General features: G+C 42.2%; 3 protein-coding genes across 3 annotated transcripts in view; 1 reads left to right on the top strand and 2 right to left on the bottom strand.

Moving 5' to 3' along the window:
• The window catches only part of abi3b (ABI family, member 3b), a 3,700-nt gene extending 2,903 nt beyond the window's left edge, over positions 1–797 (bottom strand). Inside the window, exons 1-2 of the mRNA XM_071537803.1 lie at positions 396–797; positions 108–275 (exon numbers count right to left, since the gene is read on the bottom strand). Of these exons, the coding sequence (XP_071393904.1) occupies positions 108–275; positions 396–530 (303 nt within the window). The 5' untranslated portion in view covers positions 531–797. The remainder of the gene's footprint in view (positions 1–107; positions 276–395) is intronic.
• A 12,548-nt stretch (positions 798–13,345) lies between these two features.
• ace (angiotensin I converting enzyme (peptidyl-dipeptidase A) 1) lies at positions 13,346–36,325 on the top strand. Its single transcript, XM_071537793.1, has 25 exons — positions 13,346–13,751; positions 17,615–17,785; positions 17,966–18,053; positions 19,054–19,197; positions 19,712–19,903; positions 20,192–20,289; positions 20,515–20,684; positions 21,300–21,523; positions 21,705–21,849; positions 22,538–22,636; positions 24,483–24,605; positions 24,718–24,923; positions 25,390–25,526; positions 25,926–26,084; positions 27,130–27,217; positions 27,656–27,799; positions 28,523–28,714; positions 29,208–29,305; positions 29,940–30,112; positions 30,437–30,660; positions 30,915–31,059; positions 31,280–31,378; positions 31,739–31,861; positions 32,836–33,020; positions 34,076–36,325. Exons 1-25 carry the CDS (start codon positions 13,530–13,532, stop codon positions 34,264–34,266), a joined length of 3,840 nt encoding a protein of 1,279 aa, XP_071393894.1. The 5' UTR covers positions 13,346–13,529; the 3' UTR covers positions 34,267–36,325.
• Positions 36,326–36,369: 44 nt separating this feature from the next.
• itga3b (integrin, alpha 3b) lies at positions 36,370–69,734 on the bottom strand. Its single transcript, XM_071537794.1, has 26 exons — positions 69,427–69,734; positions 53,913–54,040; positions 51,805–51,887; positions 51,019–51,268; positions 50,722–50,820; positions 50,163–50,367; positions 48,475–48,668; positions 47,968–48,056; positions 46,667–46,803; positions 46,173–46,262; positions 45,996–46,063; positions 45,579–45,724; positions 45,250–45,396; positions 45,010–45,107; positions 43,696–43,864; positions 42,241–42,315; positions 42,058–42,137; positions 41,255–41,332; positions 40,985–41,087; positions 40,491–40,667; positions 39,382–39,516; positions 38,353–38,466; positions 38,048–38,146; positions 37,641–37,766; positions 37,227–37,394; positions 36,370–36,503 (listed from the first exon to the last, which is right to left on the bottom strand). The coding sequence occupies exons 1-25, from the start codon at positions 69,600–69,602 to the stop codon at positions 37,284–37,286; spliced, it is 3,177 nt and encodes a 1,058-aa protein (XP_071393895.1). The 5' UTR covers positions 69,603–69,734; the 3' UTR covers positions 36,370–36,503; positions 37,227–37,283.
• Positions 69,735–72,089: the final 2,355 nt, after the last annotated feature.

The raw sequence follows: 72,089 nt of genomic DNA, 5'->3' as shown, positions 1-72,089 counted from the left end.
TTTATTGGTGAATCAGTTGAATCAATGGGTGGGACAAAATAGAGCTCATGTGTACTTTGCACCTTCAAAGAATATATGGCAGTTTCGTTTTAAGAAGTATTGCTCACCAGTGAGAGGAGGTTGATGGAGGACTCCATGTCTTTGACCTGCATGGCCTGTGAGTCCAGCAGCCTCAGGACGGTAGTGGCCAGACTGTTGATCTGGTAGGTTACACTGGCCAGCGCCTGGGTCGCCAAAGCCTTGGATTCTTCGAGAGCCTTTGCTGGATCCTCTGCCTTTAGGATTTCAACAGGAATAGGTATTGGATGTTGCAACAGGATTCAAAATCTCAAATCTAAAACTCTCACCAAGTTGCACCGTTACAGCCCAGTTGTTCGGTCCCTCGGGTTACTCACCTGAACATAGTTGTTCTCGCAGTATTCTGCCACTTGGAGCAGGTTGCTCTGGTTGTCAGCAAGCCCCTTCCTGGCAGCTGGCGCTTCTTGAAATATCTGAGTAATAACCTCTGAAAACTTCTTTTGGTCCGTCATTTCTCCCTTCGCTACCAAAAGCTTTTTAAATCCTTCTTTGGAGGAGGATGTAGAAGTTTCTGGGAGCTGTCAGTCGAGGCAGGCAGGGAGGGGCTGGTCGGCGCTGAACGCGGAATAACCGCAGGCTAAAGATTTGCAGCGTCTCAGGTGAGCAACTGGTCCCGGGGCAGGGCGGCACGAGCTACACACCCACCCACTGTGGAGAACTGGCACCTAACTCTGAAGTGAACACAGGTGACATGATGTTTTACACCGGGAGTCCGTGGGCTGCCGTGTCACACTGAGACCTGGTCCGATATGAGACATAGTAAACATTAAGTCAACTTCACACGAGCCTGAACACGCAGACGTGAATGACACCCACTTGCATTCTTTATTAAGACCACTAGAGGTCAGTAGAGTCCAGAGAAAAGAAAGTGGAACTGATAAGGTCTGTTCATCAGTGGGTCCTTCCTTACTGCGTTCTGCATTATTGATGATGATGATGATGACGTAAGACTCATGCACAGTTTTGCCAGTACAGACCCAAGCAGTGAAATGCCTATAGATACAATCCAGCATTATATAAACAAAGCATCAGCCAGATAATGCCTAAATGGAACATTGTTACATTATAACTACAGAATGCTCAAAAATCCATTGTATTGTTAAGGATATCCTGTATAAACAACTGAATGGCACAACATCCTTGACTGTGTGTTTGTGTATGTGTGTGTGTGTGTGTGTGTGTGTGTGTGTGTGTGTGTGGTGTGTGTGTGTGTGTGTGTGTGTGATTTCGTAGTGCCCTGACTACAGATTCCTTGAGAGGTTCCTCCCGGTTGGAGACAGTGTGTGGTGGAATTCATGCGCTCACATTATGTGTGTTGCCAATTGTTATGCAGCGATGATTTTCAGAATGATATGGCTTAGAGGACATTCAGGGTGTCTCTTCCTGTGTATTGTATTGTTCTTCCTGTCATGCTTACAGCAAACAACCCAGCAGCAGGAACTCACCCAGCTTTAGTGAAAGTGCGTCTGATAAGTTAGATGTGGATGACGATATCAATATCCTTGATAATGTTCTCAGTGACAATTAAAGCACACCTGATTATCCAAATTATACATCAAAACTTTTGCAGGCAACATGTGTGTGGTGTGTTGTTTAGAAATGTTTTGCAAATCACTTAACAGTCTAACAACTGTATAATGTTGTGATGTGGGGTGTGTTCTGTGTGCTGCATAAAATGGATGAAGATCCCCTTTGAAATATGGAAATTTGTTTTGTGAAATGTTTAACCCAGGTGAGCAGAACCATGGCTTAATGATATGCCCATCCGCATTGACTTCAATAATAATAATAATGCCTTTATTTATATAACACTTATTAAAAAAAGTTAAAAGTTACAAAGTGCTTTACAAAGACATCAGATTAACAATCAGGAAAACAACAGAAAGTAAGAATGGAATTAAAACAAGAGACCCGCAAATGTAAAAACAAAAGAACATAAAAACAATCAATCAGGTATTAAAAGTAAGTCTAAAAAAGTGAGTTATAATAGGCTTATAAGGTCTGCACTCCTGCTGTGTAGACAACAAACCTAATTAGAATAGAATTTGCTCCTTGGTGTCTATTTTAAATTTTAAATCTATTCATTTTTTCCCATTATTTATCCAGGGAGGAGACATTCACGCCTGGGAGACACCCGGCAGTCTTCTGCTGTTGGCTCCACTTGCACAGCTGGGGGTAAGTGCCTTGCTCAAAGGCACCACAATGGTAGTTGAGAGTTTTAACTCATGCAGCTTCTCCATCCACATTTCGCCCCGTCTTTCCAGTGATCAGAACCGGTGAACTTCCCTTCTTGCCTCAGGACAATTCAGACAGTGTTATATAAGCTGTCAATCACAGAAATGTAAACACAGATGGCTTTTTAAATTGTTTTAACTGAATGACACTCACTGAATTGTCCTATGTGGCAAACCCTCCCTCCATCTTGTAGTCCAAGGACATTAAAACAAACACCAAGTGTTATTTGCATATATACTGTATATATACAGTAGTGTGCAAAAGTCTTAGGCACCTCTAAGACTTTCTTAGAAGTCTTAGATGTTTATTTGTTTTCTGCATTAGTGTGTCAGTAGACTGCTGTTTATTGTAAATTTTTGATATTCAGAAACTTTTCATTTTATTAGTTTTGAAAGCATCTTCGCTTTATGGATATCGTTGACATATGCCTAAGACTTTTGCACAGTACTATATATATATATATATATATATATATACAGTATATATATAGTACAATACTATATATATACATATCTATTCTATTTTTTTCTGACCATAACATGGTGCTGCTCTGTCTTGTCTGTCCGTGTGCTGTCAGTGTCCTCTTTTCGCACCGCAACGTTATCAGTTATGAATTTGTTTTTCACTGCATGAGAAAATGGATTTGTGGTGTGAGAGCATGTGAAAAATGACAATTGCGTGAGTCTCATGGTCAGTGCGTGAGAGTTGGCAGCCCTGTGAACTCGCTTGACATTAAACTGCCAATCAGATTTATTTACTTATTAATCGAAGGTGAATATATATAAATTCAGGTCTGATTTTGACAACAAATATTTATCCTATCTCTATCCTCCTTTGAAAGTAGTCTAATCTATCCCTTTGTCTTATTAGACATTTGATAAACTTATAGTGTCTTTCTGTTATGTGCTGTTATCAGTGACTTGTTTATAGCCCATATTACAGAATCATCAGGGTCTTTGTCTGTTGATAAGAGATAAGAGCTTCTGCAATGTGTTTTCGTATTTCTTTATTGTGCATCACCAGCAGCACCGTCTAGAGTAATATTTTGTTAAAAGTCATATAAGTAGATATCATATCATTTGATTAGATTCAGCAGTGGAAAGTCATAAAATGGAAAATTGATAATGGAGATTGTGATTGCCATATGCCATGTGCCTACAGTAAAAGGGGGTTGTTCATTAACAACGCCACAACACTAGACAAGTTTTGTATCTTTACAGCCTTTTACAGTTTTCTTACACTGAACAGACACAGTTTTTTGGTATGAAGAAACTGACTCAAACTGATTTGCTGCACATCCACAAAATGCTTTCATTTTTCCTTGATACTGGTGTGTTGTATTGAGCAGCAATAAACTTTCTCAGTAGCCTCTGGCAATGACAAATGGATGCAATTCCTCTCGTAGCGTTTGTTGTTCTGCATGATTTAATATAGCTGGTAATGTATACACACAAAGACGCTAGCGTGATTCAACACACTACACCCAGATTTGAATGAGTATGGCCTAATAATGAGATATACTGTCTACTGCTGCAGCTGAGGAGAGAGATCACAGTCTATTCTTACCTTCCATGGAAAATAGTCCTGAGGTTTGCTGTCCAGCCTCTCTGTACACTTGCTGACCTCAGCCGTCACGTCATTTTCTTCAAGGTTTTGTAACCATCAATTACCTGTTCAATCATTATTCCAGCCTCATGCTGATTACTTTGTTATGAGGCACACTTTATCTTCTGGCATGTCAATACAGGAAAGGTCAATTACAGTTTCTACAGTTTCCTATCTGTTGTGAAATGTGTTCAGTAATAAATTCAGTATATACATACTGTATATCCAGGACCTCTTTAACAGTCGTATTTCTTTCCTATCACTTGCTCATCAGTCAAGAAGAACTGATTTCATTCCTTTTTGAATATTATAATTCACTGTTATAATTATAATTATAATTGTTCTTTCTGAATTGCTGTTACAGAACATGTACGCAGTTTTGTCAAAGCTGTGCCATCACTAACACTAGACTACAGTAAAATCACATAGAAATACAGTTCTCCCACAAAATGAAACATTCTTGTGAGTGAATGAAAGCGTATTTCATCACCGCGCCCCCCAGTAGAAGCTAGAGATGCATTCAGATCCCCCAACCAGCGTATCAGCACGAGCAGCGTGGTGCACTGCTGTTTTATGGTCTTGTTTTTATAGCCGAGCTATCCGAGTGTGCAACCAGCCATTTGATTGAGAAATGGTCTCTCTGGATGAGAAATGCGACTTCACCCTCAAGTAAAATAATATGAGACAATATTCAGGAGAGGATATTGATATTTTTGTCTGTACTGTAACACTAGAAAGACCAAACTGCAGTCAATTGACTACTGTTTTTTCATTTAAGAATGTCAATATCTTGGCTTTCAACATGTACCTCTGTACCTCTGTGTCTGTACAAACCAGCGTTGACAGATTTTCAAAATCATGCAAGAAAATAGTAGTTATAGCTGTATTTCTCCCCCTTCCATAGCTTGTTGTCTCAGGACTCAAGGCACTACAGGCAGAAGTAAAGCAGCGCCTGGCAATGCTGCGAAGAGCAGAATGCCTGAGAAAGCAACATAAGAAGAAAGAACGGGGGAGGACAGGCTTCTACAGAGACCCTTAGAAGTTTGTCAAAAGCCTCTTTGTCAAGGAGAAGAGCAGGTCCTTAGAGTACCTGTAAGGGAACTGGAGGAGCACCTGAGGAAGACCTACTCTGACAACCAGAGGCATGAGCCAGTCACCATTCTGGATGATATGCCACCAATTCACCCACCTGAGCATCAGATGGACACAAGGCCCCCTACATGGAACGAGGTGGAGAAAACAGTAAAATGGGCAAGAACAGCATCAGCCCCAGGGCCCAATGACGTTCCATACAGGCTCTATAAGAACACCCCCGGCGTCCTGAAATATCTCTGGAAGCTAATGAAAGTGGCATGGGGGAAAGGAATCATACCTAAGGCATGGCGAAGGGCGGGAGGGATCCTAATTCTCGAAGAAAAGAACTCCTCAACCATCAGCCAGTTCCACCAGATCAGTCTTCTGAATGTGGAGGGAAAGATTTTCTTTGGTGTTATGGCCCAAAGACTCTCAGCATTTTTGCAGAGCAACAACTTTGATGACATGCAAATGTCATCTGGCACCAGTTACAAACTGCCAAGAAGGAAAAGAGAGACCTGCATGTGGTTTTCCTAGATCTTGCCACTTGGTAGCCCAAGTGGCTTGGGCTACCAAGATGCCTCAGCAGCATAGGGCTTTACAGGAACGGACCCTCTCACTGCCAATCTCTAGCCTGGTGGAGGAATACAAATGTGCCAAAGCAAGGCTGGATATGACACTCACAGAATCTCGGGATTCAATCGTAAGAGGCATTGCTCCAACCCTAGTAACAGGGAAGAAATGGACCCCAGCCACAGCAGTAATGGACGCAAAATCCGCCATCCGACGCCGGGATATAGTGGGTCATGTCCAACAAGGCAGCGGGGGCTTTGGCCTGGGAGCAATGAAACCTACCTGGCAAAAGACTACTCCAACTGAACGCCGGCACCTGGTGGTGGAGGACGTGCGCCACCAAGAAGAAGCAGCCAAGTGTGCCAAAGCAATATCCCAAGCCCAGCAAGGCCGCTGGATGAGGTGGGATGGCGTTGAGAGGAGGAAAATCACATAGAGTGAGCTGTGGAGCATGGAGTCAAATAGGTTAAGCTTCATCATCAGAGCCACATATGATGTCCTGCCCTCGCCCACAAACCTACATTTTCTGGGAGAGGATCCAGCCTGTCCCCAGTGTGCAGTTCCGGCAACACTCAAACACATCTTGGTTGGTTGTAAGCCCCTAATCCTAACACAAGGCAGATAAACCTGGCGACACAACCAAGTGCTGAGGTGTTTGGCAGCTGAACTTGAGTGCAAGAGAGTAACCACCAACGCCATGCCTGTCAATGCCCAGACAACGTTCCCACAATTACCATCCTTCATCCAGGAAGGGGAGAAACAGGGGGCTAACCCGTCACCTCCCGACTCATGCCCACTGAACGTAGCCAGGGACTGGGAAATGCGTGTTGACCTAGGCCAGAGACTCACCTTCCCATCCGAAATTGCAATGACTGAATGTCTTCATCATTGAGCTGATGGTCCCCTGGGAGGATGCTGTGGATGAGGCATACGAACGAAAAAGGCTGCGATACGCCAACCTTGCAGCCGAAGCAGAGGAGCGAGGCTGGAATGTAAAAGTGCGTCCAGTTGAGGTGGGTTGCAGGGGCTTTGTAGTAGGAGTCAGAGGGCAGGCCCATAGGAAGGCAATCAAAGCACTTGCCAATGCCACCCAAAGGAGCAGTCACTGGCTGTGGCTGAAAAGAAGAGATACTGTCTGGGCTGCCAAGTGACCAGCTAGAGACTAACCATGAGACACACACCCAGGTCTGATCAGCCTGCGGTGGGCCTGCCTCAGCTGAGGGTGTCATGTGATAAAAGGCCGAAACACCCAGTGACGCCGAGGTACACGACTGAAGATGTGTCGTAATGGTAGCAACATCATCTAGTGGTCATCTCCAAGAACAACCCCACTCAAGTCAACTGTAGTGCAGAAACTTCAGGGATTGTAACACCCAGTCCTACAAATCAATCTTGTCTCTTGTCCCAAATCCGTTGGCCCTTCTAATGTTAACTGAAGCTTACTGTCCATCTACCATTTAATCACTCCTTATCATCTACTTTTGATATTATCTCCTTGATATTTTAAGCCATTTTCAAAACAGGACACAAGCATTATGATGGGTGATACCATATGCTGCTGTTTCATGTGCATCCCTTGGATTATTCTGTAAACTGGATGAATAGGAAATGTATTTATTACATTTGAGTGCATGGGAGAAGAAGCTGCAGCATTTAACCCTTGATCAGAAAATGAACTTAACAATATCCTACAGCTCCTGCCACACACTCACAGATCTGGAACTAAGTTTGAGTTCAGCCATCTGAACATGTGTTAACTCTGTACCCCTTTTCTAGTTTACACGCCTACGGTACCTACACACAAACACACAGACACAGACACAGACAGACACACAGACACAGACACAGACACACACACACACACACACACACCACACTACCAGCATCCATGTCCAATGGTGTGCAACATATGCCTCTTTTACCTGTGAAGATTGGATGCTCTGGGCTATCACAGCCTCTCCACACTTCACAGACTTCCATTACCGGAAATGCCAAATTCAATTATGGTGCTGGGGTCTGCAGGAAAACTAGACTGTCAGGACACAAACACACACACACACACACATAGACACAAACACACATGAAATAAGCTGGCTGCTAACATTCTTTCTTCAGTTCATCAGTTTTATCGGCTTCAGGTAAACCCGACTTTGGACCCAATTCCAATAGTCACCATGGTCACCAGCTCCTGCTTAAGGCTTCGAGGTACCTGTTGCCCTTTTCTCAACCTGTTGTTGTTGTTGTTGATCCGTTTACGATGCACAACAGATTAAAACACTTGTGGCATGCTTCTTGTCTCATGAAGGATGGAGAAAACACACACACACGTACACTGCTTCTTTGCTTTTCTCATGAAACATGGACAAGTCCGTGTCTCAGCGACTCGGACTGATGCAGCCCCTGATCATTTAATCACGCCGTGCGTGATTAAATGATCACCGGTTATGGGCACCGGTTATCCCACATGAAATGAGTGATGATAGCACAGAGCAGCCTGGATGTTCTCTGTCAATCAGTAACCACCCTGCTGCGGCCGCTTCACATGTCGGACACGTGCCTCACATTTCCAAAGACATCAGCGAGTGCGTGTACGAGAACACTGGAGCTGTGGAGATATCTGCTATATGGCTTGATGGGTCTATCTGAGGTTTCTGTTGGCTAGAGACGCAGAGGGTCATGTGTGTGACAGTGCGGCTGGATGTTGAAGCAATAATACAAGTGTTGTTTACAGAAACTGTCAAATTTCACAATCATCATGCTTACTGAGCTGTACTGAGCTTTTGGTATAATTACTTGCATACTTTTTCCACTTTTTTCTGCCTTCTGTCTTTATTCCTTAGCCTTGTTTCTTTTCCTTTTCTTTTTCTGTTTCTTTTTCATATTCATTTACTTATTTTCCCATTTATTTATCTTTGTTTATGTTGGTTTTTTTTGTTGTTTTTTTTAATCTTTTTTGGGTTTTGTTTCGGAATTGCCTATATTACGTTGTACGAAATATGTACAATGTTTGTTTAAGGTTTCTTTGGTCATCCTTGCACATGCTCTTCATGATTTTCTGATCACTTGTGTGTTTGCTTTCGTTCGTATATATTATGGATATTTTGTATGAACTACACTTTTGTGCTAAATTATATAAAAAACAAAACAAAAGGCTGGACCCTATCTGAGCCTGAACTGCTCACCTAACAGCAGTCAGTCCCTGTTTCACTGTGAATAATGAATCCTTCTACCTTGACCCGACAAAGGCCAATGACTTGAATGGATTGAATTTGTGCTCTGATCAAGTTGGATGCATTGGAGACATTTGATGAGATCACATCAAGAAGAGGAGTCTCCCTTCTGTTGAGAAATAAATATTTAAATTTGCAGTGTTATTTCACTTATTTTAGATGTTTGATCACTTATAAAACTTTTAAACTAGCATGCAGTTTGTTGCATAGAAACATAATAGACTGTATGAGTCTGTAGCCTGTATAAGTTAGTCTAAGTTCTCTAGAGGCCAATGACTACAAAACAACAATGTCAGCATCATTAGAATTACATCTTTATCAGATCTAGATGGAAGACCTTATCAGCAGCAGCGCCACTTAATCAAAACCAAGTTCAGTTTCGGATGAGATTTCAATTCAAAGACCTTTGTCGAACGATAAGGATCGAATCACCATTAGACATTATATAAAGCCCTATTAAAATTACTGTAGAGCTGTGAGGATTATCAAGGCCTCCAAAGACTTTGAACATGACTATCACCAACCGCTATAAATCAACATGCCATCAGTATGACCTGGGAAATACGAGTCATCTGACAGATGAGTCGACACATTCGATTAAAGATCTGATTTGTTTATCTTGGAAGGCTGTTGAATGGAAAAATTATCTATGATCCAAAATTCTAATTCAATACAAAATCTCTTGGAAACATGAAGTTTTTGGAGTCATTGAAACTCAAGGGCCCATCCTTGTGCAATATGAGATCAATCTTTTTAATATTCTCGTACCTTTTTGACCTCATTCAGTCACACTGCGTCCTTCCTGGAATGGGACGGTGCCTGACATTGAGTGAACTTGAGCAGCTACTGGTCCCTTCTGCTCCTAATTATGCAGTTTTGAGCAGTAGAGTGTCAGATTTCATTTGCCAGAACATTTTGTTAGAGAGTTGTTCTTGCATTTAATCTTTCAAGTTTAAGAGGTGAGTATTGCACATTAATTGGATTGTAACAATACAAACTGATATCAGTGGCACACAGATGTCAAAGTAGAAGTAGGCTACTCTTGGTTGAATACATTCTAGATTGACACATTTCTGCATTCTTCAACATATTGCCTACAAGGATCCATTTTTGTTATCATAGTTAAAGGAGGGGTGACAATCATTTGTGTACCGTGTGCCAAAAGCCAAATTTCATTCAGTATTCAGCAAAATGGGAATTCTTTTTAATATGAATTAATACACAAAAGTAAATCATGTTAATTTGACAATATGTTAATAATGCATACAGCTTAGAGGGAAGATTGGTTCTGAATGCTTCCTTATTTGGCTTTTTTTAGATGTTGCTTCCAAATAGACTTTTCTTGCTCTTTGCTCTGCACTATAATGATAAAAGCTACAGGATCAAATTTGGACTCACTTGCCATACCCAGCTGATGTCCATGTTCAATTCAGGCTAAAGGTTCAGTTCCCTGATTTAAAGTAACAGTACTACAAGAACCAGAGTCTTGCCTGACTTCAGTGCAGTTGGTCCCCTAATGTAAACTGGATTTGTGTCCTCCATTTTCTAAAGCATGCTGTCCCACTTCATCTAGCTGGGTTTGATAAAAATGGGACAACTCAAAAACGACAGGCATTCAAAATTCAAACATCATATTGACAACTTTTTAATTCTTGATGCACCAGTAGTGCATCAAGTGTTCTAGTGTTATGCAGTTTGCAATGTTGTGGTCAAGTCACCAAACCTGACTCCAAGTAACCAGTCTGAGTTCAAGTAAGCCATGCTAGAACAGGCTTACCTTCACTGTCCTTTTACATGTTTTACATTTGGCACTACTTTTCACAGCAGTTAATGTAAAATCCAAGTGAAGCACACAATACGAGGTGGAACCACCTTCATCTTCATCTTCATCACTTGACTAGCAACATTCTCACTCCCATTCACTCTCATTCTCATGTTTCCTCATCCTGGTTGTGTTGTAAGATACATTTTCACAGCCTGTGTCTCCATGTTGGCCTGTATTGTTACCCAACTGGATGATCAGGTAGACAAAGGTATGTAATCTTGGTGATCAAGTCTGAGTCTGAGTCATCAATGTTCATTATCAAGGACTCGAGTTCTACAATGCTGGTAATTGTACAACAAAATATATTTAATATTTAATAGTATTTATGACAGTTTTATAGACTCAAAACAAATAAAGTTATATCATTGGTCTTACGTTGCGTTTTGGAGGTTGACCTTATTTTCTGCCCCCCCCCCCCCTATGATGTCACACCATGGGATGTTATGTGATTTTGATCATAAGTTTTCATTGCTATTGGTCAGTATCAGTAACTGACTTCCAATGATCAGTCCAACAAATATATGCAAAAACCTTACGATGTCCCACTTTATATGACATTCCACTTTTGCTGAAATTACCCTGCATAGATTATTTAAGGAAATGAACTGCTGCTGAGCCCCCAAAAGCACAGATTGTCCTTTTAAGCCTGTTAACATTTTTGGATTATTACAGCTGAGATCAGAGAGAAATTATACAAATATTTTTGTTGTCATGTGTTGCCAATTTGATGCATATTATTTACATATAAATTACAGCTCTCTCATTTCTGGTATGATTATGCAGTAGCATAAAATAAAGTATAATTTGCGGAAAATGTTACTAAATGTAATGCTACTAAAACTGACAAGAAGAAAGAAATTGAACACCTTCTCTATTCCTCTGTGTGTTAATTCTTGCTCATAGTGATAGTAACTGTGTCAAATTTTGTTGGATTTGTGTGAATGTGTGAAAATGGCATGATAATATATAACAGACTACAGTGTAAATGTAGCAGGAGGCCAACTGAACAAACTCCTCTGGTTAAAACTCTATCCTTTGTCAAAATGAAGAGCCCACTTTTGATTTGGCTTGATCATTAACATCATGCTGAATGGGACCTGTTGTTCCAGACTGGGAAGAGACTCACCTTCCGTGATAGAAAGCTATCAGCTAGTCCTTGCTGAATGACACCTGCAACAAAGTTAAGCTCTGCAGCTCTGGTCTCTGTTGAGATGTGAGTGAGTTTATAATGGAGTCTGTCCGACTGAAAACCTGTGACACAATATCTGCATGACACCATATTGAAAGACAGCGTATGATGACTTCTTCTTTACTGGACTGAAGCAACATAAATTAGTAACCCCAAAACTGCCTCATTCTTTCACTGTATACGTTTCTCACTGAAAAAAATGATATTTTGGATAAAATCTGTCAAATACATGGCGATGTGCTTTGTGCAGAATCCATCATGTACAGTAGGATTTAACATCCCTACATTAAATCTGCACTGAAAGGGTTATGAGTGACATATACTGTAATCAAACCTCTTTCAAAGCGCTCTCTCAGAGAATGCCTGCAGGATGACATAGGGTAGCACATGTGTAATATTCCCACGTTGGGTCAATTAATAGTTCCATGGAATATTTATCCTCCTCAATTGTGTGAAATATTCAAATACTGTACTGATTGTGTAATATATTCTTTTTCTTTCCAGAGCCCTCTCATAGGAAACTGACTGATATAAGCTGTGGTATGGCTTTGCACCGGCAGTTGCCGTGCAACAGCCAATGACAGAGGGTTTGTTACAAGCTATAGTACACTTTGGATGAAGACTATTCACAATACGGATGCAGAGAATGGAGACGGCTTGTAAATCCCTTCACTGTTTGACAGTTGTGTACCTCCCGTTTCTTAAAAAAGACCTGTCAACTGTCTCAGCTGCTACACAAAAGAGCAAAGCCTGTTTTTTGAATCGTTTGGAAGGGGTGCTCGCAGACTTGTGATCTTCTAATAGTGTACTTTGTCAATTTTGCGTGGGAATCTGGGAAATCTATATTAAGACAAGTGTTGACCACATGATAAATTACACTGGTTCCATTTTTGCTGTCGTTTGATATAATCTTTCAATCTTCAGATGAGAGAGAGAAACGGAGAGATGGGGAAATATAAAACAGAGGATTCAAGGTGGGCCCTGTTCAACATTTTATGCATATCTCTCTCTCTTTTTCTGCTTATCTCTTTCAGCCCTTTCACCCCCTCCTCCTCCCCCCCAACCCCCATTTAATGCTCCTATCCCCTCTCTCTTTCATTTCCCCTGTCTTCCCTCTAACTCCCCCTCCCCTCCCCTTGTCACTAAGCTGAGGGAGGGAACTGAGAGCAAAGTACGTGGAGTCCCTCCCAGACCCTCCAGTGCTGGTTATTGAGGAGCCGCCACTCTGCAAGCAGGCAGGCAGGCAGGCAGCATTGATGTGTCACAGCTTATATCTTATCTGCCACAGTACAGGGGTTACAGAAACTGGGATCTGATCATATTCACCGCTGTCCAACCAAACCCTGGCAGCCAGGTGAAGAGGGAAAGGAGGGAGGGAGGAGAGAAGGGAGTAAGGAAGGGAAAGAGAGAGGGGGGGAAATAGGTCCAGCGCTGTAAACTGGTGAGAGGGAAGGCTGCAGAGAAGTGTGGGCTGGGTTAAACTGGTACTTAAAAAGCAGCTAGCTGTGGCTTCTGTGCATTTCACCAGCAGACAGGCTGACAGGCTGGTAAGGAGCAGTGAGGGAGTGGATGAGACAACAGCCCCAGGGTGAAGGTGCACTTTCACGTCACTGGAAGAAGTATATTTTTAGCCTCTTCTTCCAACTCTTCCACTTTCCACTGTAGTGTGTTTTTGCCCTGCACTTTTTCTTTGGTGGGAGCGAGAGCCAAGTGGAGCAGGATGGACAGGTTTCTGTGGGCAGCAGTGCTGCTGCTGCCGGTCTTGGGACTCTGTGAGGCTCTGTCTGCCAGCTGGCTGCCGGGGGAATACTCCAACACCACAGCTGAAGCAGCAAGGTTTGTCAGTGACTACAACAGCACGGCCGAGCAGGTGCTCTTCCACAGTGTCACCGCCAGCTGGAACTACAACACCAACTTGACAGAGTACAACTCCGAGCTGCAGGTAGGACGACTCAATAGAAACACAGAGATTAGGCATCTTGAACTTAGTGGTTGATGTGTGAGTTGAACCTTTCCCGTATGCTGATGTGAAACTGGCTTCCTTAGAGCAGTGTGCTGTTAGTCAGAGAAGTCCCTGCCAGGACTGGCGCCTCGCAATCACAAATGCATGCACGGTCAGGGGTTTCTGAGGAGCCGAGCCCTGGTTGAGATCACCCCTATTCATCTCCCTCCAGAATTACATGCTCAGTTTCCTCCCAAAGCGGCCAACTCAGCTTGTGTGTTTCTGGAAATATGAAACGGATCTGAATGCCTGTGGCGCGAGCGTCTTCAAGTTCTGAATAAATGTGCAGGGGGTCTTGCGAGCTTAATATGTCAACTGTTTATTTGTTCAACTGTCTGATTTTTGATATTTTTACTTTGTGCTGAAAGTCAGGAAAGTGCAATTTCACTCACTACAGTATGCAGTTTTACACATTGCTACACTCCAGTCTTTATGGTCAAGCATAGAGATGTTGAAGCCCAGCAAAATGTCTCTCCTTTGCAGTAATGTAAAAATGGGGCTTTTCAGAGGCAAGCAATGAGACATTAACATGAACAGCAGATGGCTTCGGGTTTACAATTTCTTCTTGCCATATGTTTGAGGAACATTTGCATAAGCATAGATAACTGGGGAGAGATGATTCCGACTGTAAAACAGGAGAAAACTACAGCCAGGAAGGGACCAATAAAATTGCAGAGGCGTGCAAGAGTATTTTCTGGCCTTAAGGCAGAAACGAATAAACACACACACACACACACACACACACACACACATTCATGAATACTTACTTACTCAGTCACACACACACACACACACACACACACATACACACACACACACACTTAGGAAAGCAATTTCTCAAACACACACATACACGCTCCGGGCAGAGCCTCGTGTGTGCTTGGACAGCTGTCACAACAGGATTTCACTACACTATCCAGGCTTAGGGAGCTGCTCTCCTCACACACTGAACACAACAGGTGTAGCTCCGGCCCCCGCCACGCCGGTGTCAGCGGGGTCAAATTATAGAACGTGTCCTGCTCTCCAGAAAGCATCCAGGATGTGAGGCGAAAGATGAGTAGGCTCAAGGCTAACCTGTAGGTTGCCACGTATGAGCGCTATTGTTCCGGACACTTCAAAGATGGGATCAAAGTGAATCAGAGCATCGAGCGCCATCCGACCTGGCAGGCAGGGGCAGCGTGGCCGTTCAGCCTGCCAGAGAATAAAAATGGCTGTCATGCTTTTTTCATTTTTATGCTAACGCTGGCATTCCAGTCAGCACTGCACTGTGGGTCACATTACCTGATTCATAGGGTTCATCCTTGAAATTGGCCTTATTTGAAAATAAATTGCAGGTAATGAAGGACAGGCACTGATAAATGGTCTGGAAAGGTAAAATACCATCTACAATGCACACACACACACACACACACACACACACACACACACACACACACACACACACGCTTCCACCACTGCCCATGTAGCTTCAGAGGTGAACTGTGATTTTGTCTCCGTGCAAATGAGGCTCAGGTTAGAGCCAGTATAGAGGATCAAACAGCATGCGGATCAGTCCACAGGCTTATAATTACACTGAATAAAAAGCGATGAGAGTGGACACCCATGACTGATATCCTTTGAACCTAGGAATGGAATACCAGCCGCCTTCAAGTGTCGGGGCCAGACCCGAGGCTCAGTTGCCTTCAAAGTCATTCATTTCACCTCATATTGCCAGCTTTTTGCCGTGGCTTGAATGTATAATTGAGCACCATAAGAAGCACTTACACTGTGGTGAATACCGTGTCATTTAGGTAGTGATGCAAGTCCATTTATCCCCAGTGCACATACAAGTTTAAACGGATATGAACATTTAACTGAATTGTTAAAGGAGAGATTACTGTTAACATCAGAGGTGGAAAGAGTACTGACAAATCCTACTCAAGTACAAGTATTGTTACTTTAGTACAAGTACAAGTTAAATTACTAGTCCAGGAAATTACTCAAGTAAGAGTAAAAAAGTAGCCCGTTTAAAAGTACTCTTAAAAGCTGTCCCAATGCAATGTCATTAACCAGGAAGAGAAAAATAGTATTCAGAAAAACGCTTTTAATACAATTTTTTCAAGACAAATCTGTATGTAAAATACATAAAAAAATACATACTATTTACAAAAAAATCAAATATGCTGATATTGGAAAGAACGCGATTCTCTCCTTTGCCAGACGAGCTAGAGCTGCTAGCAGCAGCAATATCAGAATCAGATACATCCATCTTGCTATGGCTATGTCAGCAGTGTCAAATGAAACTGAGATTTCTGAACTAATGTGTCGATGGGGATCATTACAATTGGCCACTGCACTAACGAGCCACCAGTTTGGGCGCCCTAAATGTGGAAGTGATTCTGGACCTGTTAGCGAGCAGTCCCAATGCTACCGTGCTGTTTTCATAGTGCGGTGTGCAAAACAAAAATCTGAATTTACTCAGTAACAGAATGTACATTTAAAAGTAGCGAAGTAGAATATCTATTATTTAAATTACTCGAGTAAGAGTAAAAGTACAGCATTTTAAAAATAAAATACTTTAAAAAGTACAAATCCTCAAAAAAACTACTCAAGTACAGTAACGAGAGTACTTGTACTTCGTTACTTTACACCTCTGGTTAACATTTTGTCTCTTTACAGATTAATTTAAGTGAACCTTGTGCCATTTGTAATGCCAGTCCCTCCAAAACATATTGCAGCTTATACAACAGGAAGACCTTGAGGGAGGGAGAATCAGTGAAACGGCATTTCAGCCTTATCTTTATTGTGTTTTTTTGGGTGAGACTCTGATAATCTGGGTGGACGAATGGGTGGAGGCTGGCCGGAAAAAACGATAGAGAAAAAGACAGAGATTGAGAGGAAGAGCGCAAAGGTCAGAGTTAATACCTCAACCCACTGTCACCATTTTTTCGTTATTTAGTGGATGGTGGGAGCAAGACAGATAAGCTGGGCTTCAATGAAAACATTACTGGAATGAAGCTACTGTTCTGTCAGTTTTATCAGGATGTGTGTGGAGAGTTTGGACAAGCACTGACTCCTTGCTCTTTTGGTTACGACAACAGTAGTGCATGTGAAGATATTTTCCATTGTCCCAATTTACTAGTTGCATTTCTTCACTTTAACATGACAGCAACCTACAAAGTACACACTTGCAGCACAGTACAAGGCCATCTTCTTTCTGCAGCAAATGAAATGTCACATTGGTATATAGAACATGTCACACAGTGCGATAATAACGTAGCAATAGTTTATTATTTTGAGTAGAAGCAAAGCAATGCGCGCTACATATACTATCCATGCAATGTTTCACAGTGGCCTTGACTCAATGCATTTCTCCAACGCTGTCATTACATATTGAATACGCCGCACATGTCCATGACCTTCCAGGATGCCATAAAGAAAAGCTCTTAAGCTGCAGCGAGGCCATACATGAGCATGTGTACTTGAGAGTAGGGAAGATTTTTTTTAATATTATCCTTGAGCTCTGGCAACTTGACACTTTTCTTTCACCTTGGAGCTTGTCAGGAAAATAACTCATGTTTCCAATGTTTTTTCTTTTTAATCCCATCACTCTGGACCTTCACTAGCCTTCACTAAAGGACACTACAGAAGCTGCAGGATTGATGCTTTAGAGTATATTCACAATCCCCTTTTTGCAAGCCCTTAAATCTCAGATCTTAATGTTTTAATATTTGCAGAGATGATAAACTATATCATTGTCATCCATAGGGGTGTGTATTTGATGTAGCCCCACATTCAGCATCTCCTCCTCTCTGCCTCTATAGGTAAATGCATCCCTGGAAGAGCAGGCCTTCACTGAGGCCTGGGGGAAGAAGGCCAAGCAGGTGTTCCCTCCTGAGTTTCTGGACAAACTCCCTGACGCTGACGTCAAGAAGCTGATAGGCAAGATCAGCACACTGGGAGCCGCCAACCTGCCGCAGAATGAGAGAGAGGAGGTTTGTTTCTATTTCATGTTTTATAATTGGGAAAGACTGGAGCAGACGGTGTCCGTGCATGATTTCTTAGCAATGGTAGCACTCCTTGTAATATGCTACTGTATCAGCAGAAATGTAAGCGGATTGCTGAACTCTTTCTAAAATGAAAGAGTGATTTCCACTCTCTTTTCTTGTCTCCAGTATAATAAAATTCTCAGCACCATGGACAAAATCTATTCAACAGCCAAGGTGTGTCCAAAGCCAAACGAATGCTGGAGCCTGGAGCCTGGTAAGTTAAAGTAAAAATAGATGTTCACATGAGTTATTTGAAACTGATTTCTTAGAATATCTGAAAGAAACAGAACAATGTTGAGGAATATGAAGCAAACAACAATATGCAAGGGGTCTTGGGAGCCCAGAAAGAAAAACAGTGGTAAGTGGTTAAGATCCTATCGCCTTTAGGAAAAGCAACAGGATGGGGACAATTACTTCAGAGAGGCCTCTAAAGGAAGTGTTATGGTTGTGCTTCATAGGTGTTGAGTAAAAAGCTATAGAAACAGCATGTTAGGAGCTTTTAACGCCACAGTACAAAAGCCATCATCACTTATTCTCCGTCATCAAAGTGTGTGGTAAACAATGGCCCTGTGCTTTGTCAGCAGCAACTGCCAAAAATTAATTGTGAGTAATGCTTGCCAACACACACAGTGCCATATATATGGAGCAAAAATAGCTATTTCGGCCAGAGCCTAGATCATGGAAACAATTACCATTAAATGCAAATGGTCTTGTTTATTGCTGTTAAGGGAAAGCTCTTGGATTATTGTTAGTTTCATAATCATGCTGTGGAAACACTCTAGGGAGGAACAGGGTCACTGTAAGTACCTAAGTGGACACACCCCTTCACAAAAAACACTGGCTTCATTACAATAACAAACACAGACCCCCAGCACAGAGGCTATCTCTTTTTCCACAAAACCCACTATGTTCCTTCAACTTTCACCTTTTCCTCGCCTTCATTTCCTACGCCTGGCTTTTTGAAGATGTATGTTAATGCTCAGGATACGATGGAGTCATCATAACTCAAGGCTAACCCTCTTGTGTAATGTATCTGTTTTCCTGCTGAGAGAGCATGAAGTCATCTAAACACCAATACATCTTGATTGTTTTAGGAAACCTCTCTGCTTTTGCCTCCTCTTTCTGTTTGGGCACTGTATGAGGCCTCAGCTTCCCTCTCTTTGCTGTTATAGTCTCTGTGACTGAAGGTGTGTTGGATTTTGTTCCCTCTCCAGAGCTGACAAATATCATGGCCAACTCCAGGAGCTACAAGAGGCTGCTGTACGCATGGGAGGGCTGGCACAACGCATCAGGTGTACCTCTTCGGGAGTACTACCCCACATTTGTGAAGCTCAGCAACAAGGCCTCTGAAGCTGACGGTAGGAACTTCACCATGACCTTTGATGTTGCAAGTACATTACAAGTCAAAAGTTGGGGACACATTTTTCTTTATTTTTACAAAACTATCAAAACTATCTATATTTTATATTCTTTAAAGTTGTAGAATTATGCAGTGACCAAAAAAAAGTGTTAAACAAATCAAAACTGTCTTATATTTTATATTCTTTAAAGTAGCCACCCTTTGCCTTAATGGAAAGGCAAACGCTTTGGAAAGAAATTCATACATAGGATCAACTTCACTATTTATATTTGTGCAAGAAACAAGCATTTAAGCATAAGCCTTTAGATCAAAATGACTTTAAGATCATGAAAAACATAGTACATTAAATCAGGGGTGTTCAAACTTTTGACTGATAGTGTACATTTAAAAAATATATATTTTATACATCAGGCAAACATTTCGCAAACATGTGCTATTTTTATACATTGCAATTTTGATGCTTCAAAGGAGTAATTGCTGCAGTGGTAACGTGGACATTATGTCCTGTCTAGGTTTTAAGGACACTGGAGATGACTGGCGCTCCTGGTATGAGACTCCAACGTTTGAGGAGGACTTGGAGAAAATCTACAAGACCGTAGAGCCCCTCTACCAGCACCTGCATGCTTTTGTCCGCCGCAAGCTCTACAACCAGTACGGCCCCAAGTACATCAACCTCAAAGGACCCATCCCTGCTCACCTGCTAGGTACAGCAGATGCACCTTTTTATGTTGCCAATATATCTGGCTGGAGGCATGAATGTGTGTTACACATTATACATAAACAGTCATTATATATAAATGCATAGAAAGGAAGCGAAATGTAATCACACCGACTCCTGGTGACAATCCAAAGTATTGAGGCGCACCATTGCCGGTAATTTTGTCTCATTGCTTTAAACAAACATGTAAGCGGTTCCTACAGTGCTTGTGAGTGGAGAAGCCCCACAGCAAGTTATGGCTGATGCTTAAGTGTCTGTTCTCCCTCTCCTTCAGGAAACATGTGGGCTCAGACCTGGAACAATGTCTACAGCATGATGATCCCCTTTCCTGACAAACCCAACGTGGACGTGACTGATGAAATGCTCAAACAAGTGAGTGAGGGGAAAGCTGACGTGGTGGAAGCTGCAGTATGATTGCTTTTGCGTCAATAGAATGAACTGAAAAGGATGCATACTAAGAGGGAAAAAGTGAAATTCACTTCTTACGTCTTGCAGACAGTGAAATCAAACCCTTTCTGTTTTTCTGTTGAAGGTCGCTTTGCCAGAGACCACTGAGGTGAATCATGAGTTGTGTAATTGTTCCCTCTCTCTCTCCAGGGCTACAATGCCACACACATGTTTCGTGTTGCTGAGGAGTTCTTCACCTCTCTGGGCTTGATTGAGATGCCCCAGGAGTTCTGGGACGAATCCATGTTGGAGAAGCCTGATGGTCGGGAGGTGGTGTGCCACGCGTCCGCCTGGGACTTCTACAACCGCAGAGACTTCAGGTAAGTAAAACAGACAAGCTAAAGCGAGCTACTGCTTATATTTACACTTCAAACACTGCTGATTTACAAGATGAAAGGGGATGAAAGGGATATTGTGATGATTCTACATTGTGAATATCTAAGGAATAGTAAGTGTTCTACCTTCAGAAGTACATCATTGGTGCTCTGTCAATACACACTACCAGTTAAAGTTTGGACACATGCATTTTTCTTTATTTTTGATATTTTGCACATTTTAGAATAGTAAAGACATCAAAACTATGAAATAACACAGATGGAATCATGCAGTGACCAAAAAAAGTTTTAAATCAAAACTATCTTATATTTTAGATTCTTTAAAGTAGCCGCCCTTTGCCTTGATGGAAAGGCAAAGGCTTTGGAAAGAAATTCATACATAGGCATCAACTTCACTATTTATATTTGTCAAAGAAACAAATTTCAAGCATTTAAGCATAAGCCTTTAGATCAGAATGGCTTTAAGATAATGAAAAACATAGTACATTCAATCAGGTGTGTCCAAACTTTCGACTAGTACTGGATTAATCTGCCATTACCACTGATAATAGTTGATTATACTAACTGATAAGGGATTGATTGATGTTTCCTCCTCTTCAGGATCAAGCAGTGCACCACAGTGACTATGGAGCAGCTCTTCACGGTGCACCACGAGATGGGACATGTGGAGTACTACCTCCAGTACAAGGACCTGCCTGTGGGCTTCCGGCGCGGAGCCAACCCCGGTTTCCACGAGGCTATCGGTGATGTCCTGTCTCTCTCCGTCTCCACACCCAAACATCTGCACACCATCGGCCTGCTGAAGTCTCTGACCACTGACAGTGGTAATTATAATAATAAACTTCACTTAAAAAGCACTTTTCAGAATACAGCGACAAAGTTCTCAAAAACAATAAATAAAATCCACAAGCCACAAGCCATATAACTGACAATGGGGTTAAATTGTTAACATCAGGGAAATAAAGTGCTTTATTCCTAATCACTGGTGCTATGCTGTTTCTGCAGAGACGGACATTAACTACCTGTTGAAGATGGGTCTAGAGAAGATGGCCTTCCTCCCCTTCGGCTACCTCATCGACCAGTGGAGATGGGGCGTGTTCAGCGGACGCACCCCTCCAGAGCGCTACAACTCTGAGTGGTGGTACCTCAGGTAGGCATTTATGTAAAGATCCTGAAAGATCACTTGTTTGAATCTTTGGGCCAGCTGAGAAACCGTGGTTTGGGAAAGTGAGTGAATGAATGATGCTCTCACACAGAAAGATAAAGGTGTCAAAAATGGTTCTTTGGAGTAATGCCATAGAAAGAACCATAGACAAAGAACCTTCAGACCAAGGTTCTTTAAAGAACTATTTATGCACTCCTTTGCTTAGACACCTGCATTGTGTTTTTGTTTATCTGCCCTTGTATAACCTCATTTCCAAAGAACTATATATGTTTTTTGGGATATTAAAAGGGTCTTGAAAGGTTCTCTGTGGAACCAGAAATGGTTCTTCTAGGGTTGCCCCGAAGAGCCATTTTCAGTTCCAGTTGGCACCTTTATTTTTCCCTCAACACCTACCGAGGTGCTCTTGAGCAAGGCACAACCCCGACAGTTCCAGTGGAGCTGCTCAGTGGCCAACAGTACATGACTGTGGTTTTACTGGGCAGCTCCCAGGAGCTGCCCAGTGGGCGTGTGTGCACGTATTAGCCGATGATTCCTGGAAAAATAAACGTAAAAAAAAAACCAAATAAAAAAAAAAAGTCTGAGGGAATAATTTTCCAGAAAACATCCCTGAGTTATATAATCTATGCTAATGTGTTCTGAATCCACCTATCCCTTCTGCCATTCCTTTTTAAAGGACAAAATACCAAGGCATCTGCCCACCCACCAGGCGTACAGAGGAGCACTTTGATGCGGGGGCAAAATACCACATTCCTGGAAACACGCCGTACATCAGGTAGCATCCTGTCCAAACCACTCCAACTGCCACCACTGCCTAACACAGTACACACCACAGTGATAAATGCCTCATACAAATATGATAATAAACTTGGGCCATTGATGTTTTCATTTTTCCACTCCTCTCATGCAATATTACATAATACCTTTTTTATTTTTTTCATTGTTTTTCCTAGTTGGCTGGTCAAGAGCTTGACACACACAGGCTTATTCTCACAAAGTGCTTTACAGAATATCAAGGACAACACAACTGAAGATAAAACAAGGGACAGAACAGTTATGTTATACATTCCAAGAAATGCGTGTGTTCGCGTGTGTGTGTGTGTGTCTGTGCACATGCCATAATGGCTATAAGGATGTCTGCAGAAGTAGTAAGTGAATGACAGACTGCAGGGAAGTAAACAAAGGGAAAGAAAAGGCTGGTAATGTTGGAATTAAAGTGATGTTGAACCTTGGTAGTACCTTGGGTTGTGTAGCTTCCTGGACATGATAAAACCCTGAAATCGGTGATTCTGTTATCTGTTGCTCTGGTAGAGGAGATTGGAGAATTGTGTTTTTTTCTCTCTCCATTCACTGCCATTGTATGGTGAAATAGATCTGATAAACACACTTCTAGCACATATTTCTGCTGAAATCCTTTTAAGTGAGTTTCTGTTGAAAAGTGAGTTGCTTTCTTTATGTTTGTGTGTGTAACACCAAAATCTGTTTGGAAGAAGTTTGACTGGATTTGTTTATGTGCTAGAAGTGTGAATTTCAGACTTGTTCCTCCATACAATGGCAGTGAATGGAGAGAGAAAAAAAATGCAATTCTCCAATCTCCTCTACAGGAGCAACAGATAACAGAATCGCCAAATTTGGGGTTATATCATGTCCAGGAAGCTACTCAACCCACTACTATCAAAGTTCAGCATCACTTTAATGTAGGTTGTAGACTGCACTGAATAACTGGTGCTTTAGTCTGGACTTACATACAGAGAAAGTGTCTGCTGCCCTTACAATGGCAGGAAGTTTGTTCCAAAAGCCTCTGGCCCCAACTGTTTTCTTTCAAATGTGGAGAATGACAGTTAGTCAAACACAGTGTTCGTTAAACAGACAAACAGACACATGTTGAATGTGAATTCCACAGTTAATCCCTGAAATGCTCCATTTTAATTATTTTAGATATCAGTGAGGCCTTTGATACTGTAGACCATTTTATTAGATCACTTGAGAAAGTGAGCTGGTCTCAGGGACATAATTCTTTACTGGTGCAACTCCTCATCCTTATCTTTAGCAGACATTACATGTGTGGATACATTTTAGGCCGCATCTTATCCTCCATTTACTACTTGGTCACAAACTAAGTTTCATAAGTGGAAAGCCTCAGCTTAAAGAATCAGAATAAAGTTGAATATTTCACTCATCACTTTTAAGACGTGGATGGGTCTTTGGCTATATCACAGATCTATAAACACCATATGAGCCAGATCGCAGCCTGAGGTCCTTGGGCAGGTTCCCATGGGCTGTTCCTTAAAAACAAGAACCAACATCTCCAATCAGGTCTCAACAACAACCACCTGCCTGGCTAAATCTGTATCATTTTTTAAATCACTTCCTAAAACTCATTTTCATAGACTTGCTTTTATGTAATTACCTTTAATCACTTCTGTTTTTGACCTCCCTTTTATGGTTTCTTGCCTTGCTTTTATAAAACACTTTGTAACTGTGTTTTGAAAAGGCCTATATAGCCTAAATAAAGATGATGATGATGTGATGGTGGTGATTATCATTATTATTAGTGGTAGTAGTAGCATAAACGTGATGCACAAAAGAGATGACTCAGTGTTTGGTTTGTTCCCCTGCAGGTATTTTGTCAGCTTCATTCTGCAGTTCCAGTTCCATGAGAAACTGTGTCAGGCAGCCAAGCACACCGGCCCTCTGCACACATGTGACATCTACCGGTCCAAGGAGGCAGGAGCCATCTTAGAGTATGTGTTCTGATAGGGCCTCCAGAGCTCATCAATTTTACAGATAGAAGGAGCAAGTTATGGTTTATGGATGCAGTTTATGGATGCAACAATTTCAGTCTTCTTCTTCCAGGAAGGTTCTTCGGTCTGGCTCTTCCAAACCTTGGCCTGAAGTGCTCCAGGAGGCCCTGGGCACCAACAAGATGGATGCTGGTGCACTGATGAGATACTTTGACCCCATTATTAAATGGCTAGAAAAGCAGAACAAGAACGAGACCCTGGGCTGGCCAGACTTCAACTGGGTCCCACCCATCCCTGAGGGCTACCCTCAGGATATTGGTAAGATTCGGTTGGACAGGCTAATACTGAGTAGACAAATATCCCAAGAATGCAGTATGTCAAAGCTCTTTAAAATGCATACAAATTGAAGAGATCAAATACTGTTCATCAAGTAGATAGAAGATGACTAAAGGAAAACACACATTAAAATCACTTGGAGGAATGCAGATTAAAATCACAATAAAACCAAAATACACAGTGAATACCAGAGGAATGTAAACCAGAATCTTTGGCTGCTTCTGTGATTCTTCAGTGTATTCCATAATCCTAGTGCATAAAAATCTTTTTATTGTTTTCATTTATTTATTCCTTATCCTTTCTTTGTACCATTTTTGGTATCTATATGAAACATCAGGTACTTTTAAAAGACTTTTTTGCAGAATTAACCACATGGATCTTCATTTACGCATTGACTATCAACACATCCCGCACCTCGTCTGACCTGTCCCTCTCCTTGTCTGCCCAGATAAGAATACAGATGAGCTTCAAGCGAAGGCTTTCCTCGAGGACTACAACAACACAGCGGAGGTGGTGTGGAACGCCTACACCGAGGCCTCTTGGGCGTACAACACTGACATCAACGAAGCCAACAAGCAGAAGATGGTGAGCCCTTAGTCTGCCTGCCGACTCCACCCAGGTCCACTAACACTGTTCAACCCTCTGCCTGCATTCTGTCTTGTCAAATGCAAAGGCCTGTTGGACCTCACGGCTGATTTTCAAACCACTGCACAAATTCAGTGAATCAGTAAATGAATCAATAAATGAATCAATAAATGTATCAATGAATGATTAAGTCACTGAGTCAATGAATGAATGAATTAATTAATGAATGAATGATTAATCTATCTATCTATCTATCTATCTATCTATCTATCTATCTATCTATCTATCCATCCATCCATCCATCCATCCATCCATCCATCCATCCATCCATCCATCCCTCTATCCTGTTTCATTGACATGTAATTAGCTATGTAAAGAGTATTCATTATTCTGCCTTAGCTGGAGAAGAACCTGGAGATGTCCAAACACACCCTGGAGTACGGACAGAAGGCCCGTCTGTACGACACCACTGACTTCCAGGACGGCTCCGTCAAACGCATAATCAAGAAACTCAGCGACATTGAGAGGGCCGGACTGCCGCCAGCAGAACTGGAGGAGGTGCGGAGGGCAGCAGTTTTAGTTATACAAACATTTCTCTGAGGCAGAGCTCCTCCGGAGGCACAAATAGTCTTATTGGTTTAGTTAAATCTCAATGGGCGGAGCCAAAGAACCACAGTTTCGTAAGTAATTTGTGTTAGACTGAAGCTCAGTGAAAAAGGCAAGGGGTAAGAGAAGATGAAGCTAGTATTATGAAGCCAAGCGCTCTGCTACTAACTGAAAATAAAAATGAATCTAGTAGCCTACGCCAAATTATCTAGGCTAGCCATTGAGCTTAGCTGACCTTCAAACTAGCTAACTAGCCATATTAGCCTCTAGCCATCTAGGTGAGCTCTTTAGCTGGCCTGCTGATATTACAAGCTCATGAATACCAATTATTTTAATTTTGTTAGTTTGCCCGTTAGCTAGCTCCGAAAAACTGTAGCTCTTTGGCTCCGCCCATTGAGGTTTAACTCAACCAATAAGATTACTTCTGCCTCTGAGAAATGCTTGTATCTTTAAGCTCCAATATGCGGGGAGGGGAGGGCTCATTTGACAATTTGAGAAATACAAGGACAAGTACTTTAGTTCTACCTGTTTTTTTAGGTGCTACGTGTGTTCATTCATTCCTTTGCGCATTTGTGTGTAACACTTTTTGCAATGCGCTTTGCTTAGGAGAATTACAGTATGCATTAGGCCATGCAGAGCCCCAGGGGCCCTGCGTAAGGGAAGTGTGCACTCGTACACTAGGCAGTAGGCTAGACACACAGGCATCAACCAACTGGAGGCTGGTGTGCTCCAGGTAGTGGCTGTGATTTTCTAACTGCAGTGGCTATAAGTCAGTGCATGAATGGAATCTTAGTTACAGCAACACTGTGCTGCCACAGCACTTAGGTGTTAACAGATGGAGTTTTTAAAGTTTCACTCACTCCAGTGATACCACTACCTACCCCTCCACCCGAGCACCTAGAAGAGGTAGGTTTATCAAATATGACATGGAAAAACAGGATGGTGGCTGATGATTTAAATGAGATCTAATGCTTGGTGGGTGTCTTTACCTTCACAGTACAACACTCTCCTGTCCAACATGGAGACCAAGTACAGTGTCGCTGAGGCTTGCAGAGATGACGGAACCTGCCATCCACTGGATCCAGGTTAGACTATGCAATGCATATGAAGAGTTTCATTCCAAAAAGCAAAATCCATTTGAAAATATGACACATACTCAGACTACTCGGTGTACTGGCATGAAAGCAAAACCCATTATATATATATATATATATATATATATATATGTATGTACTGTATATTTTTTAAACATTGTGCAATGAATATGAGGCAAAAAAAAAATCCACAATGGATTCGCAATGGACAATAAATTTTGGAATTTAACCCATTATATATTCATGTACAGTACTGGTTAGTCACCAAACAATTAGCGTTTTCACTGAACCTCAGCTGTCAAACAGGAGGCCTATTTTATAGTCACTGTGTGTAGTCATCACCTCATCTATCCAGCAGGGCTTATGCTGCACACTCAGGCAAATACTGTATGTAAAGATAGTGTAATAAAAGAAGGCGCTGTGTTTCAGATCTCCAGAAGATCATGGCTGAGTCCAGAGATTACGACGAGCTGTTGTTTGCCTGGAAGGGCTGGAGAGACGCTGCTGGCAAAGTACTGCGGCAGGATTACAAGAGATACGTTGAGCTGGCCAACAAAGCTGCCAAACTCAATGGTATGACCTTAAAAATAAAAGTGCTGCTTTCAGAGTAAAAAAACCTTTTCATAAAGTCTACAGTCCTTCAGAGACGTAGAGTACAGCTGATAACTTTACCAGCTCAGTGGTTAATGATTTGAGAGGATTGCAGATTGGAGTTTCTCAGAGGCAGAGCTGTTCTGTTCTGTTCTGGAGGCAGAAATAATCTGATTGGTGGAGTTAAACCTCAACAGGCGGAGCCAAAGAACCACAGTCTTCTCATTAGACTTAAGCCTAGTGAAAAAGGCAAGGGGTAAGAGGGGTAGCTAATATTATGAAGCCTAGTGCTCCTGCTAGTAAATGAGAAATCCTAGCCATACTAAGTTATCTCACAAGTGAGTTTAGCTGACCTTCCAAGTTCAAACTAGGCATACTAGCCTATGGCTATATAGGTAAACTAGTTAGCTAGCTGTAGCTATCCAAGATCATGAATGTCATGGTCAAGAATGAATTAAAAAAAAAATTCATTGCCACATATATTTTATTTTTATTTTGACCAGAGTTCCTTCCTTGGCATTTAAGTTTGCCAGTTAGCTAACTTGCACACCTCCCATAAGGTTTAGCTCAACCTTAATTAGTCAACCTGAGATTATTTACAAAAAATGTTTGCATAAAACAATTTGCATTGCCTTTGCAAGTTACAAACACCAAGACTAACTACTCCTCACTGATGGGTGTTTATGCCCCTGGTGCTCTCTGTAGGTCACACTGACAACGGGGCTTTCTGGCGCTCCCTGTATGAAACCCCCACCTTTGAGCAGGACCTGGAGACTCTGTGGAAGGAGCTGGAGCCCCTCTATCAGAATGTGCATGCCTACGTTCGCAGAGCTCTCTACAAAAAGTATGGTGCCGAGCACGTCAACCTGAAGGGACCCATTCCTGCTCATTTGCTGGGTAAGTGCCACAGGAGGAACTTTCTTGGAAAGAGCAGTAGCTCTTTGGGCTGGATGTCATGGAATTACAATATTTGTGACTTTACATTGCCTCAAGAAATTTAGTACTTTTGATTACATCTAGGCTTTAATGTGTTCAAGAGTGCAGGGAGTTGAGGCTAAGGTCACTGGAAAGCTGCACTTCAATCAGTATTTCACTAAGGAATCCAAAACTGGTTCTATTACTATAGCCAAAACTCTCCTTTTATGTGGGAGCATTCCCCATTGATATTCTGTTGTTGGCTGTACATGCTCTCGGGTTTAGGCAGGATTTAATTTGCTTTCAGAGGCGTCAAGCGTGACATTGTGTGTGACAGTTCCACACGGCTAGGGATTGGACTGACTCACAGTCACAAATCCCACTGGGTTTAACACTGGCAGAGTAGAAGATAACCCGTTCCATAACTTTTTATGCTCAGAGGATGAAATATGAATGCTGTCTTTTATCCTTTTAGGGAACATGTGGGCACAGACGTGGTCTGGCATCATGGATTTGGCCATGCCCTACCCGGATGCCACGCAAGTTGACGCCACGCCAGCTATGGTGGCACAGGTGAATGAAGACGTCAGCCGGCTGTTGCATAATGATCACCGTTACACACATGAACACACAAAGACACACACATAGCAAGACTGCAAGCAGTCCTGGCTCCCTTGTACCAAAATATTCAGTGATGCACAAACACAAAGACATTACTAACTCTCTCTCACACACACACTCACACACACTGACATACTTCCACCGCTCGCCTTGCAGCTTCAGAGGTCAAGGATCATTTCGTCTCAGTGCAAATGAGGCTTGGATTTGGGCCAAAGTTGAGGATCAAACAGCATGAGGATAAGTCCACAGGCTTGTAATTACACTGAATTAAACTTGCAAAAAACAGCAGTCACAACGGACATCCGTGACTGATACGACACGTGTACATAATATATAAATACTACTGTATATATGAGTTATATTTCAAAATGGTATATATATTCATTTTCTAGAAAAAGTATTACCTAAGGTTCATCATTCAATATCTCTAAAATATAGATGATCCAGTCTGTAAAAGTGTTATCATTTTATCAATCAAGGACGTAGAGTAGGTGTCACTTTTTCCAAATGGTGGATATCGCATTGTGGAACAGAATCCTTCAATGTACATCCACATCTTCACTCATACTCCTCTTTCCCCATTCAGGGCTGGAATGCCATCAAAATGTTCAATGAATCAGATAAATTCTTCACCTCTCTGGGTCTGCTGCCCATGCCAGAAGAGTTCTGGGACAAGTCCATGCTGGAGAAGCCTTCTGACGGACGAAAGGTGGTGTGCCACGCCTCCGCATGGGACTTCTACAATCGAAAAGACTTCAGGTTAAACTTCAGCTATTTTGAGAATTGGATAATAGGCTACCATAAGACAACTTGGTGGTCTTGTGTAGAAGATTTAAAGTCCCCATGAAATGAACCCTCATTACTTTAACTTCCTGGAAAACAGAGTATCTTTCATAGTGACCTCATACTGCACTAGTAGGTGTAAATATACATTTCTAATCAATAAAACCATCAGATTTTTTAATTATCCCACCCCTCCGCACCCCTCCCATCAAATAAAACTGCCTTTCTCTCTGACTCATATTCCCTCACTGCCTCCTCTATCAGAATTCGCCATCATCATTTCCTTGTTTGCGTTTCCAGGATCAAGCAGTGCACAGTGGTGACTATGGACGACCTGATCACGGTGCACCATGAGATGGGCCACGTTCAGTACTTCCTGCAGTACCAGGACCAACCTGTGTCCTTCCGCGACGGAGCCAACCCCGGGTTCCATGAGGCCATTGGCGATGTACTAGCCCTGTCTGTGGCCACCCCCAAACATCTGAAGAGCATCGGCCTCCTGGACAAGGTGGAGAACAACCGCGGTGAGTGGCCATACATCATGGATACTGTAGGCACATTAGGGTAGAAGTGCTTTTCCTTCTGAAAATTGCTGCATTGAAGTATTGAGAGTAGAATCCATTTCATGAAACTGTTCAGATCCAGGTACATAATGTGTCTCTTTGGCTGTTTTTGTTAAGAGAATTCTACATGTGCTGTATAGTTTTGTAGGTACATTATGTGACGTTAAAATACAATGTTCAGCTCATGTTTTTCCTTCATCTGACCCCTTTTCTAGAGAGTGACATCAATTTCCTAATGAGCATGGCCCTGGACAAGATTGCCTTCCTACCCTTCGGTTACCTGATGGACCAGTGGAGATGGAAGGTGTTTGACGGACGCATCCCAGCCTCTGAGTACAACAAGGAGTGGTGGAACCTCAGGTAAAGACCGCCAGTACCTCTACAGTTACCATCTACAACTTCTCCCACCTTGATAAATAGAAAATAAACGATTAAATGGAGGGGAGTTATTGAGTGAACAGACAAGCGGTTGATTGACTGATTGATTGATTGTGTGAGTGAGAGAGTGAATAAATGAGTGCATGAATTAATTATTTACTTAAATAATGATTAGATGATACACATTCCGTTTGCGTTGCAGAATGAAGTACCAGGGTCTGTGTCCACCGGTAACCCGTACTGAGGATGACTTCGACCCGGGTGCGAAGTTCCACATCCCTGCTAACGTTCCCTACGTCAGGTTCGTTATCTGATTCTGCAGAACAAACATGACACCTGATAACTGAGCACACACAACTTGATAACTACTTAGTCATCTAAGACTCTAATCGACTACAGATAGATAAGATACATATAAACACATGGCCATAGCCTGTAGAACATTATGTGCTCCTAGTCACATGGCTGAAAATTTAATCACTTTTTTTTCTTTTTTAATCACCATTATGAGTGTGTGTGTGTGTGTGTGTGGGTGTGTGTGTGTGTGTGTGTGTGTGTGTTGGGTGGTTCTGCTGGCCTGAACAAAGTAAATTTCCACTTGTGGACAATAAAGCTCAAAGGACAACCATATGACCGGGCATGTTTAATAATCTTCCATCAGGTACTTTGTTAGCTTCATCATCCAGTTTCAGTTCCACAAGGCTCTATGTGAGGCTGCCAAGCATGACGGGCCCCTCCACACCTGTGATATCTACCAGTCTAAAGACGCTGGGAAACTGCTGGGGTAAGCACACACACATACATGTACCTAGGTGTACCCACCCATAAGCACATGTACCCACACCTACCCATATTCACCCACATGTTCCCACATGTATTCACATGTACCCACATATTCCCACATGTACCCACACCTACCCATATTCACCCACATGTTCCCACATATATTCACATGTACCCAGATATTCATACCCACATGTACTTCAATGTCTCCACATGTACCCACACTTACCCACATGTATTCACATTTACACACATATTTGTGGTTACACTTAAATGTATCCACATGTACCCACACCTACCCATATTCACCCACATGTACCCAAACCACATTCACATGTACCCACATATACCCACATGTACTTAAATGTCTCCACATGTACCCACACTTACCCACATGTATTCACATTTATACATATATTTGTACCCACATGTACTTAAATGTATCCACATGTACCCACACCTACCCATATTCACCCACACGTACCCACATGTATTCACATGTAACCACATATACCCACATGTGCTTAAATGTATCCACAAGTACCCACACATACCCAAACATACCCCCCACACACACACGCATGCACGCACACACAGATGCATGCATAAAGGTATATATGCACAACAAACAATTATACCATGATGTGTTGATGTGAGTGTCTTACTTTGATTTAAAATAATACACAAGCATCTGTTACTGGAGCTTGAGATTAACACTAGTAGTAGCCTAGTGCTCACAAATTCTGACTGTGGCTGGTAAGTCTGTCGATTTCACTAGCCACTTTGGTAGGTACAAATCTGCAATCAGTGGTGTTTCTATTCTAACAAGTACAGATTCTGTACAGTCAATTCACTTGCCAGTGTGGCCAGCTGGTGAAAAAGACATTTCATGCCATGTGTTTTTAGTATTTCCAGAAGACATTGCTACTAACCTTCGCCTCCTCTAACTCCCTCTCTGACCTGTGGTGTTTGCAGTGATGTGATGAAGCTGGGCTTCAGTAAGCCCTGGCCAGAGGCTATGACCATGATCACCGGCCAGCCCAAAATGACCGCCCAGCCACTCATGCAGTACTTCCAACCTCTGATTGAATGGCTGGAGACAGAGAACAACAAGAACAACGATATCCGCGGGTGGCCCGAGTACGACTGGAAACCTCTAAGTATGCCGGACACACTCATGCGAGCACCCACACACACGCTTATGCCTCCACATAAGCACACACACAAGCACTCGCATACAGGCAGACCTATTCATTCAAGTCTTGGACAAGAAAATGTTTGGAATATGAGGACTTATGAAACAGTATATTTACATAGCATAGACAATTTGTGAAATAAGTGTTCCAAACTTCAAGCCAAAGCTTTTGGTGAGCTCTTTCCCAGAAAAAAACAAAGTGGCTCATTCGTCTTCAGAGGGAGGCATTAATTTTGTTTTTCTCCTTAACTGCGGCTTACAATGAAATCAATCTCCTGCTCCCCTTGTTTTACTGATGAGATCCTGCTGAAAGGATGTGTAGAGATTAGATAGATGAGAAAAAGAGCAACAGAGAGAGCGAAAGAGAGAGAGCCAGGAAGAGATAGCGGGGAATAGTCAGGGAGATTGGAAAAGACGAGAGAGCACAGCTGGTGTTAGAGGGATCGAGGAAGAGATACAGACTGCAAAAATGAATAAAGCGTAGCTAGAAGAGGAAGGAGGTAAAAAGGCAAAAGAAAGACAGAAAGTGACCGTGTTACCTCAAAAAGACTGAAAAGGAGCAAGAGATATAAAATCAATCTAAAAATCAGCCCTCTTGCTGATTGTGATTAACATTATTATGTCCTGTAGCATTAACAACACCATGGAAATTTGGAGGCAAACGCTTTGTGAAGGTTATTTATAACTACAGATATCCGTACGGGATAAAATAATATGGGAGAAAATGTCAATATTGAAAATGATTTTGTAAATTTTGTCTTGTCAGAAATGCTCCCCACCCCTCCCAGTGGCGTGTATTATTATACATTGACTTCAATTATTTTCAGTGTATTGAATTACTTTTACATGCTATTCTGCATTGCATTCTACAATCTGTAGAATTGTTTGTTTATTATCCATTATTTATTTGACTTTATCCTTTGTGCCATGCCAATAAAGCAGATTTGAATTGAATTTAATTGAATTGATATCCAGCATGTTGCTCATTCAGTTGTGTGTGTCTGTGTGTGTGCTGCACAGGTACCCCTAAAGAAAAAGTGGACTTCCTGGGTATGAATGTGGACAGTGCAGCTGCCATAGCTGGCCAGTGGATCCTATTGGTTCTTGGCCTGGTCCTCCTGGTGGCCACCATCCTATTGGCCTACAAGTACAGGAAGTCAAAAAAGCCTGAAAAGTCCTTATCAACGATGGAGCTCAAGCAAAAAGACTAGTCATTAACGATGGCTAAAGGGGCTGAAGTAATGCCTAACTTACTGTAGCTAGCACAGTACCAACCTCAATGTGAACATCAATGTTTTTGTGTACTGCACAGTACATCTGATCAAATTTGCTTTTCTTTTTGGTCTGCTTCCCTCCCTAGTCTTGTATATTTATTGTATACACTTGGAGTCAAATTATTTTGGCTATGCAAAAGAAACCTTACAGTTTTGTAATTTATTTGTAATATTTGAATGTTTAGGGAGGAAATGTTTCAAATGAATGTTTGTAAAGTCTTTAATTGTGTAAGCATTTTTGAATATTTGATTTTTGTTGAATCCTTTGCCTTTCTAGAATAAAGAAATATGACATTTCTTTTGGCTGTGTATTCAAGTAAGACATTGTAGAAAACAAGGAATGACTCGCTCCATCCAGGTAGCAATTTAACCATCGAGGTTCTTACAAACGGTTTAATTACATTGAAACTGCACAGTAAAAAAACAACACCACCACAGAGAGAGGAGTTTGTGCATTGGTTTCAGCCCTTCCCTCTTTGCTGACTGAGTCAATGGAGCCTCTGTAATGGCCACAGATAGAGAGTCTCACAACAGAATGCCTGCAGGCTCTCAGGTGACAGGGACTGGAGTGGTAACGCAACACTCAGTCCCACCAGAAAACATCAGATGACTGTCTTCTGTTGGTCCAGTCTATTTCCAGTGCTGGAGGTTGACCTCAATGGGGGCCACAATGGCTTGGAAACAATCCAAGAGTCAGCTTGCTGACTTGTACGAAAATACAAAGCACAGGGACAGAAACAACACAAGCAAATGAAATATGCATTCATTCAAATAGTCCATGGAATCATATTTCACTATCATAATTCAATGTAACTTGTCACTATCTACAATTTATATTGCATTTATACCGGAGCTTACCAATATCATGAAATCTCCAAATACAATATCATACATTATTTAGTCCAGTGTTGCGACTCCCTAGAAGTGATTTCTTGAGGATATCCAGATAGGTACTCTAGTGTAATCACATAATACAGTGTAATAAATAATAATCACAAGGGCCACTGAGGATTTAAGTGTACTCCCGCCATCCCATCAACAAATATCTCTAGCTCTGAATATGGATAAGCAGCTATCGCTCTACTACTTCGTGCTGCAGGAGTGCTTAAGGGACTGTTGGAGTTTAATTTCATGGGGACAACTAACAAGCCAAGCTGAGCTGTATAAAATCCTTTATGCACCAACACTTAAGTCATTTCTCTCTGTGCCTCTGTAATGTGCTCTGTATTTATTCCCTGAAATCAGAGAGATCATTTTTCAATTTAGCTTGACAAATACACTGTGAAGTTCTGCAGATGAGGTCGAAGCCACGACCAAAACTGTGTTTGAGATGCTTGGCTGCTTAATGTTTGTTAAACACTGACATGGACATTCAAATAAGGCACTCTTGTTGTTCACTCAAAACAGAGTGGTTACTGGTCAACATATTTTTAAGCTTAAAAAATGATATCCCAAACGACAGCTGTAGTTTTAACAACAACACATAGCCTATAACCACTGACCACAAAGTGATGCTTGGGGACAGAGCCAGAGGAACATTTACAATCAATAGACTCATGATTAGAGAGAAAACACACATCATGGTAATAGACATGATGAATGACCAGTAACATTACTCAGAGGAGATTAAGGGAAAAAAAAGAATCAAAAGAAATGAAAATATATACGCAAAGGCTTAATTCAGTATACAAAATCTGCAACAGAATCAAAACAATTTACAACACACTGTTACTCTTGAATGTAGCCCCAATTCCAATGTACAACACTGCATTCATCAAAAATACTTAACAAATTACAATCTCTGAAGCAAAAACGTTCAGTATATTGCACTAAAAAAGACTTGATGAAATCTACTACAAATTCTACAAACCATAAATTTCCAAATTGAATGCACTATCCACAGTTGGTCCGTGTGCTGCGAAGCCGATGGCTTGACCAAGCCCAATGTTCTCTCTTTGTGTCAAAACAGTGTGAAGGTGAAGAGTTTAGGATTCAAAGTAGAGGGTTCAGTAGTAGTAATGCTGCATCTCCGTCCAGTTGGTGATCCAATACTTTTTCTGTGGCTCCTCGGGCTGAAAGCCCAGATTGAACTGATAGCGCTCAGCCTTGCGGATCTTCACCCCCTGGTGCTTTGGCATTATCCGGTAGTAGATGGCTCGCTTGAAGAATCCAAGCTAGTAGGGAGAGGGAGACAGGGAGGTGAAATTAAAGAAAGGATACACTTAAACAGCAGGAGAGTTGGGATTAATGGATGCTTGAGAAGAACAGTTACGATTCAGAGGCTAAGGAAGTAAAACCAAGTTAGAAAGTTAAAAAGAGACCGACGAAATCCTACTGAGTAAGATGGAATAGAAGGATCAAGGAGTGAAGACATTGGGAAAAAATTTGCAGCAGTGCAAGGGAAGGAAGTATTAGCCTGAAAAGGAAGTAGGAGAGACGTTAGTTAACTAGAACAGTGATTCTCAACCTTTATCATATCAAGGACCCCTAATTTAGTCCACAGTAGGGCCATGGACCCCCATTTGATGAGATTTTGTCTCAGGCCCAAATCTAAGAGTATTTTTATTGTTAGATATGATTTTGTCCAGAATCCCATGACTATCTGTGAAACTATGATCAAAGTAATCATTCTTCTACATTCTCTAACCGTGTTAACTTATCGAAAATGGAATAATGGTGATGTTTAACAATTCATCAATTTGCTGGGGACCACCGGAACCCCTTCAAGGACCCCTGGTGGTCCCTGGACCGCACGTTGAGAACCACTGAAGACGCTGACAGACGAAGAGGCGTAATTAGTAAGAAAGTGAAGTCACAAACCAGTTGAATTATACCCCACACTTAGCCCTGCCATTAATTGTATTAATTCATATCCATTTAAAGGGGTGATATATTACCCAAAACCCCTACTGGTGTGTGCTGGTGGGCCCCCACTGCAGGGGGACCCGGGGGTCTCAGTAGTCCTCAGTCAGCCTCTCTGTCTCAGAGGGCTGGATCTTCATCTCAGCCTTCTGGGCCTTGGCCTCATACATCTCCCTCCTGCTGGCCCTCCGGAAGAAGCCACACTGGGGTTGGAGGAGGAGGAGGAGGAGGGGGAGCGGGGGGAGCAGGGGAAGGGTTAGACTAACGGCTCGATATTGACGTTATAGACGAGTCAGTGTCTGCTCAGACCAATAGGTCAGCAACTATCAGGAGCTTTGGGGTGAGCAAATATACAGTATGTGGGGAAAAAACTCATAGCTACTCACAGTGTGAGTCTGCAGAAATGTGTGTATGTGCAGGCAGGTAATTGATGTGTTTCGTACTCTCACCTTCCACAGTATAAGGCTGATGACTCCCAGCAACAGAATCCCTGCTACAGCAGCAACGATGATGATCCACAGCGGGACTTCGTAGGGCGCTTCCTCTCCTAGAACTGGGTCTATGTCCACTGTGAACTGGAAGAGGGGTGGAGACAATGAAATCATCATCATTATCACCAATATCAGCATTATCATCATCATCATCCTCACTACCAATCCTGCCCCTCAATAGACTATAAAAAATGATTTTTCTGTGCTTTTTTTGTGACTGGTTCTATGTCCACTATGTCTCAGTATTTGCTGGATGTTGTTTGTGTGTGTACAGCCTGTGGAAACAAATTTCCTCTAAGGGGATAATAGAGAATCTAGAGATAATAAAGAGATAATAAAGAATCTATGTATCGACCACCACGCACCTCTCTGGTCTCGCTGTCCATCTTGATGGTTGGTTTGTCTGTGATGAGCTTCAGTGTGGCTTGACCCCTGACCTTCACCCTCAGAGCGTTGGCATAATCCTGCAGGAACCCACGGACAGATTCAAAACATTTCCAAAAAGAGCGCAAATGGCTTGAAGGAGAACAGAAACAAGGTAAAAGGAAGGTCCTGTTGTGTTAAAGTCAGTGATGTGCACCGCTTATTCCCCATTATTGTTCCTGAACCCAATTAGGGAGAAGCCATGAACTATTTGGTGTGTGTGTGGCTGCAGCCGGTGACCTCTGACCTCTAGCATTGTGCTGTTCCAGACGCGTGACCTGACGATGATCTTGGCTGAGTTCGTCATGTTGAGCAGGGGACAGGTAAACGTCACGCATCGCGCTGTCCTCTTGGAGCATTCCTTCATCACACAGCAGGAAGAACAACAATCATCCAAGTGAAAAAATATGGACAGTCGGACTATTTGCATTTTTAATGTAGGTAAATAGAAATATGCCTATAACAAAAGGTTGTAAAACAGAAAATTGATTTTTTTGGATGAATAGCTAAGTTAGCTAATATGTAAATCACTGTCACTACTGCTATTATACTGTCCATAATATGTCAGAAATGTATTAATATAATATAATAAACTATATATAAAAATATAAAACTCATAGCATGTTATAAAACAGAGTTTGACAATCAAATAAAAGGAAACATCAAAGCCATAAAATAAATTGAAACATCTAAAAAATATAGACTAAAAATAATAGCACTGAACACAGTGCATGCTACAGTGTTAGCATTGGACACAGTCAGTGGCCTACTGGGGACACATGGATGATTTTGGTCAATCTCCCCAAAACTTAGTGTCCTTTAAGCACTTCCTTTAGGCCTAGACTTTGGAACAGCCAGAAGAGCCCTGCATGAGGATCTGAGGCTGCACACTGACTGAAAGGGAATTAAAAACTGTGCGGTATAGCTTGCAACCAGTTGCAATCATGATCTAATGATGACATTAAATTGAAATTAGAAATTAGTTTTGATGAGGAAAATCTCAAAATCAAATCTAAATTTAACAGGTAACCAGTGAAGAGATGCCAGAATTGGAGTGATATCATTTCACATCTGTTTGTACCAGTTAAAATCCTAGCTGCTGCGTTTTGAAAAAGCTGGAGATGTGAAAGAGACATTTGATCAGTGTCTCACCAAATTTAATTGATAATAGTTGTATAAGCTCTGTTTTTTTAATCTTAATGTTTAAATTACTGTGTAGCTCCACTGAATTGTTTTGTTATTCATGAGTTTTTGACAAGGAGAATCAAGTCCTCACCAATAGGTGGGTCTCTTTGCGAGGTGTGAGCAGTGTGATTGCTGCCTGTGGCTCAATGATCTGTGGCTGGCTGGCATCATCAACATCGTCCCCCATGACCTGCCGTTTGGGACGCTTCCCCCTGCTCTCTGACAACTGCAAGACAAGAGAGCGAGAGGGGAAAAAGAAAGAAGGAAGCAGAGGAGACACAGAGAAAAAAGACATTACATCAGTGGTCTGGTGGTAATTGCTGGTTTTGATAAAGACATTACCAAATTCTTCCCAAAATAGCATTGTCATTTCCACTGTCTATATGTAGACCACACGCATTATGGTTTTCTATTTTGGGCTCTGTGAGTAAGGTTTGCGTGTGGGTACAAAGAGTTGTTTTTTTTCCAAAAATTATTTCTGAACAGTTGTGGTTTTGGCAGAGAGACGATTTTCACACTCTGCCATTGACCTTCACTCTTACTGCTCAGACTGCTTCTGTTCGCATTGACCTCAGCACAGTGCCAGACGCATGTGGTAAGAAAGCAGCCAGGCTGGTACAGTACAATACACTCAACTTCAGCAAAATTATAATTAAGTATTTTTCATTTCACTTAATATCAGCCCAGTTCAGCGCAATACAGCACAGTACCAGGTTACGTTTCCCAAAAGTATCTGAGCAGTAAAAAGTAATTGGAACATAGATGTTTTCTTCCAAGGCCTTTTGTTAAAGCTATAATGCAACTTTTTGATATATAATATGGAGAGAGAGGGGGGATGACATGCAACAAAGACCCCAGGCCAGATCTGAACCCAGGATGTCACGGTTAAACGGTATGCGCCTTAGCCAGCTGAGCCACCAGGGCGCCTGGCACAGCGTTTTATTGCAGATCGGTTGTGTTCACAGTCTGCTTCTTCGCCACTTGTGGCTTCCCAGATGTCTGTTCCCTCACCCTCAGACTGGACACCGCGTCAAGGTAGACAGCTCATCAAGATGAGTGACAAGTGTTGGGGCATGAACTTGACCAACTTTGGGGAGGAGGGCGGGACTAACGATACACTACGGTGACTCACGAGTTGCATATTGTAGCTTTAAACCAGACCTTGTTCATTTCAACTCAGCAGCTTGAAGAGAGTCTTACAGTGAGGTTCAGCAGGTTGACGATGTCTCCAGGAGGGACACAGTGAGTCTCTGCCGTCCCCTTGAAGACGATCTCTGTCAGGTAAAGCAGCCACTTGCCGTTGGCTACCTCAAAGGGCCACTCGAACTCCACAGCCAGGGTCCCCATGTCCCCCAGAGGCTGTCCCAGAATTGCCACCTAGTGGTGAAGAAAAGTCAGCATGCTCAAGGAAGGGAACATAGAATAAGTCAACACAAGGATTGCATATTATGGTGTGAAATAACACTGTCTGTAACTTTGTCAGTCCTAAATAGTATCCACCCCTGCTCATGCCAACACCACAAGACCAGGCTCACATAATAATCCTTTCCCCACGCAATATTAAAATTCCCAAGAATAAACCAATTGGTTTCAATGACAGGGTGGGGATGAGGGAAATGTGGGTGAGTTGCGCACATAGATGCAATATACAATCCTGGAGGTCTAATATAGTCTGAGTGGTGGAGGTGACTCACGCTGAAGGTGTACTCCACCAGACTGCCCACGTCACTGGCGCTGACCATGGCCGACTCGCCCATCACCTCCCCACTGAAGTAGGTCTGCACCAGAGGCTTGTCTCTGCACAGAGAGGGTCAGACATGACTGTGTGAGCGAAGGCAGCGATGAAGGAGATACTGTGGTGTGACATCCAGAGCTGCACTGGCCATGTATAATTTTACGATTACGTGCTCTTTATGTAGTCATCCTCTAGAGTGGATAAGTATTATATTTACAGTTGTACTCACATGGAGAAGGAGGTGAGGATGGTGTTCTCGACCAGCAGGACCACAGGCACAGGGTTCAGGTCCGCCTGCTCACTCAGACTGAACAAACAACCAATAGTGTGTGTCAGTGTTGTATTGAATCATCATTCTAGGGCCACAACAGCAAGGAAAGACGCACTACTACTACTACTACAAAAAATGGTACACAATTATAATTTTGCCCTATTTTGTCTAAAAACAAAAAAGCGTAGGGCGCAGTAGAGAGTTAATGCTTTAAATAAAGGATCTGATGATGATCTGTTGCATAATGCTATATAATCAAAAATGGGACCCAAAGAGAGACACTCCTTAAAACTCACTTTTATGTAAAGGCATTTTCATAGTGTGGTTGTTACTCCTTCTCTTTTATTACTTTATATCATGATTTTATAATTTTATTTTCTCTTTTATCCTTGTTTTATTCTCTTTAATATGTTTTTTTTTTTTTTTTACTACTACTACTACTTTTACGCTTTTGTTTTATGACAATTTTTTAACTCTGTCTGTGATTTTATCTTGTTTTGTAGAGCACTTTGTAACCTTGTTTTGAAAAGTGCTGTATCAATAAAGTTTATTATTATTGTTATTATTATTATTATTTGTATTATGAAATGTGAAAGTAAAATCAGAATTAAAACTAGCCTTTAAAGTAACTGTGCAAAAAACGGATAGGAGTAACTCAGTAGAGTCATTTTCATGTTAACCCTTAGAGGAGATACATTCATACTTGAAAGGATTGATGAAACAGTGCTGTCCATGTGCAGAGAGGTTTAAAAGACACTTACGTGGACAGCAGGAGGTGGGACTCAATCTCTTGCGTGTACAGATTGATGCCCGTTGTCTCAAAGATGAGCAGCAGAGACACCTGACAGGGACAGAGACGGGTCACAAAACTAACGCCACACCACCAGTAAGGCCAGATCCATGAAGCCAGATCAATGGTGTGACAAAGCGCTTTTCAAACTTACCTTTTCATTGCTCTTTAACGGATTCCCCAGCTCACAAATCACTGTGTCTTCAAGACTGCATTCTACATCATGGTCCTGCACACACGTCAGCATATAAACAGGGATTCAATTAATCAGTCTAAGTGATGTTGGGGATGCGAGCGGGAACAATCAGTACAGCGTCAAAATACTTAACACGGACATACTGCATAACAAAACACCCGACAAGTCTATAAATCTTGTACTGAGTCTTAAAATATTCGTTTTCTTAACACAAGTGAAAAAATGTGCCACTGGGTTCATTTCACTTTCGCTGCAAATCAGCTTGTTTCTATTTTGTGTGACTCATTTCAAGAGGATTCTTGTATCAAATAAACTGCACTGAAAAAAAGAGAAATTATTTCATCCCACTGGCATTTTTTTCCCCACTTGCTTTGACACTAGAAAGTCCAGTGGTTTTTGAGGGTCTAGGTGAAGACCAACAAGCTGTCAGCTGAAGAGGATAAATATAAAAATATAACTAGAACTACTATTTTCTGGTGTGAAAATCGAACAACACTGGTTTGTACAGAAAGAAGGTCTAGGAAAAGTCATGGAGGGACACTTTGAAAGCTGATACTTCAGTTCTAACTTCACATGAAAACAACCATCGACTGCCAGCCAGGCTCTTAACTAGAACTAACAGAAGAGATCACATTAGTCCCATTTTATCCACCTTGTACTGGCTTCCTGTTAGTTTTACAAAGAATTTACTTTTTAAAGCATTAAATGGCTTGGCTCCAGCACACAGTATATATAAAACGCACACAAGACACTTTTGACTGTTCCAAAGTCTAGATTTATGACAAGAGGCGATCGTTCCTTCTCTATCATAGCACCTAATCTTTGGAACCAACTGCCTGGCAAGCTCTGTATCCTCTTTTAACACCAAATAAAACTTACCTTTTTAGTCCAGCTTTAAACTAGTTTCTTGTTTTATACACTTTGTATTTTGTTCAATTAACTGACTTTATGTACTTACTGTATTTATTGTTCATATGTATTTGTTTTTATTTTTTAATTTTTTAAATTTGTGAAGCACTTTATATTTATGTAAAAGGATTAGGGCCACATGTGAAAAATGTATTTGAGTTCAGAGATTAATCTTAGAATTCTGACTTTGATCTCAGAATTCTGACTTTGATCTCAGAATTCTTAAATAGAGTCAGAATTCTGAGATTAAAGTCAGAATTCTGAGATTAAATTCAGAATTTTTAGTTTAAAATGAGAATTCACATGTGGCCCTAATCCTCTTCCACATGTATTTGTACAAGAAAGGTGCTATATAAATAAAATGTGTCATCATTATTATTACATAATTGACCACTGCTTTCTAATGTTAACAAAAATGAAGTTTTAAGACTCAGTACAGGGTAAAATGACAGTTTTTACAGTAGGATCCCCCCTCTGTCCTGCGCTGCCCTCCGGTGGACGTACCGTGGACCTGACCCCGGAGTACCTCAGGGTTTCGGGGATGGTGATGTTGAGCATGGCCTGGTGGGCGTCCTCCGCCACCTTCCCTGGAGCGCGCAGGTTGGTCACCTCCACCTTCAGCATCACCTTCTTCACACTGCTGCTGTACTGCAGCACCTGGTGCTTGCCCTGCCTGGATGCAGATATATATGGAAAACATGTACGCAATAAGGCAGTGACAGGCTTTTAAATAGTTATTTTTAGCTGTTTTTCCCTGCTGTATGTGCATGTTGCTTTATAACTAGGTCAGGGTTTTGTGTCCTGGGATAGTTGAGTGGTTCGGTCTGTATGTGGCCCTGCCGGCTGGCTTTGAGTCCCAGCAGAGCTTTCTCTCCCATGTCTCCTCTCTGCTTTTCATCTGTCTAAATAAAGAAAGAAACACTAAAAGTCTCTGGACTCTTTGCAAATCATGTGTGATGTGTCGAATGAACTAGGAAAGTGAATAGTTTAGGGACAGGAGACACTTGGGAGTTGCACAGGGGGGAAGGGAGCTTCAAGTCAGTTATTTTTTATTTATTTATTTTTGGGCCTTTACTGTTACTTGGTTTGTGCTCTTTTGCATGTATATGTATTGTGTATATGTGTATATGTATTTAGATTTTTCATTTTTTTCTGGACACAAAAAAAAAGGAAAATAACAATAAAAAGATTTAAACACAAATGTCTCTGGACTCCCACATTCCATTAAAAATAACAATGTTATACTTTTTACTGTTTAGCTTATTGGCTTTCGTTCCTTACTGCTTTATTGTCTGTATCCCCCGACCCACTACTAAAACACTCACAAATGCACATGCTGTACACACACACACACACACACATCAGAAACACATGAGGAAAAGACAGTAGGGTTAGACTGTTATATCAGCAAACCGATACATCAGGCCGATATTGGTTTTTAGTCAGTGTAAAACCTGAATTTTCTTTTCCTTTTGGTTTTTATTTGTCACTTAATTGTTCAATTATGTCTTTTTGTAACTTAATTCTTAACCCTGCCTCAAAGAGCTGCTATCCCACCTATAAGAATTTTACTTGTATTGGTTTCAATGGATGGTTTTAGTGATGCATGATGGTCTAAATGCTGTTTCAGAGGCTTTTCCACACTGACAAGAATAACATTCTTAAGAAAACAATGGCCACTTTGAATTTTTTAGCATGAAAAAGCAAATTCAAAGACACTGTCTGAAAATATTGGTATCAAAAACCCAAATCGGTTGACTTCATTCAATCACTCACTCATTCAACAAGGATTCAGTCATGCTTGGACTTTCTTCTCACCTGGGATACGGCTTTTCCTTGTCGTTAGCAAACTTAGCTGTCAGCTGCAGGTTACTGGTGCATCTGTTGTCTGAGCCACACTCCTTCTGGAAGTTAATCTGCAGGAAACCAAACAAGGGAGAATGTCATATCATCATATCATATCATGTCATATCAAGCCTTACACTGGGCTTAGCATATGTACTTGACTATCTATGCATACTAAAAATAGACGTATGCAGCATATGCACTGCTTCATACCTCAGCTCTTTGGGTGACTTTCTGCTTCTGGCTGAGGATTGGGAAGGAGTCCAGGTTCTGCAGGGAGCGTCTGGATTTAGGTTTCTGCTCATGTAGGGACATGTTCAGGGAAAAGACTACCGGCTCCAGTTTGTCCCTCACAGGCGCCTGTAGAATCACCCAAGACTCTTATTGTAGTCTTATGAAGCAATGGCTATTGGGCAACAACAGTATGCTGTTCAAATAAAATGGTGTAACTGACACACATGCTGCCATCAAAACACACACACACACACATGTACACACACGCACACACACACACACACACTATGTATCTGTTGAGACCTTACCACCACAGTCAGCTCCAGCACCTGACACTTGGGTTTGGGAGACGGCATGTTGAGGAAGCCGGTGTACGTTTCATCTTTGTTGGCCAGGAAACGAACACGAGGGCTTCTTCGCCTCTCCATGTCTGCCTCCACTACATACTTCACCGCTTTGAGAAGTGGAAACACACACAGTACGATACTGTAAGTCAGTGTGTTTAGCTGAGTCAGTTTTTGACTATTACAAGATCATATATGGCCATTTTAAGATCAGTGAACAGCCAACATATTGCACTTTTGGGGTGAGGATATACAGTATCACTCCACTGTTGGATGTAACTCAAATGCACAGAGATTTGAAAACAGCACTCATTTACATACTTAAAACATTACATGGTTCTTCATTGGAAACATTTCTTTAAGTAAAGGATGACTGCTTACTGATATTTTTCTTGAAGTCTTTGTTGCCGTTGCTTAGTGTGTAGGAAAAACACACAGTCACTGTAATACTGTGGAATGCAAAGAAAAGTAATCAAATTGGACATTGCTTGGCATATCAGAACAAAATGTATTGATGCAGTTTCAGAATCAGATATTCAGATTCAAGACTTTTCTCACCATGGTTTATTTCCAGGAGGACACTTATTAGGGTCGACGATCTTTGGCTGGACAGTGAAGTTCTTAGATACGTGGATGACGGGTCGAGCCCTGAAGACAAAGAAAAGAAAATGAAGGGGAATTCACATGCACCTGTGTTTTGTCATCTAATAAAAACAGCACACACACATATATATAGTAAGCATTAGATGTACATGTGAGACACAAGACCAAAAATTACTCTGTGGGAGGGAGTCGTACCTCCCTCCCACATAGTGTGTCTCCTTGTATATTTTGCTGTTGTGGTGAAAACCTTGTACCTCCAAAATGTCAACAAATAAAGCAGCCTTGTTTTTAGCTGGACCACCATGAATTTTTCAGTTTATCCAAGGGGTTTTTGATAGATTTTGATAACTTTGATAAGAACTTTCATAGAATTAGAAGTTAAAACATGTAAATCACCAAAATTAAAGTTACAAGGTTTTCACCCAACAATGACTTTCTCTTGCTTCTACCTGAGTAGGGCAATGCGGTCGTCCAGGGAGCCAACTAGGATGTCGGGGTATCTGTTGTCATCCATGTCCATCCCTCCGTTGATGGAGTATCCAAAGGTCTGGAACCCTCCGTTCCCCACTGACTTACCCTCAATCACCTGTAGAGGGCGACAGAGACAGGCGGGAAATCAGAATGAATACGGCCTCTTCTGATAGATGAAATCTGAACTGTATCCTGTATCCCATCTGTCATTTACTGCTGCGGTGCCACCCTTGCTCAATCACTTGAGTATTTGCAGTTTGCCTTTGGTATTGTAGAGTCACGGTTGTTTAATGTGAAACTTGTGTTGAATGCTGCAAAAACTAAATTGATGTTGTTTTCTAATGCCAGGAAGACATTAGCTCCTCTTCCTGACATTGTAACCTTGCAGGGCAGTCAGATTGAATTAGTGTCACAATACAAGTATCTAGGTATTTTAATTGATGATCGTTTAACTTTTAAACTTCACATTGAATACTTAGTAAAGAAACTGAAGCTTAAGCTAGGTTTTTATTTTAGAAACAAATCCTGCTTTTCCTTTGTTGCCAGGAAAAAATTGGTTGAGGCTACGTTCCTTCCCTTGCTTGATTATGGCGATCTGTTGCATGCCTCTGCCCAATGCTTGCATTGGCTGGATACTGTGTACCACAGCGCTCTGAGGTTTGTCACGGGCTGCAAAGCTCTCACTCATCATTGCACCCTATATGCCAGAGCTCAGTGGCCCTCATTGGCCTTGCGCAGACTCACTCATTGGTACATATTTACAAGTCCATCCTTGGTCTGCTCCCCTCTTACCTTTGTGAGTATATCTCACTCAAAACCAGTAATTATTGTTTGCGCTCTAATGACACCCTCTTACTGTCCGTCCCTAAGGTTCGCACTGAATTTGGCAAACGGGCCTTTATGTTCTCCGCCCCTGCAGCCTGGAACCACTTGCAGACAGATTTGCAGCTAGATGAGCTGATCCCGATTAGGACATTCAAAAATGTAGTGAAGGGTTTGGAGGCAAATTCATTTGGAACTTGCACTTGCTTCCTTAGCTAGACCTGTTTCCTCCTGTCCATCTTCTATGATTCTGCGAGTTGCATGTGTGTATGTTTTGTTTTACGTGCTTTTAATGTTTGCTTGTATGTTGTTTGAAACTTTGTATTGCTACTATCTTGGCCAGGGCTCCCTTGAAAAAGAGATCTTGTAATCTCAATGGGACTCACCTGGTTAAATAAAGGTTTAATAAAAAAAATAAAATAAAAAAAAAAGTATCCATCATAGAGAAGACTGTTACCTGACTAGGCTCCTGTGAGATTCCCTTCTTACTTCCCATCCATATGTAGACCTTTCCTGTGTCATGGAATGGGGCTCCCACCGCAAAGTCTGCAGAAGACATTTTAACATCGGAGAGAATTAATTCAAGGAAACGTAGAGTGTCAGGCTGCAAAAACAGAAACTGTGCAAGTACTGTCTGTGTAATGGCTGTGGTTGTCCTCTAGGTGGAACCAGAGTACCAGATAATGACAGCAGTAGTCATTTTTCGTTCCTCATTCCTAATGAATTAATGAATAAATTGGTGTATTTTAATTAGACCAACATAGTGGACTACAGTTCATGAATTACAATCATACAAAATCTTTAAGGGGAAATGCACCACCCACTGCTTCCTCTGAAACTAACATAATCTCCACCATGACATGCTTGCTTGATGATTGCATGATAGCAGTAGTGCAGTGAGTTGACCCCCTGTTAAGCGAGTATATTAAGTGAACTAAAAGAAATGCTGCATTCAGAGTCACACCTTGGAATCCATCTTGGTTGACATCACCAATGGCGGCCAAAGCAAAGCCGAATGCAGAAGCTGTGGGACCCTTCAGTACGATGCTAGCAGTCTTCTGGAAAGATCCGTTTTCATTCATGAAGACGTACACCGCTCCTCCCTGATCCTTCATGCGGTCAAAGTAAAACGGGGCGCCCACGATCAGGTCATTCCAGCTAGAACAGACAAAGAGAAAATGATATACACACACACATACACACACACAGACACATGCATGCACAAGTAAATATCAGAAGAAAACATCTTTGTAAGTATGACCAAGCATCCCTCATAATCCCGCAGCACCATACTGCTTGTTACGTTTCTTGCATCTCAAATGGAACTATTTCTTAAAATCCTACAGACCCTTAAAAAATGTTGTTCAGATCATTCTCAGATGATAGTGCCGTCTCCGTTTAACATGAAGACGAATACCCAACATGGTTTCATTCATGCATTGAAGTGAAATGCCTCCGCCGTGATGTCATGAGGAACACCTTATCTGGGCTGCTGACAGGACAGCCCCTCTCCTCTCCTCTCATCTCAACTCAGGCATACATCACTGTCATGCATTCTCCACATAACAGGACAGATCATAGCTACAGAGCGTTCAAGCATGAGGCGGCCCACAGCTCAAGAGCATAAGATACAGTTACAGGCCCAGATCTGCTAAGAATGGTGCAGTCCATTACCATCTGCAAAAAACCCCCACACATCTATTTTTCTCCCTATCCAATTATGAGGCCAAGTGGTAGAATAATGCAAAAGAAGTTGGTGTAATTTTGGAATAGAATTTGGATTGTGCTTGAAACATGGCATCAGGTGGAACGAAGGAAAACAATCTTTTTTTTGATTATATGACTGCAAAGCCAAGCAAAGTTTCCTTGATCTTCTGTAATGAAAAAATGGGCAACATCTTCTGAAATATTTGTGTGTGGATACAATGTCTTCTTTTTTGTTGCAGTACATATGAAATTGAAAGGTCATTTCTGCACTTGGAAAAACATTAAGATTTTAGTTAAACATTAAGTCTTTCTCAAAACAAGCCTAGAAAGAGGTACATCTTCCTCTTAACCTCATCCTTGTGCCATTGTTAGTTTCTTTAGCCATGAGTGGCAGAAAGCTGTAGACACTGTAGCTTACACTTAAGCTTATGTTAAGACAAGCTTTTTCTTAAGCACATCACACTATCAAAGGTGCAACTGATGCTTTCTGGTTTGGTAAATCACAAAGGAGACATTTGATTAATCTTCCCCTCTCCTTACCATTGACACACCTTAAAATACACATTAATTAGGTTAAAAACACAAAATATGCTTTCCATTTTGTTTCTGTTTTTAACATAAGAAAAACACCTATGTCCCTGGTAAGTTACGAATAATTTAAAATTTTTACATGTACAACTGCACTTCACTGCAAATATTTAGTTGATAATTTGCCACATTGGACGAATTGTGGAGAGTGGTATAGATATGAGCTGATGATAAGGAATCATTTATATCTTATATTCATAATGCATTATAAGAGGAAAGGAAAGGCGATAGATAGAACACTTCTGTGACTGTTCTCAGTTTAGAGTTTCCAGCGTTACATTTCCTGTGATCACACTCCTCATCTGGCATGCAGACACACTCTCTGCCATGGGACTTCCCTGACGTGCGGCGACATACTCGTCATTGTTGAGGTCGGTGACAGCCAGGCTGTTCCCGAAGTACGAGCCCACTTGTTCCCCGGGGATGACGAGCACCGGCACAATGCTGTTGTCACTCTTCCTCCCCAGCGTCACAGAGCCCTTGGACTCGTCCCTGGGAGACCCCGTCACCACTGTGTAGTCGCCACGGCTTAGCAGCTTCTTGTCTTCCAGGACTGAATAACCTGCGGAACCCAGTGTAAGAGACCCGGTGTTAAAAATTGTCATCTAAACATTGTAAAAGCGATACAGGTTATTTATGGTACTCTGAATCTAACACACCAGCCAAACAGGACTTCTTGTGATACATCTGACACTATTCTAAATTGAGTGTCACTGTGGAGATAACCACACGCTCTTTCTGGTTCTCCTCAATTCACAAGATGTCAGTGAGATGTTTACCTGGCTGTGGGGAAGGCGGTTAGGGTTGAAAGCCCTTTAAAAGCAGGGGAGAGAGCATGAATTTTCATAGACAGCGTGAAAATCTATATGTCTCCCAATGTTTTTACATTTTATATGATGCAGAAACAGATACTGACCCATATAACTGTATCTTTTGTTCATCTGCCCAAAGTCTTTGACAGTGTAGTCCCAGGTGTTTCCTGGATCCGGGTCTCTCCATGTTACGTGAACATTGCCTGTATGAAAGATAAACCACCCAACAATGTTATAATCTGCTTCATACACAATGGACAGGTTTCCCAGACACAGAATAATCCCAGTGTCAGACTAACACTAGGATTGTAGTCTCGGAAACGGCTTAATGCTTGTCTGCAAACCTGCCCATTATTTCAGCGTTAAGTCACAAAACACACTCTTTTCAGCGTTAACTCCACCTTGCCACACATAGCTGCCAGTAGAGCCGATGTAGACGTCATTGCCGGTTATGCCGCCCGAGATGCCCATGCCGCATATGCCCTCCAGCTCCATGTCAAAGTTGGGGTTGCAGACCTCATAGGTGTGGGTCTGCCAGTCATCGTTGGAGTCAAAGGTCAGGTCGTTGCCCCTGACGAAGCACTTCCCCACCATCCGCCGCTGCTCCTCTGTGCCGCCTTGGACGATCTTCACATAGCGATGCCCGCATGCCTGGGCACCAGAGGAGAGAATGTGTTCTAACATGTTATGGACTGCATAGTGTCAGTATTTGTCCATGAAATTATAAACGAGGGGGTAAAAAATGGTAGTGGTATGTGTGGTTTATTATAATGTAAAATAAACCAGATCTTAGTGGTAGAAATTGAAAGTGTATTTGCCAATGCAAATGTATTATTTCATAGATCAATAAAATGCCCCCCAAAACATCCAAAACTCCTAAAAATCAGATCAAGGGGCCAAAAAGTGAATTTCTTACTCTGGTGTGCAAGTGCATGATTTCAGTATTACATGGCATTTTCTAACTGCATTTTTCAGACTGTAACAGCTTGTGGCTGTGAGCTACATGCTCCAGTGCTGCAGTAAATCTCGCCATATGCACAAAGTGTCATCTGTGACACTAAATAATGGACTGAAACAGGGTGTCATCTCACCCTGCACCCACTCAATGCCGCAGTAAATCTTTTCTGTAAGCATAATATGTCATCTGTGACACTGAATAATTGAAGTAAAACAGGGTGTCATCTCACCAGCACGCGTCCCGCCGGCTGGTCCCTCTGGCTGGCCACCGTCACTCCCAGCCACATGCCCTCCACCATCTCTGATGGATTTGCTGTGGTGGTGTTAAGGGTTGGGTCAGGTGGGTGGAGTGGGGGGTGGGGGGGACACATTGACAGATTAGCAGGTTGGCTCTGACTGCAGGCTAATGACAGTGAACCTGGTCATCTCCTGAATCTATACTCTAATGTTCACTAAGCCCTTATTTATCTGAGCCATCCAGGAAGAGAAGTATGTTGGACAATGAAATGTTCAGAACACAGACGTACTGAAATTCTGGATCAAACCATAGGCTATTTAAAATATGAAACACACAATACAGTGCATAGTATACAGTATAGGTCCAGGTTGCTGAATTTTTTGGTCTTTGTGCCTGCTCTATCGCCAGATAGTTTCTGTCTAAATCTGTCTAATTCTGTCTGTTATGTCTAATTCTCATAGTCAAGGTTCTGCTGTTTATTTAGTAGTTTCAACTAACCAAACCAACATACAGTATGCAGACAGTACTGTACAGTGCAGTCAGCCATGTCAGACCATCCATGAAATAACAAAAGAAACTCAAACATTCATCATGATTATGGTGATCACAGTCACTGTAAAAGCAAGACACCTAGCAACCCAAACAGTAAAGCTTCGTTCAACCTGGATCATGCCCTGACAAATATTAACCACAAAAATGCACTGTGACTACAGCAGGAGTCACACCAACCTCAACATCAAAAGTGACAAAGAATCCCTTTATTATGGTTCTTACTTTCAGCCTCTGGGGGGCCTCTTCACCTCCAGGTAGCACAGCAGTGAGTCTATCAGTTAATAACCTTCAATTAAAGCTTTTCTATCTAGAGCGTGTCATGTAGCTGTGGCAAATGTTCGTACACGCTAAGGGAAATGCTGGGGATTTGGCTCTGAGATTGTTTGGCACACTGAATTTTGTGAATGGAGAGGAAGTATCATTGTGTCTAGATGAAAGATAACAGGAGCTTGATGTGAAATACGGGTCATAACGTGGTTCATTCACTCTACCTACAGCGGAAGCCATCTTATTTCCTTTTTTTGTTTTAGCTACTTTCCACACACTTGCACTCAATTATGGAGGGATTTCAGCTAACATAACGCACCCACTGGCGGCCATATTGGAGTTCTTCAGCTCCTGAGTAACAGTGGCTGAGTACATAGCACGGTATTTCACCAGTAATACATTAATTAACACTGATAATCATAACTGATTTTGTGTTTGGTTAATGTGAGCTTGTTAGCTGCCTAATCTGCTCTGCTAACCATCACGGTTTTGTTGTAAATACATCCGATTTGAAGTTGTATCTAGCATTATAGTAGTGTCTAGTAGCTGCACATTAACATTGCTTTGTTAAATACCTGCTGGCTAGTTTAGCTAGCTAACAAAATGAGAAAAAACAACAACTGTATGTCTGCGTTATAACTGTTCTCTTCTCAAGATACAACTCCAGTGTTTTGAAGTAGAGGATATGGTTACAGTTACTGCAGTTACTGTGTCACAGTAACCTTACTTTGGAAACAAATCTAATTTATCAGACTATTCACTTTTACTTATAATGTTACTGAATGGATACATCCACATCACAACAATGTTTTTCAGGTACCTCTTTTTGTAGCCTGGATGCTATATATTTAGCCATTATTTGCACACAGCCCATTCTCCAATGGACCTGGCACAGTTGCTGGTAGTTTTATAACACAGAAATAGACTATAAAGTTTTGAATCTTAAATTTCTAGTTTCCTTGTGGGTACAGAGATCATTGAAGGCAACATATGTGATCCTGAGGCAATGTGTCATTTCCTATCAAAGTGTGAACAAGGCACTGCACCTCTATCTTCTCACTCACTCTTGCTCTGGAAAAGGGAATCAGCTAAAACGCCTCAGATGTAAATGATTCTGCTGGCTTTGCTGTGTGCCGAGGGCCATTGTGCCAGACCTCCAGGCTCACACGGCTCACTTATCGGACTTGTACAGCAACTCGCTTATACTGTCTCAACTTTGGATTCCCCATTCAAATACCACAGCAACCAACGGATCACATGCGAGCTCTGCACAGCGCTTACTTGAGCTGACCAAGTCCATCCTGGAGCAGTCTGTGGCCTCTGTGGTAACGGGACAGGAGTAGACGGCACCCGTTTCGTTGACGTTTTGTAGGGATAGGGCTTTCTCCTTGGGTGCTCCTGCTAGGAGTCTGAGAGAGAGAGAGAGAAAGAGAGAGAGAGAGAGAGAGAGAGAGAGAGAGAGAGAATATCAGATTGTATCATATCCGTCTCCTGTGGCTTTAGACAATACAACATAGAGGAGACAGTAGTTAGAAGATAGATAATCCCACAGGTAATCCTGCTAGTCTAAACATTGCAAAAAAAACAACAACAATCTCTCACTCTGTGTGCCACAATGATACACACAGGATACACTGGAATATGATATTTTTCTTCCATCTCAATTACATCTAACTTCAATATTTGGCTGCCCCAACAGAGCATGTGAATTATTAGGAATGACAGTGAGTTGTGTATTTAGTCCCTCCACACACACACACACACACACACACACACACACACGCACATACACATGCACACACACGCACACAGAGAGAGAGAGAGAGAGGGAGTGAGAGAGACAAAGGGTGTGTATGCCTCAGACTGAGGAAGAGCAGTCACATGACCTGTGAACTAAAAGTGCAAAGAGTGGGGGAGTCAGAGCATGACCCGTGACAAGTCTGGGCACCACACACACACACACAGACACACACACACACACACATGCACACACACACACCAGCCGCTTGGTGATGAACCCTGTCTTTTAGTCCACTCACGCCCACACCCCCTACATCAGCACCTTTTAACACAGCAGAGAACTTTGAAGTAGAAGGATTACTCCCTCTACAAGGCTCTGTGGTGGAACACGCCATTTACTGTCAGCACAAGATTTATTAGCCCCACTTTGTAGGCGGAAGGTGCGGACAATCTTGTTTGCAGTGTGTGTGATACATGGCTCGCTGTGTTAGCCAACATGCTACTAGGCTACAAAAAAAATCTAATAATGCAGTAATGTAGTCAATATACGAAACATAAAAGTTCTGCTGCAACACTAAAGACAAATTCAAACATGTCTTTCTATCCAACCAAACTTTCTGAAGAAATTCATGCTTTGCACAACGCTGACACATTACTGGAAGCAGCAAATGTTAAGTGGAAAACGTTGAGTCAAGCTGTTCTTTGCAGCTTGAGGGCATAATTCCCTGCAACCAGGTGGCGAGAGGACAAATCAGCCTGTAGGGCATCTTACCCCCTTTAGACACACTGATAAGTCAGAATAAATACAGATAATAGGCGTAGCCATGGAAAAGGAAATACCCCTTTACTGTAAGGTCAGTGTGCCTTCAAATCAAAATGCCTCTCGTGACTCAACTGCTGTTCTGAGTTGAAGATAGATCAAGGTTTTCTATAAGGTAAAACATGAAAGAAGGGCAAGACGAGCTCAGTTAATTAATATTTGTCGATGAAGACCGAGAAATGACTCACAGATTAAACACAGCATTGCCCTTGGTGAGCCATGCCTGCTCACCACATAACAAACCGGTTACCTGGTGGTTATTCATTCTATAAAGAGACAGAGGAGACTATGTACCAGGCTCTACCGCTCCAGCGCAGGCTTTTGTGTTTATACACACCCGTACACATAGCTAAGAGATAAATGCCCCTATACTCACTTACTAATACTCACCTGAGCACGTTAGTGAGAGGCCAGACTACAACCATTTGGTCTTTGCTGTCTCGTAACGTATAAACCTGAACATGAACAGACTCAGAAGTCTCTTGTCTTATTTTTGCATTGGAATTTAGTCATGTCATGAGTTGGCCCTAACGGCTAATTTTAGATCAAATTACCCAATTACCGATTTCAAACGTAACCATTAGGGAGATGACAAAATTTCAGACCCAAGATCAGGGGCTGTGGGAGAGATTTTACAATTTTCTAGTCTCTTTATTTCAACCCCAAATGTTGAAGAGTAACTTGGGCCAGAGTGAAATAAGCGGTCATGCTGCCTCTATTGCCTGCAGAGAGATATTACCGCCCCAAGCAATACACCATGGAATATTTTTCCTCTGAAGCATAAAACACAGACATACTCCAGCCATGTCTGTTGGGGGGAAGGACAATTACCCCTTCTTTCTGCTGCCAGTTGGGCACTATCAGCCATGAATCAATTAGCTTGCCAGAGTGATGACAACCAGGAAGAGCCAAGATGGCCTCTCAGGGCCAGTAGTTTCCAGTGGATGGGGAGGAAAAGACCTTGGCTCAGGTATTCATTCAGCAATGTAGACAGCATCTGAAATTCCACAGAGGTTTGGAATCGTAGTGGAACTGACAGATATGTGGGGAACCAGGGGCCTGTGTGTGTGGAGGCCCATTCTGTGATCAGATGACAGCCTGTGTGTGTGTGTGTGTGTGTGTGTGTGTGTGTGTGTGTGTGTGTGTGTGTGTGTGTGCTAGAGAAAGTGTCTAAATGAGTGCATGGGCAACTATGTCTCCTGCATACAGCAATGTAGCACGACTTGTCTGCCACCTCCATGGTCATTAAATCAGAAGTCATGACCACCCAAAGTGTTACTCAACTGTAACCTGCACCAAGTGTCTCAAAACAAAGGCTTACAAGGTTAGCCATTCCTGTGGGAAAACAAGGCACATTAGCATGGGAGATTATCCAGTGAGCGAGAGAGAAGGGAGGGGGCAGGGGAGGCTAGGGAAGGAGAACGAGTGAAACAGTTATAAAACACTTAGAAACAGGCAAAGAGACCGGTTGGCCTGAACTTTGCTCACAGTGAGAAAGTAAACAAAACGGAACACAAAAAAAATCCCAAGATTCATTATCGCTGAGCAAAGCCACGAAGAATTGGGGCAGTGCTAATCTCAGGCGCTGAAGGGAAGCCTGGTAGCCTTGGCTGGACGATTGTTTCGAGTCGTTTAGCCCGACCTGATCCATAAACATACCGGCTGAAATGTTCTTCCTCACCGGCCTGCTCCTCTGCAGCGGAGCCACGTGCGTCACCTGTGTTTGTTGTGGCAATTCAACAGGGCTGATTGATGTCATCGGGTTTTGACGTACAGTATAGACACTGTTTTGAAATTCTCATTGTGCAGTGATATTTTCAGCCACCATAAGATTTGTTGACTCAACTGAGGATGGCAACCATTGCCTAAAAATAAACTGATTCAATTATAATAATCAATGGAAACAGGGCTCCTAACAAAACTATTCCTGTTTGCTATTGTAATGAACGGCAGATTCAACTCATCAAACCTGTGAGACCCAGCCAGCTAAACCAAACAACAGTACAAGCCTCTGTCCTTCATAACGCCTCATATCCTCTCCTGTTCCAACTGCAACAATGTGTGCTCTCCTCCTATCTCCCTCCCTGCTCATCACCTCCTCATAAACAGGCTGTCGAAGGCTCAGGAGGAGGAGGGGGGTGCCAACCGGCAGCTGCATTCCTACTGTGAGGACATGTTGAAATTCGCCCCTCTGCCCGGTGAGCAAGCCGAACGGCTGGCTAAACCAAACATTTGCTGTGGCTAACACACCCAGCCAAGGTGAGCATGGCTGCATTCTTGAAATCTGCTGTGAGAAAGTCTCAGATGAGGGGAGTTAGATGGATTATGTTCATATTGTTTAGTTAAAATAATAGCACCCCACTTAATGAGTCATCTTAATGCCTAACAAAAGCCCCTAACTGAACCATGAAGAGAAAACGAGGAAGAGGAGCAGAAAAAGCAAGGGAGTGATGGAGGGGAGAGAAGTGGGAGGAATAACTATAAGAGAGAAAAGAGAGGAGCTCCATATCACACAGCCAGACAAGGAGAGAAAAAAATAGAAAGTGACACTACAAGGTCTTGCTGTTTTGGTAAACAGTCGCCTGTCTATAAGACACCCAAGACAACACATGCAGTTCTCCAACAGCAAATTAAAATGAGGTCATCATCTCTCGTTCTCTCACCCCCACCTATCTTGACTCTGACTAGCATCAACAGAACCAGCAAAACCAACTTAATTAAAGATGACTACAGCCTTTTGGATGGATACATTTTCTCTCTATCTGATAGGCTTTGTAAGACTCGTGGTGAGAGACGCTGTGCAGGGCCAGTCAGTCATGTTTACAATATATCACAGTGTAGCCTCATTTAGTGTGCATCCATCTTCATCTGGGCCCAGTCTAAACAGCAGTGTGGTGAGACACATGATACAGGTCTATCAGAAACACACAGGTTTAAACCCGGCTGGCTGCTGCCTAAAATGCCAGGTGTAAATATATAAAAATGAGTAAGGGAGAGAAAATGGAGTGGAGCCAAGACGGAAAGATGAAAAGACAGAGAGAGAGAAAGACCAAGAGCAAAAGAGGGAACTTGGCATTCTGTGTATTTGTGTATGTTTGCATGTGTGTAGAGAAAGGGGACTTGTGTATATGTGTAAGCACGCTCAAGTATGTGCTGTTTTGTGAACCTTACACAAGTGATGGATCACCTGTCCAGATAAGGCTGAGGGCAACCTGTTCGTCACGGGGTGTGTCTGTTCCTCCAGGCGAAGGAAAACTATCTTCAGCCTCATGTTGGAGAGAGAGCCCAATGTTCATATCAGCAGGGATTGGAAGTGAAATTCGGTACATTAGAGATACCGACTGAATTTTGCCAGTAGGCCTACCGATTACTACCTAAAGGCTTTGAAAGATTTTCGGTTCCAGTGACGTTAAACAATGAAAAACATAATGCGTCGACTTGTTTCTATGCCCTCAATTTGAAAAGACAGAATACCAACTGAAGGACTGTAAGATCTGCAGGGGTTAGCAAATATGTATATATTCAATTATATAATAATTATTCAAATTAGTGGATAGATTAGAAAGTATTAAAATATTGAATAGAACAGAGGGAACCATTCCTTAAAAGGGAACGAGTGTGTTTGTGTCCAACAGACTGACTGTCTGAACCCTATGGGGAATCCTAGCATACCAATAAATAGGAAATAGTAACAGGAGAGAGACAGAGGAACATATAATCTTCCAGAATAATGTTTCAGCAGAAGAAGTAACCAGACAAAGTCAGGGCTTTGGTCTATGGTACAGTGACATCTTAATGATCTGTATAACCCAATGTCTATTTGGTATGCATTTTGTGATGACTGATTAAGATAGGTTATGAGAGATTGCAATTGATCCTGGTAGAATTGTTAATCTGTTCTGTTCTTATTAAAGAGAGAAGCTGTCATTTCACATAGGCCTAGGTGTCTTGGCTCCTCCTTGCATGAGTATCTAGCTGTGGCAAAAAGTGGCAAAAGATCCCGCCTAATTGTTTTAATATTTATTTATGCAAAATAGACACAGTGGGTGTCATTCCTTGACTGTCTTGCATATTGTCATGTTTGAATTTATCCCCCAAATCATAAGGAAGCAGAGCTAGAACAATCTATTTCTTGGCGTCATTATTCCAAGTATGTGACCTTGATAGATTCCAGTGTTGTTTACCTTTTACCATGAAATGCCCAGATCAGGAAGGCAGACTCTGTACTGTACTGAGAACATTACTGAGTCATCAGTAATGACCATGTTAGTAGACAGTAAACTCATTACAGTTGATTTTATTGGTCTGGAGCTGAGTCCTTCTCAATAATAATAGATATACATATGCACACACACATATACACACGTACAGTACAACACACACACTTGTTACACTTGTCGAGGACAGTCTACTCAATTAAATTTACTTAAATTAATTTTATAACTCTAACACTAACAGTTAAACCCACTAAACACTACATGCATAGCTTTTCCTCCAATATAATTCTAACCCTAACCCCTAGCCCCTAAAACAACCTTTTTACCATTTCACACACACACACACACACATGCACAAACACACACAAACACAGACACACACACACACTCACCTATACTGCATCCTCATAGTATTTTTCAGGTATAAAGCAATTACGCTCTGGGCAACTCGTATTGATTCCAGGAAAACACTGCCACTTAGACCCGCTAAGCAAATAGATGGGGATAATATTGAATGGAGCGACTCAATTTGCAGATTAAATTAAGCATGAGGACAAGAGGAGACAAGGGCTGGAGTCTTTTTATGCTGTTGTAATGGTGTAATGACTTCGCTGAAAGAGGAGAGGGCAGCTCATATGGTAGAGATGGCAGGGAGAGTCCAGTGTGGTTTTCTACTGCTGTTCTGACTGGGATGGGACATGGAGTCACGTGCAACATGTGTGTGTGTGTGTGTGTGTGTGTGTGTGTGTGTGTGTGTGTGTGTGTGTGTGTGTGTGTGTGTGTGTCTTTTTCTCTATCTGCTCTATATTCCCAGTGTGGTTTCATTCTTCTGCAACAGCACTGTGATTAATCCAATTCTTTGTATTTTCACAAAGGAGGAGGTGGGCAGTGAGCACACACATCGCTATCAGACTATTCACTGCCAGCACACCTAGCTGTTAACACATTCACTTTGTGTGTTTACGTGTGCATGGCTAACAGATGAGTCCTCGCTAGACAAACAGTGTGATGGGGGTCTGTGGTAGATCAACCTGCTTCTAGAGGAAAAGTGCAGTCACACAGACATGCTCACCACATTACTCACAGCACCTGTGCTACCCAGGACCGAGTTAATTATACACGGTTAGTTTCTAACAGGTCACATCGATATCAGAATGTAAAACTAGGGCTGGGCGATATTCACAAAATCAAATATCATAATATTTTAGACCGAATACCTTCATATCGATAATGTGATATTTTGGGGATGAGTGCTTTCATAAGATATTTACAATGAAATTTTGAAAATTAGTAATGATCATTAGTAATCAGTTATAAGTAATATGGATATGATGAGCAGGTAAAGCCAATTGTTCATTTTACTCAGCCAGAACAGGTTGATAAGTTCAGAAAAGTGTGTCACTTTACTGTAACTCAGCCTTTAAGACCAGGAAGGTGTAACATTTAAGTTATTTCACAATATTACGATAACTACAATCCCAGACGATATCTAGTCTCATATAACAATATCGATATTATACGATATATCACACAGCCCTATGCAAAACTGAGGCAATAACACCTGCTATTTTGAATCAAATCCCTCTGTATCACTGTCAGATGCTGTAGATCATTAACAAGGCAAATGGGCACAGAATGAATGGTGGTTAGTGCTGAACCGTGGGCACACCTGCTGAGCTATATGCAGACAGGTCAATTTTCACAAAAACACTAGAATCTACCTCATAGGATACAATCAGAGCCACTACATTTCAAGCTCTTTTCTGCGTTATACTGGCAGAGCACGCTGAACTAAAAATGTCTATTTTTCAGTTACATTTCTTCAAGCTCACTGACTGCCACTGAAGTTCAGAGCTGAGGGGGGGAAGAGAGCGTGCAAGCTTTTGTTTGCTTTGTCCTCTCACCTCTCCTGTCAATCTTCCGAGGCTGCTCTCACACTACAGGGCCGCTCAGGCGCCGGAGCTGTTCACAGCGGTGTCACAGATTTTCGATGGCCAACGGGGGAAGCAGTTTCATTATGCATACAAATGGGGAATAGAGGAAATGTAATGCAGACATCACTGGGATGAATGGTGAGTGAGCCGCGAGGGGAAAACATTCAGTTCAAGAGGAAATGAAATGTAATGAATATATTACTCTGTATCAAAAAGAGGAAATGGCATGGAACAATCGAATAGTACTGAACACGAAGCATCAGTCAGCACCTGCGTTCTACACACACTCACACACACACTCATATATCTACTAGGGGTTTCTCAGCTGGACAAACATCCTGTTTGAAGACCACCATCTGCCAATGGTGAAACAGTGACAAGAAAGCAAACTCATTTAGACCCTGACAAATTAAACATGACAGGTCACCCCATGATAATAAACTAGCCCATGGTAAATCACTTTTCATTTGCAACGAAGGAAACCCTGTCTGACAAGGACAATGTTATTTTGGTTTATGTGTCTAGGTTGGTCCACTACAGGCCCACCCAGAGGTGCTGTTCCTGGATGAATGATGTCAGAGCGTTACTGAGGCTCCCCCGCCGCTGCAGATGCATGCGGCGCAGCACAGACCTGCCATGCATGATTAGCACACCCACACACACACGCTATCCACCAGTCTGACAGGGGGAAATACACACAAACACATGCGTACGAACACATCTATGCTTACGCCTCCCTCCCACACACACATGAACGCACACACACACACACACACATACTCACAGCTGGGTGACCCAAGTCCAGTGGCTCCACACTGAGCAGACCAGGCCGATGCACTTCCACCCCACACACTTCACCCATGCAGCCATAAAGTAGTGGAATTTACAACAGACTTGCCCTGACATTATCCCAGCCCAGCCATCGTGACCCCTCTGTGGCTACATGTAGGTGTGTGTGTGTGTGTGTGTGTGTGAGTGAGTGTGTGTGTGGGAGGGGTGGTGGGTGCAGGTGGACTAGCTCACAGGGGCTTTAATGGAGCTGACAGCAACAATGTTAGCAACATTAGTGTGTCTGGTTAGAGCCCTAATTTGCATTAAGAGCAGTATTATTCAGCTTTTGGGACATATATATATAGAGCAGGTGTCAGTATGAAACCTCAGTATTTTCCTGTTGTGACTTGCACAGCTTCCCCTCTTAAGCCCAGTGCTCAAAAAACATCCTGTTCAGATCACTGAGGCAGACATTTTATCATTATTTTATGATGTTTTTTTTATTTTTATTTTTTTTTATTAATTTATTATGCAGTTTTGATTTGCAGAAGCACATCCACACAGCATATTTTCATTATTAAGGACAGACTGCAAGCTGCCTCATAGATAGTCTTCCACAGCCACATACCAAGTGTAAACCAATACTTCAGTATCATATGCCCTTCAAGGATGAAAAATGGCATGAAGAGGGAAAGGTATTGAAGCATGTAGCTTTACTAGCTACAGGTAACCCACTTTAACCCTGAGGCCAACCAGGCTAGCTTCTTTTCCATGCTGTTTCAATGCGTTTGTACAACCAGGGGACACAAAAGGATCCGTTACAGTTTTGTTGGGATGGAAACAGTCTTCACTGCAGGTATTTTCCAATGAAAGCCCCACCAGAGAGATTGTCCTCTGTGGAGGTTAGCAGGAGGCCTGGGGTCCCGCTGGGGTCCATTTCAATATGTTATTAGAACCCGTCATTCATTCTGGTGCTGCACAGGCTAGCATGTCATGCCATTACCAACTGATTGGATACAGGCTTAAATACCATAAAGATTACGGCCAATCACCATGGACAAACGGGGATTTACACAAACTTTTGTGAGACCTTATAAAGTTGCATTGGCTTGGCTTAGACTCCAATAAAATATTATTAAAAAACAACATTTTAAAAAGACATAGTTTCATGACGAGCCATATCATTGTCAAAGCCACAACAATGTTCCATATATTTTTCTCCCTTGTTCACCTCCATTTTCTTTAGTTATCTTTTTTTAAGTTTGTGTCTGTTTGCTATTTGATATATATTTTTTTCAGTTGTTTTTTTTATCTCATGGTTTTTATTGTCATTTCTATACTGCTATGACACTGTTCTTTGCTGTTAAGCGTCACTGAGTTCCTTGAAAAGTGCTATACAAATAAAATGTATTATTATTGTTAAAAATGTACTTACATAGGCCTATGGCCATGCAATGAGTATTACATATATTTCGTGGAGCTTAGCAAACAAATATGTACTACTGACGAAAAGCTATAGATAAGAGCTAGAGCTAGAGATAATACTTTACAGCATGCATAAGGAATGAAGCAAAGTTAAGCTAATGCAGTGAGAATAGTTAATTAATCAATTATTAATAATTGGTATGGACTAGATCCAGCTGGCTACAGTACAGTGCATTAGCACATAAGGACATTAACATTTTGTAATTCTTTCAGAAGCTATGAATGCAAATGAAACATTGTTGCTGAAATGATTCTCTGATGAAAGGAAGCTCGCAGTGCCTCATTTTCACTGGGACTCGTCAATGATAACTGTGTGCTGGTTGTCATGTTATACATGTGTGTGTGAGGGTCTAATGGACACCACAGGATTCTTATCACAAAGTGTTGTCATTGTAGCATGACACTAGTGCTCTGACGGGCCTACTTCACAGACAAAGACCACTACCATTTCTATGACAAGGAATGTTGGACCACAGCCAACTTCAACATACCCATCTTCCTCATTTACATTAGGCCATGCTGCAGCACTTCATATGACACATATTCCTTCACTCAGTTACTGTGCGGCACGTCCTTCCTGCCCTGATTCTTTTCTTTATCTGACAGACTTCAGGTTTAGGTTGAAGTTTAAAGGAATAGTTCACCCAAAAATGAAAATTCTGTCATCATCTACTCACCCTCATGCCAAATGAAACACAGGTGAAATTTGTTAGTCCATATAACACACAGCCAGCACAACTTGGTAGCAGCCTTCTCCAAAACAACTGAAGTCAATGGGGACCTGTTCTTTAGAGTTCCAAAACAAAAACAGCCAAACAATCACACTGTGAATAGAAAGACCTATACACCATTATTTGTTGCAAATCAATCAGCTGTAGTTAAGATTTGCACTAAATTATGGTGTAAATATACTGTAGGTCTTTTTGGAACTCTGAAGAACTGGTCCCCACTGACTTCAGATGTTTTAGAGAAGGCTGCTATGGAGTTGTGCTGCAGCCTCCCTGTGTGTTATATGGACAAACTTCACCTGTGTTTCAACTGGCATGAGGGTGAGTAGATGATGACAGAATTTTCATTTTTGGGTGAACTACTCCTTTAATACTAGAAGAAAAGACTATTCAAAAGGTTTCTACCACATATCATCCTCATCTGCTGCATTACATCAACTTTGCAAGGCAGTGACGTGACTTGCGAATTAGATATTTGCTTGTGTCAAACAAAAGAGGCTTGGAGAAGGAGCAGCATATTGCTCTGTGCGTGTTCAAACAGAATATCAGGCTGCGTTTGTCTATAAACCCTGCGTCAACCGCTCTAATCTGCACCTCGCAGGAGAAAGGGGAAGGCCCCGTCAAATTAAATGGCTGACTTTCATTGCCTCGGGGCACGGCTGTCAGACAGAGATGAGCTGGAAAAGCAAGAAGCACCTCAGCTCTGATTAAATATTCCTGAGTTTGAGGAATGATAGCCATTGATTTGCACTCTCGAGATCTCACGAGAAAATGATGAAATGTCTGTCTGCTAATGAGTGTGAACAGAATGATTTTAAGTTTGGGTTTAATCTTGGAGGGGGTGCGCATGTGCATGTGTGTGTGTGTGTGTGTTCCCCAATTGTCCCTAAACTCCTCATTTTCAGTCCTGTCCTGTCCCAACCTGCAACCTGGCAGGTCGCGAGTGTGCAGAGAAGGGTGAAACATTCCAGGCATACCGAGGGGTCAGGGGCCTGGAAGAGCCAATAGGTGGCCAGCTGACGGCCTGGTCCCTCCTCCCTGCTACAACAGGAGAACAAAAAAAGCCCTCTCAGGAAAAAAATCTATCGCAGACCTTAAATGGGTGATACGAAGAAAAGAGGGAGGAGAGGAGAGGAGAGGCACGCTGTACAAATTGGCCTCAGGTAGATTCTGGATGAGCAAGGTGCAGCCAAGAAGCAATGGTGATTTACGAATTGGCCGTATACCCCCCTCCATTCCACATACATTTTTCACATTGCTTCAGCTGAGTCACTTCTGGGATCATCAGACGAATTGGATAATAGCCTCCATCTTAAGAGGTTAAGGGAAAAAATGTCTTCACTGCACTCATTTTATTGCAGAACTGGGAGTGGAAAGCCTCTGTCTCGAGTTCTTTTATACTAACCTCTGTCTGACTCACGCATGCACAAAGAATGCCCACTTTAAACACTGTACATGTCAAGACTGGTTTATATCCCCACTTCTTGCATTTTTCAAATATCCACACTCTAGCTCCCTGCAATAATGGAGAAACGCGTGTAATGAACAGCTTTGTGGTTCGCCCTTGCTGTGGTGAAGGGAGACAGATCCGCGGCTGTATACCAGAAAACCCAGACAACACAGATAAAACAGATAGTACTGTAAAATCCCCCCCCCCCCCAGTTCAAACATGGGAGACACCATCAGCACATTCTTATGTGTCTTTAAAGAGTCACAGAGAACACACACTATATCTCATGGTGTGCTGGAAGACATTTTCAGTGAATCTTGGAGGCTCCACTGACTACAAATACGCTGAACAGGCTGTTAGAGAGGATAGTGTTGAAGAAGAGGGTCCTGTTGAAAAAATTAACAAACTTTTAAAAGTACTTTGACCTCAAAACAAAACACATTTCATAAGAGTAGAGTAAAAGTTTAACCTATATCATGTAACAATCTTTTCCCCCTTCTACTCTTAAAAAACAAAAACCTCTGATTCTACAAAAACGTATTCCTATTGAAGGCTTAGCTGATGAAGACTGTGATATACAGCCGGTTTGACCACTGCTGACAAAATGCACTTATTGTAAGTCGCTTTGGACAAAAGCATCTGCTATATGACTTAATGTAATGTAATGTAAGAGTAGACAATAATCGTTCTCATCCAATCATATGAATAAGGCATTTCCCCCCTTGGAAACTGACACAAGTGAGAGATTCTGGCTGCAGGTGCATTTATGCTCCCACTCCCCTTTACAGTCATAGGCTACATTCACACTTGCAGCTTAACATGCTGACACAGATCAGCAACATGCGACACAGATCTGATCTGATCTGATGTTTTCTAATCAACGCAGCAAAAAGCTACATGGAGTCGCATTTTTATAAATTATGATCTGGACTGCTTGGATGTGTGGTACCAAATCGGATGCCGGGGCAACCTACTGTACATGTATCTTCAGAAAGAAAAGGTCCGGAGTGCTCGGAAGTGCAAACAGGTGTGATGAAGGTGCTCTTTGGTAGGGAACACAAACGTTCAAAAAAGAAGAAAGGTCCAAGGCACTATTCTTCAAGCCTTCTTCATGCCTGAAGAAGGCTGTTTGTGCCGCTATGCGTGGGTTATAACCCAGTTCTGTTTTAACATGCACAAGCTTTGTCTATGTTTTTTAAGAATTTCACCATGAAATAGCCATCTGAATAAAGGCTTTTAAACTTTTTGCCTGAAGAGTGCCTTGGACCTTTCTTCTTTTTTGAACTACTGTACATGTATTTTACACGTGACATGTATTTGAACGCTTACGTCATCCACCTGAGACAACTGCCATAATTTTGGTGCCACAGCAGCATGGCTGATCCAGAGTTAGCATGGAGGACAATGAGACACAACAATGGAAAGAAAGCCAAATAGTTGACTAGATTGGTAGATTTCAGTCAAAACTGAAAACTGAAATGTGTTAGCAGGAGAAGGTGGAAAATGGATGTCACATCTTTTGTTATTGTTACTTTTTGATATTGCTGTCAGTTAATATATTGGACATGGGTTACATCCAGGAGCAGATATGAACAGTCATCCAAAAAACATCAGATATAAGCAGCAATTCAGAATTGAGCGTGAAGGCCTGCGGTGTGAACGCAGCCATAGATTTGCCTAAACTCTTCAGCTTCCAGCAGAGCGATGAGTCCTTTCACAGCCTCCGTGTCCCTGGGCCTCCAGGCTCATTACCATGGCCATGTGGTCCCCTTCTTAGGTTGCAGCCTGTAGACGGTGACTCCATCCCTCTGGGGAAGGGGCCAAGATGCCACATTGATCATGTGTCAGCTGGACATTGCTATCCATTCTACTAACTGGGGAAAACTCTGTAAGGCACATCAATCCGCCACTTAGCAGAGATAAGGCTGATAGGCTGTGTACTCAGAGACAAATGGGGGACTCATTGCTTCCCTGCTGACATCACACAGGAAGTGAGCCAGGGTTTGCAATGTTCTTTCCTGCCTTGCTCTTCAAAGCACGTTCTAGGACAACTTTCATGAAAGAGACAGATAAGAGCAAGTTATGAACACACTGTGTGATCATGATGCGGAAGAATGAGGGGGGCGCTGTAATTGGCCACGGGAAATCCTACACTAAACAATGATATAGATTGAGGATCTTTCATTAAGGAAGCTATGGAAGACAAGGAGGACTTGTGTCACGAGTTTGCATGTCCTTGAACATCATTCCTTTTGAAATGAAAGCATTTGTTCACTCTACTTTTATGCAATCACTGTTAACTCCACATGAGCATTTGTATCTCGGTAATGACAACCTGCATGTGTTACAGGCCAATGAGCACCTTTATTGCGAAACACAAGCCCATTTCTGTCTCAGTTGAATGCAATAGCCTCGGGACATGTGGAAAGAAAGTGGAGTAGGCTACGTCAGAGCTTTCTGTGCATTCCACAATAGATCTATAAGAACACAGAAGTCCAAAATGCCCAGAAAGGACAAACATTTAGGAACCCATTATCTTGTAGTAAGATTGGTCAGAAATTTGATTTTTTTTTTTTTCAGAAATAGTGGTTAGTTCTCCTCATGCTGATAGCCCTAGAAGATACCTATTCTCTCTGTTTACGCCTTTAAGAGCCCGCACCACACGAGCTGCAAGCTGTAATACAGTTTACCTGGCCCACCTGTTTCACCCGCAGCTACAGCAAAAGAAAAGACAGTTCTCCTCACTGAGGCGTGGACCAAGAATCACTGCATGTCTTACTCAGCCATTTGTGCCTTTAGTTTTTTTTTTTTTTTTTTTTTTGCACTTGTTAGCATTAAGCGGGGCAGGATAGCCTAGAGCAAAGGGTGGGAGAAGATTGCTGCATTGTGACGCCAGCAGTCACTGTAGGGAGGCTTGGGTGAAGGTTTGGGACTGACATGCCAGCCACAAAAAGCAACAAATAAAATGGAGATTTTGTGTGGGGAGCTGATATGGGAGCATCCATGTAGAAATGCATGCAAACGCCCTTTTTGTGTTATAATCTAAGAGGACAAATTATAGAAATGTTAGTATAGCATGCACAGTAGATGGCTGTTTGGCTCATTTCACACAGTGACTGAACAGCACCACACGCACTCCTTTTTTCAATAGCCCAGGGACACAGGTAACGACTTCCGCACATCTACATGAGATAGTAGAGCTCTCAAATCTTATTTCATCAACTGCACGCGAGGACACTTAGAAAAACCTTTCTGGAGTCTTTTCGACATTCTGGAAATTGATTTTGGAGGCAAATCTGTTCCAAATGCTCCAATGCGTATGAACAGGTGGTCGACTTTGGAGGAATTGTTTTATGCAAAGAAAAAAATAATTTTCTCATGCAAAGAAAAAACTTGAAAGCGAGTAACAAGCGTGTAAGGCGCTGTTTATAAATGGGGGACAGGTGTTATGGGCAATACAGGCTGCTGACTAAATGCTCCATCGCGGGTTTTGCGCAGTGAGCAGGTACAGGCGCTTATAAGCTGTTATGAGGTGGATAAAGCTGGCTGTTTTTCGCTACACCTACTAGACTAAAGCAGGTGCGTAGCCTATTTGAATGCGGGCATTAAAACAAGAAACAAGTGCTGCAGATGCACTGCTGACAACTTACAGGTATTTCTTGGAGCCCTCCGTCTGTTTGTGCAGCGCCACCGAAAATCCAAAGAAGCTTCCTTTGGTTTTTCCTTCTTTGATCACGGGGAAGCGCTCATCTATATTAAATCCACCGCAGGTTTGCGTCCCACACCAGACAGTGAAAACAACAAAGAGTGACAGACTTGGAGCCATGTTTGGGCTGTTTTGTCCCTCGCAGTGCAGTTGCCTTCCCGCAGATCCGCGATCAGCGTGGGACTGTCACGGCAGCGCGAGCTCCAACAGGTAGGCTGTGTTTCAAAATAAGCTCCCCATTGAAAACCGTGTTCCCCCTCTCGCGCTGTGAGCGTCACTGCCTAGGTATCGGTGTCTGCCTCCCTCTCCCTCTCTCCGCTCCCCTCCCCTCCCTTCCTTCCTCTCCCCTCCACACCCATCTGAACAAGTGTACTCACACACTGACTGGCACACCGCACTCAAACCTGCCGTTGCATCAGGCGAGGTCTTCCGGGGCGGGTGGGATGCATTAAGGCTAGATGAAACATTACTGTACTTTAGTTATGCAGTAAATGTGGTTAGCTGTGTGAAATCTCTGTCCCCCCCCCCCCCCCCCCTCTCTCTCTCTCTCTCTCTCACACACACACACACACACACACACATAACATTATGCATCCCCACCTGTTGGGCCTGCAACAAACACTGCACAGTGAAAAAAGGAGAAAAAAACATGTATTTCATTTTTAGTTTAAAAGAACATTAAAACCAACTGTGGCCTTCATGCACTTGAAGTGCATGACGAAACACTTTGGAGTTGTATTTAGCCGTGAAAAAAAAGGTTAATTCTATAATTGTGGGACATTATTACAACTTTTTTAAATGCTTTTTTTTTTTACATTTTCATCGATGATCATGTTGGAGTAAATATCATCATTATGTATTAGAGCAACTGTCATTTATCTATAAAAAAAATAATAAGATGGATATCACTGAAAACCCAGTGTTTTCTCTGTCTAATTTTAATCACAACCATCTAATTAGCCCAAAAACAATAAAATGAGCTTACTTATGAATTCATTCAAATCATTTCCCTTTTATGAACATGAGTAAATCATGAGAGATAAGCATTCCCTGCCAATACGCCACACACACCACACATTATTCCAAAACATAAAACTCAACCTTTTTCACTTTCACCATTCTGTTCACTAACAGAATGGGCTGGTAAAACTGATTAATCACTTCAGTCAGGTTGTCTGTGTGAATATTTGAGTAAGCTTAGTGCAGGACATTCTGTAGAGGAGGGACTGTTTTGTGAGAGCCAGGCCTCCTGACCAGCTCGTCCAGGCCACCTGACAGACTCTAGCCCCACCCTCACATGAGTTCTCTTGTAAGCACCGCCCTCCCGCCTTGCTCCACCGCCTATCGCTCAAACCTCTGCCCTCCAATAGGCAGTTCATTAAACCCTTAATCCCCTTAGAGAGTTCAAGGAACAGGCCAGAGGTTTTTTAGAAGTATCCCTTCCTTTTCTCGAACCCCCCCCTCCACCCCCCTTCTTTGGGACCCCTAGTGTCGAGAGCCCCCCCCCCCCCCACCACCCTCTCCAATTTACTTGTATCTCCACAGCAATGTGTGATCTTTCATCATGTCTGCTTTACCGGCTGACTTACTGGTTGAGATCTGTCATCGCTGACCTCCTAATTGATGAGCTGAGCTCCCACTCTGCATCTCCTCACGCTCGAGGGGTTTCTCTCGCCCCGGAGGTAATCTCTCCTCTATCCCCAATGAAATAATGCCCTTTGGAGATTGCAGTTCACCATGCACATTCCACAGGTCGACTGCTAAAACATTCCTTTTGCTCCTAGATACATCGCTTTAGCTATTTCCAAGTAGAGCTGCAGATATTGTTGATCTTCTTGGGTATGTGCTGCAGAGTTGTTACTATTTTATTGTGTCTGCCTTGCTGTTCACGGTTCCTTATTTTATTTGTGTGAATGCTGTGTGCGATGCAGTAAGATTTTAACATGATATGAGGAACACCTTCATATGTAACTTCGCTCTTTCAGTCAGGGAGGAACAAGTCAGCGTAGGGCTTATAGCAAAAATACAGAATAAAACGTTGCATTGCAGAGGTTTCCTGACAGGCTAAGATTCATATGTACTTGTGATGTTGTAGTTCAAATCTGCCTTGCAATCTTTGTTGGATGTTATCTACTTTCTTCCTCTCCCGGCTGTTCTTCCTGTCACTCTATACTATATAGTATATAGCATAGAGCATATGGCATTTTTGCTTTATTTGAATGGTATATAGTATATAACGTTCAAATAAAGCAAAAATGCCATAGGAACCCTAAATAAAATAACCCTAATCCACGTTTTTGGAATACTTTATCGCAGTTAACCCATGCTTTAACTTTGCGTTTTCATATTATCTGTCAAGTGAATGGTATTCAACCCAAAGGTGAGTGCACAACATGCCAGTGTATACAGTGTCAACATCCTCTCCCTGACTTATCAAGGCCTGCATCTGGTTCAGCAGTGATGTTGAACAGATCCACGAGATCGTGCAAACAAAGACACAGCGTGACCCCCCCTGACTCAGCACAAGACGAACGTCCTGAGAGACATCAGCGGGGAGGAATTTAGAGCAACCAAGCCACAATGGATGAGCAATTTGACCTCACCTTT

This window comes from Centroberyx affinis, unplaced genomic scaffold (genome assembly GCF_046629955.1).
Source record: "Centroberyx affinis isolate AG114_WGS23_722 - 3 ecotype Tasmania unplaced genomic scaffold, CSIRO-AGI_Caff_v1 ptg003127l_1, whole genome shotgun sequence".
Lineage (NCBI taxonomy): Eukaryota > Metazoa > Chordata > Actinopteri > Beryciformes > Berycidae > Centroberyx > Centroberyx affinis.
The sequence above is the reverse complement of the archived record's forward strand: the minus strand, read 5'-3'. Positions and strand labels throughout refer to the sequence as shown.

What these genes read in the sequence shown, in the direction of transcription:
- itga3b (XM_071537794.1), bottom strand. Translation starts at nt 69,602, where the DNA reads ATGGCTCCAAGTCTGTCACTCTTTGTTGTTTTCACTGTCTGGTGTGGG. An exon ending in GACCGCATTGCCCTACTCAG is followed by an intron (nt 46,263 to 46,666) that starts GTAGAAGCAAGA and finishes CTTTGTCTTCAG; the next exon opens with GGCTCGACCCGTCATCCACG. An exon ending in CGTTAAAGAGCAATGAAAAG is followed by an intron (nt 42,138 to 42,240) that starts GTAAGTTTGAAA and finishes TGTCCCTGTCAG; the next exon opens with GTGTCTCTGCTGCTCATCTT.
- ace (XM_071537793.1), top strand. Translation starts at nt 13,530, where the DNA reads ATGGACAGGTTTCTGTGGGCAGCAGTGCTGCTGCTGCCGGTCTTGGGA. An exon ending in AAGGAGTGGTGGAACCTCAG is followed by an intron (nt 31,060 to 31,279) that starts GTAAAGACCGCC and finishes TTTGCGTTGCAG; the next exon opens with AATGAAGTACCAGGGTCTGT. An exon ending in GCTAACGTTCCCTACGTCAG is followed by an intron (nt 31,379 to 31,738) that starts GTTCGTTATCTG and finishes ATCTTCCATCAG; the next exon opens with GTACTTTGTTAGCTTCATCA.